The sequence below is a fragment of the Oncorhynchus keta genome, chromosome 12 (genome assembly GCF_023373465.1).
Source record: "Oncorhynchus keta strain PuntledgeMale-10-30-2019 chromosome 12, Oket_V2, whole genome shotgun sequence".
Classification (NCBI taxonomy): domain Eukaryota; kingdom Metazoa; phylum Chordata; class Actinopteri; order Salmoniformes; family Salmonidae; genus Oncorhynchus; species Oncorhynchus keta.
The window spans coordinates 26,209,450-26,270,397 of NC_068432.1; the positions used below are offsets into that span (position 1 = coordinate 26,209,450).

At 42.2% G+C, this 60,948-nt stretch overlaps 3 protein-coding genes, 1 long non-coding RNA gene and 1 pseudogene across 22 annotated transcripts in view; 1 reads left to right on the forward strand and 4 right to left on the reverse strand.

Moving 5' to 3' along the window:
• The window catches only part of LOC118391175 (protein Wnt-11-like), a 20,844-nt gene extending 12,715 nt beyond the window's left edge, over positions 1–8,129 (reverse strand). The window contains exons 1-4 of the mRNA XM_035782281.1: positions 7,942–8,129; positions 6,343–6,538; positions 4,495–4,739; positions 1,858–2,135 (exon numbers count right to left, since the gene is read on the reverse strand). Coding sequence (XP_035638174.1) covers positions 1,858–2,135; positions 4,495–4,739; positions 6,343–6,425 — 606 coding nt within the window. The 5' untranslated portion in view covers positions 6,426–6,538; positions 7,942–8,129. The remainder of the gene's footprint in view (positions 1–1,857; positions 2,136–4,494; positions 4,740–6,342; positions 6,539–7,941) is intronic.
• Positions 8,130–17,346: 9,217 nt separating this feature from the next.
• On the reverse strand, positions 17,347–45,766 carry LOC118391785 (uncharacterized). 19 transcript variants are annotated; one of them, XM_052457910.1, is made up of 13 exons: positions 45,299–45,766; positions 37,164–37,284; positions 33,347–33,457; positions 33,126–33,174; positions 31,056–32,869; positions 30,790–30,823; positions 28,841–30,651; positions 28,641–28,689; positions 26,618–28,425; positions 20,687–20,723; positions 19,672–20,567; positions 19,603–19,611; positions 17,347–19,563 (listed from the first exon to the last, which is right to left on the reverse strand). In XM_052457910.1, the coding sequence occupies exons 1-13, from the start codon at positions 45,397–45,399 to the stop codon at positions 17,992–17,994; spliced, it is 8,412 nt and encodes a 2,803-aa protein (XP_052313870.1). In that variant the 5' UTR covers positions 45,400–45,766; the 3' UTR covers positions 17,347–17,991. The 19 variants fall into 19 exon arrangements, with proteins under 19 accessions (XP_052313870.1, XP_052313863.1, XP_052313862.1 ...); XM_052457903.1 differs by having other exon boundaries at positions 17,347–19,611; XM_052457902.1 differs by lacking the exon at positions 19,603–19,611 and having other exon boundaries at positions 17,347–19,596; positions 19,651–20,567.
• LOC118391178 (uncharacterized) lies at positions 43,012–53,329 on the forward strand. Its single transcript, XR_008060857.1, has 3 exons — positions 43,012–43,209; positions 43,409–43,495; positions 53,189–53,329. It is a non-coding gene; the product is annotated as an uncharacterized LOC118391178 (long non-coding RNA).
• LOC118391177 (52 kDa repressor of the inhibitor of the protein kinase-like) lies at positions 46,076–49,066 on the reverse strand (annotated as a pseudogene).
• On the reverse strand, positions 52,703–58,520 carry LOC118391176 (cytoskeleton-associated protein 2-like). Its single transcript, XM_035782283.2, has 7 exons — positions 58,119–58,520; positions 57,683–57,750; positions 56,803–57,581; positions 54,281–54,635; positions 54,114–54,174; positions 53,663–53,933; positions 52,703–53,492 (listed from the first exon to the last, which is right to left on the reverse strand). Exons 2-7 carry the CDS (start codon positions 57,725–57,727, stop codon positions 53,216–53,218), a joined length of 1,788 nt encoding a protein of 595 aa, XP_035638176.1. The 5' UTR covers positions 57,728–57,750; positions 58,119–58,520; the 3' UTR covers positions 52,703–53,215.
• Between the last annotated feature and the right edge of the window lie 2,428 nt (positions 58,521–60,948).

Genomic DNA, 60,948 nt, shown 5'->3' on the forward strand with positions numbered 1-60,948 from the left:
GCCGACGTGGATGATGGTTAGTCATGTGCAGGTCATAAAGTCTTCTTTTGAACTGTTCATCCCAGATACCATCCAGAAAATCATTCTGGACACTAATTTGGAGGGAAGGTGTGTTTTTGGATAGAGATGGAAAGAGATGGACAAAACTCATTTACATTTTTAGATCCAATGGGAAATCTGCAGAATCCCTGTGGAATGCAGAAACTAGCAGATAACATTTCCGTGCAACAATGTCTCTGGAAAATGTACACATTCTTTCCAGGATTATCCGCTTTCGATAACTGAGCCACCAGACCAGCTCAGCGGCAGAGAGACAAGCTAGCTGCAATCAGGTCAGTGTGGGACACGTGGGTGGACCGCCTTCTCCTGTTTTACAACCCTGGGCCCAACGTTACTGTTGATGAGCAGCTTATGCCATTTAGGGGCTGCTGCTCCTTCAGGCAGTACATACAGTCTAAACCTGCAAAATATTGAATCAAGATCTGGACTGCTTGTGATGCTTCTTCATCATATGCGTGGAACTTGCAAGTGTATACAGGGAAGCCAGATGGAGGAGCCCCTGAAAAGAACCAAGGGATGCGGGTTGTCCTGGATGTGACACAAGGACTCGGTGGACACAACATCAAATGCGATAACTTTTTTACTTTGCACAAGTTGGGACAGGAGTTCCTCAAGAGGAAGCTGACGATGGTAGGAACCGTATGAAAAAACAAGCCAGAGCTCCCACCTCAGGCCGACACGTCCCTAGTGTCCTACGTGCCAAAGAAAGGCAAAAATGTGGTACTCATGCTCCATAGTGATGGGAGAATCTGTGGCCAGGAACAACAACAAAACAGAAATCATAATGGATTACAATGCCACAAAAGGAGGGGTGGACAATTTAAACAAGCTGCTTTCCAGACGATCCTGCAAACTCCACTTTTTACAGGTAGGCAGTATTTTGTTTGCCCTGGACTCCAGAGAAGTGACATAATATCCCTAGTTGTTATTGGCTGCCAAACAGGAATGGTTGTAATGGCTGTAATGACAGGCTACATTTGCGCAGCGATTATGTTCACGTGTTAGCGTATGTGCCTCGGGCATGTGTGTGTGTGGGTCGCAAACTTTTAACCAACTATTTTTGGGATCTTGCAGGTCAAAACGTTTGAGAACCACTAAGCTAGCTAGGGAGAGAATATTGCCATAAATATATATCTAGCTCCAAATATTGTTTGGTGATCAAAAATATTAACTGTTTACTTTGCAAGCTCACCAGCAATGGGGCATCAGTCATAAATTACTAGCATAGGCCTAGCTACTGTTCTTTTGGTATGTCAAAACTGCTTGAAATGTATAATTGACTTACATTAGGAATTAGTTGGAATTAGTTGCAAAGTATGTTATAACATAATCAAAATGTGTTATAGACAAAATAATGAAAAGGGCTGTCTGGAAGCCTCAATAAACAGTCAAGTTCCATAGGTTTTATTTTTTTACTTGACTTGAAAAAACATGTGACTTGACTCAACTTGAATTGTTTTTGGAAAGCATGATTTAGATTTGACTCGAGACTCGTTCGACTTGAGACTCAGATCTTGTGAATTGCTCGTGACTCAAATAATAGTGACTTTTATTTTACTAAGCAAGTCAGTTAAGAACAAATTCTTATTTTCAATGACGGCAGTGGGTTAACTGCCTGTTCAGGGGCAGAACGACAGATTTGTACCTTGTCAACTCGGGGATATGAACTTGCAACCTTTTGGTTACTAGTCCAAATGATCTAACCACTAGGCTACCCTGCCGTCCCACCTCTGAATACTACTACATAGAATGAACAGTAAGTCATCAGTGATCTGTGCTAATAAGATTACTTTGTACCTGTCTCCCCACTTCACTGTTGTGCAGATGCATCAGCTTGTTGGCGTGGGAGCCTGCCTTCTTCATCTTCATCGGGGCGTCAGAGAACTTGGAGCCCATGACCAGGCCATAGTGCAGGTTGTCTGCACATCCGCCCCAGCGGTAGCCCGGCTCAGGGATCTCCCCGGGGATGGGGCCGCATGAACACAGGCGCAGGTCCCCCGACGTGCACGCCTGCGCTATGGTGTGGCTGATGGCCGCCGCAGACAGGGCATACACAAAAGCTGACTCCCTCGTGCCTGTTTGGAACGAGACAAGGCCTTTTGAGTGAGGGAAAATACATCAGTGAGTATAATTTTTGTAGTAGAATCTAACCTTTATCTATTGTATCATTGAACAGTTTGCCAAGTGAAACCTCAGTAAAAGTAACATCAGATAGTCACTAGACAGATATGGTTATACAGCCGGAGTGGATCATATGGATCTAATGTAGGTGATGAAGTGTGTACACAAAGAGGGCAGATATGTCAATGCTGGACGATGGAGGTGGGAGACAGGAAGAACCAGCCAGACCACAAAAACATCCCTGTATGAAGAAGACCACTAGTTTATTATTGGCCAGTGGCTTCTCAAGACTGGTCTAACAGTTGACAGATGGAGCTTGTCTTCTCCTGAGGCGTATCATCGTGGATCTATCTCCTTAAATCTTTGATTAGGAGCCAGCTCTTTGTTGTGTTATATATATTATATATATCTTCACCCAAACTCAGTCAAACTGGAACTGACATTGGCTCTGCCTGGCTCAGCAAAGATCCCTTTGGCAATGGAAATAAACCCATCAAAGTAGAAGTACAGAACATGGAAAGACTCTCAGACAAATCACTGAAAGGAGTGTGCATATAATGAGACAATGATCGATCAAAATCTGTAGGCACGTACTGTATACATTACTAATGCTTTGTACTGGAAGGAGCAACTAAGAGCCTGCCTATTCATACGACATATGTTCAGTTGAGTTCGCTGATAATATTTAACATCTTGCAGTACTATAGAAAACCAGATGCGTGTAGGTAATGTGTGACATAAAAGGGATTTAAAACTGAGAAGGATGAGTTGTCACAAAAAAAGATGTCTAGATCCCTTCTAATAGTCACTGTCAAACTCAATACTATCTCTCACATGAAGAATGGAATCTATTGTGCCACAAAAGAGAGTCAAGACACTGTTAAGCTATGAAGACAACCACATCAAGTACTTGGAACATAAAGAGAAGGACTTTGTAGCACGGATATTAGGGAGGTGGGTGGCTAGGGTGATAAAGGACAATTTTCTTTCTTTCAAGGGGACACAAAGAAGAATGGTAGCCTTTGCTTGGCCCAGTCTGCTCTGCCCTCAGAGCACAAAAGACCCCCAAGGACGATGATTAAGGCTTTAAACTCTCGCTTGTAAATGATCTCCTGCAACACTTGAATTAGCTTTTTGAATCCCACCAATGACACAGAGTTTCTACTGTGCTGATAATTTGGTCTGAGATGATCACTCCTAATTCTATTGAAAAAAACGTTTGGGTTGCACACCTAGCACAATGGATCTCACACCACCATTTCAATCAATTGATCTCACAGCACCATAAACAGTAGGGGAGACTGGGGTTTGTTGTCTCACGGGTTTTAGTATTTGGCATTTTATTAGGATCCCCATTAGTTACTGCTGAAGCAGCAGCTCCTCTTCCTGGGGTCCCACACAAAACATAAAACATGACATAATACAGATCATTCATAGACAAGAACAACTCAAGGACAATCTAAATGGCACTGTGCAATATTTGTAAGGTTAACATGTGTGCATTCTTTGAAAGAACCGATCCATCTGGTCTATTCATGTCAGCATGTCAAAACAGTGAGGTTAGGAGAATTTGTGTTTTACATAGATGAGGGGGGATTTTCTTTCCTTTTTTTGTTTTAATTACAGGAGTATCCATGAACAATTATGTTTGTTGAAAAGAAGAGAGGGAGAGCTATATTTCAAACCTATTTTCTGAGTTCCAAGGTCCAGCCATGTAGTAGCTAACATCTTTATTAGCACTGGGGTTGGTTGTCACTATCAACCCATTATAATAAATCCCAAGCTCTTTTGTGCTTGTGCTATAAAAAGTTCCCTTCATTGCCGCTCTCTCACACACTTATTTTTTATGTCTTCCCCCCCCACACACACACATGCTTGTGCAAACATACACATACACACCCAAATTTACTCAAAATGTCATATGTTTTTCTCACGGCATAAAATGTTGAATTTGTTAGAAATATCCTTAGTTCAAAGAAAGGCTTTTTCTAAGATGATGTATGCTATATTGCTTCATTTCCTGTTACAAAAAGAATAAGCTACTAGCAAACATTGTGACAACCAACAACATACTGTGTGACATCCTATCCCACGATGGGGCTGGTTGTCACAGGTGGACAGAGTGTGTTTTGATGGCTTGCAACTCCATGTTGGAATAAGATATGAGGGTCCCCATTTCAACCCAATACCTTGGTCTTTCTCCTAATATTGAAAATAGCCTTTTAAGATATACTGGTGCTGAGAAATACACAGAAGAGTAAAAAGTGTGACAGCCAACCCCGGTCTCCCCTAGACTGTGACCAGTAGGCCTACCTCTGTCAAGATCTGGACGATACCTCGAGGAGTCACTGGGGATTTCAATAGAGGAACAGTTCCAGCGCATGTCAGCGAAGGTCTTCTGGCAGGTCTTCTTGACCTCGCGGGCTGCGGCGATGATGGTCTGCATGAGCTCCAGGTTGCTCCGACACAGTTGGGCTTGTGACGACACCAGGCCGGGCAGCAGCTTGCAGTGTTGGGTCTGGTTGATGTGTAGGGACGTGGGTGTGTGAGATAGGGCCCTGGAACAGAAACAGACGTAATTATAAGTACTTCATTATGATGGATTCAACTCAGAGGTTTCTATAAGGCAAACATGTCATCTGAAAAATTCCAAGATCAAAATATTTCACGTTTTTGATATGAAATATGACATGATTTTATGAATGCAAAAGCCGATGCCATAGTTAAAAAATAATTTTCTCACTTCTAACATACATACATTTTTAGGCCCATAACTATAGTTATGATACATACTGAACCATTGCACTTCAAACATGTTTTCAACCAGTCAAACAGATTATCAGAACTGTTGGAACTTTTAACATTTTTGGCATTCGTACCACTTGACTTGGAAGATACAAAAATACCAGAGAGAGGATGCCAATGAAAATCTCTCAAGAAGTCACGAACAGGTAAAACATAACAGACCACAGCTTGGCATCAGACTATTCTCCTGATTTAGTTCAGCAGAGGAGGTTCCAGAACATGCCAAATGATTAATTCATCATAGGCAAAAACCCTGACCCAGATCTAACTGACAGCACTACATCTATCCATCTATCATCATTTACATTCTTCATTGTTAAAAGGATTGCATTCTACCGAGAATTTTGTTTGGCATAAATCATCTGATTACGAAATCTAAAAGGGGGGCACACATACTTGATTTGCACATAGACAGAACAGAAGATTAGTTAATAGAAAAACCACCAGAGAATCTGGTCAGTCAGTGTCTGACTGTTTTCTATGTCTTGTAGCAGCACTGCGAGGGAGAGAGAGTTCCGTGAGAACCAGCCAGTGCCTCCTGCACTATGGCCTGTTTCGGATTAGGAGTGAGGGGAGTGGCCACTCCATGCCCAACGATAAGTTGTGACAGACTCCCCTGTGCTCGTGGTAACCCAGAGCTCACAGGTGTTTATGGCCGCATCTGGTTCACATCCAGGCACCGTAGAAATATCAAGGCTGGGAGAGACCCTTTCTACTATAGGATTTAGCACAATGTCATGCAATCTCCATCTCTCTCTCTCTGAGTCACATTTGCTGTTCGACTGTTATAGCCTATAGAAATCTTACAACAACTCACTCATAGGTTTCAGATGCTACAGATGGTAAAAGAAAACATCCTAAATCATGTGCAGGCATAAAATGTCAATCAATCTATGAACCAAAGAAAAATATGTACCAAAGTCAATGAGGAATATGTATATCTAAGGGAAGAACTTCCAAATGATGTCACTCTTGGTTATACTGATGTTTAACACACAAGCTGCTTGTTGCTTTCGAGTACTCTGTTCTACCAGAGTATTCATTTTTCACTCCATAATTCCCATTCAAATCTTCTCATTAACATTCATCAGGGGACAAATTGAGAACCTGGACTGAAATAACGCACAGCCTTTCTTTTAGTTTACCGGCAGAAAATGTGGCAAATGTTCATCCTCAGATGGACAATAAAGTTATATTATATTTTTCTGCAGGTTTAGAATAAATACAGTAGAAAACAAGAAGGACTTGGAGAGCCCCAGCTTCTGTTTTGCTGCCTATGCACAACACAAGCCACAATAAACAGTAAAGCAAAAGGAAGAATGCACACACATAAAAGACAACATAAAAGTTCCTTACAGCCATTTGATGCCGGAGCAGATCTGGGACAGCAGCAGAATGGTAAGCAGACAGAGTGGGAGGGTGTTAGACGTTTTCTTCATAATGATAGTGTTCCAACTTAGAGATGACAGTAATGCAGGTGGCTGTTGGCTTTTAGGCTCTTATAGGTGCAATCACAAGTCAACTGCCATGACACCGTCTCCCCCTCTTTCCCCTGTTTGGTGGAATACAAAAATACACCATTAAAGGAACACTCCACACTATTCAAAGCAAAATGTCAAAAGATAATCTATGCTATAATGGTTTTGTTCACTGCCACATTTATTATGTATAGTGGAAAAGTCATAGAGAAATCTAAAACCCTATTTCAAGAAATGTATTAATTGTGGAACTCTTGGGCTCATCCTTCCGACTGGTGCAACAACACTCACTGCAGGGGTTATTGAGAGTTGACAGACCCCCCCCCCACACACACACACACAAACTGAATTGTATTTTCTGCTTAACTTCAGATAGATTTCAGATAGTAATGTGATCAGTGGATGGCAACACCAGCAGCGCACACTACCCTACAGCAGACACGGTTGTACTGGTACAGGGCATTACCTCCATCAGATAGGGTTTTTACTTGTCTTGTGTTGATAAGGAAGCTCCGAAAATAACTTGAATTTTATGCCTTAAACAAAACACGAATCTCACTGATTCTAGTGATATTTAAAGTGGAAATAATAGTTGCATAACAGTATAATAACACTATTATTTGACTCTATTTTCACCATGTTGCAAATCTTCCTAAGCATCTCTAACCATGTGGCTAATACAAACCTATAGCCTAATTTATTACATGTTGCGAATTGTGATCTAAATTGGCTACGCTGTACAGGAGCACAACATCAGACCCTTTGGACATGTCAGCTACAGCACATGTGGTATAACGGTTAGCAAGCAATCAACTATCAGCAGGCAATCAGTTTAGATAAGAATATCCGATTTTACATTAAAAACATATATTCAACATTTAAACACATTTAACATTTCTACACAAAACCTTAAAGTTGTGGTAGTTCCATTTGTCCCGATCTCCCATTTTATATAAGGTGCATTGGGTTTACGCGAGGGAAACCCCTCTATGCATGCAGAGGTTACTTTGGTATTTTGTGTGGGGTGAAACTGTCAATGAAATTAATAGTTTTCCCCATGATCACCTTCAACGAATATCTATTAAATTCCCGTTGCATAATATAGCCGTATCAGCCACTAAACCTAAACATTGGTACTTTATTCCACATCGTTCTCTTTCAAATTCCCCTCCATCTGCATGTTTGAAGCTGTCTCCTGTCTTCAGTCGCAGTGGGAACAATAGGTAAATAAAGTTACTCTTAAAATGTAGTTTGAGTCACGTTCAAGTTAATAAGGCAGCCTACACTCGAGTCCTTATTCGAAAATATCTTGGATATTATCTATCCAAACTTAAATCAGATATATAATAGCCTAAACGTTTAAATAGCCTAGTTCGTGTTCAACCAATTAAAAGCTATCAAACTATGAAAATACGCATGTCATCGATAACTTTAGACTTTGATAGTCATGTCATGAAACTAGACCATTGCTCCTCACCTTTAATGATGATTCGTGTCAGTGTAATATCCTTTTTAATTCAATATCCTCCACAAATTCGTATAAATCCACAATTTCGCAATTCAAATGAATCCAAAGAAGTAAGCATCGTTTACTCCCCAGCAACAGTGGCTACCTCTTCTCTCTCGCAGGTTATTCAGCGCGCAGTGCCTCTCGCTGCGGAATGTGTTGGACTCATGGCAGTGGGGCAGCCTCAACTCATAAGTACTCCTGCGCCGCTTTGATCTCGCTGGTGATGTCAGGCACAATTAGCATAACAAAGCGGTTTGAATTTGGACTTCCAAGGAGATATGTAAGATACCCACACTGTCATTGTCCAATCTTGCTCTACATGTTAGATCATTTTAACCAGTTGCGCTATAGTTTTTGTCCAACACTAATACTCACAATAATGATAATAGTTTAATATATAATAGAAACCACGAATAGGTTCAAGTTTTAATGTCACATACACAAGTACAGTGAAATGCCTTTCTTGCAAATTCAAAACCCGACAATGCAATAATAAATAACAATGTAATACTAGAAAAAACACATGAGAAATAAGACGAAATATGAAAAACACAATAAGTAAGTAAGTAAGCATACTGCAGAGTCTGTTCCAATACCATATTTACAATGTGCAGGGATACTGCAGTAAATACTGTATGTATAGGTAAGGTGAAAAGGCAACATTATATAAGATTAACAGAGTAGCAGCAGCTTGTATGTGAATGGATGTCCGTGTGTGTAGATTCTGTACAAACGTATGTGCATATTATGTGTGAGTGAACAGATGTTGTGTAAATGTGTAGGGCCCTGTGAGTGTGCATAGACAGAGTACAAAACTAAAACAAAGGGTCAATAACGATACAAGGTTAACTCAGATAGTCCGTGTAGCTATTTTGTTAACTATCTATAAGTCTTATTGCTTGGGGATAGAAGCTGTCCAAGAGCCTGTTGGTCCCAGACTTGATGCACCGGTACCACTTGCCGTGCGGAAGCAGAAAGAATAGTCTATGGCTTGGGAGGTTAGTCTTTAACGATTTCCCGGGCCTTCCCATCACACCGCCTGATATAGATATCCTGGATGGCAAGGAGCTCAGCCTAATAGGCCCAATAATATATGATGGTGATGATTATTATTTATATTTTTAGTATTATGCTATTACCACCATGGGCCTGTTGTTTTATTATCAGCATCGTCTATGCATAAAAAAAAAATGAAATGTAATTCCAACTCAATGTGGACAACTTGAATATGCGAGAGTTTTGTTAAATATATTCAATAATAATAAACAAAAACAGGGGCGTACTGAACATGTTTCATGCACATAATGATTCCACCATGGTCACCTTATTAATCATTTTACAAGCAAGTCAGGTAACTATTTCCTTATAGTTTCTGTGTTTTAATATCAGTGAATGTTCCCATGCATCGCCATATGCATTTTCTATTAACCAATAACCTGGCTCTCTTTGCTCACTTTGCCTCATGCAGAGAATTCTGTAACGCTCAGTGCTCTCCCCTCAGTAAAACAACCACACACCCAAGCGCTGTAACAACCATGCAACTAAGACACCTTCATTAAGAATGTTTCCACTGTTAACACGGTTCCAGTGTGTTGTTGTCTGACTGAGGCAGAGCTCCGCGGGTCATTTGTGTTTTTATTTTATTTATTTTATGGGGACAAACTTAATGAGAAAGGAGCGCACAACAATGTAGGCTACAATTACATTTCAGAACGCATGGTCCTATAGGACCATTAACTATGAGTGTAATTTATGTACATTGGATTACGAGGGTAAAAACGCACATGACAGAATAAAAAGTAGGATGGAATTTTATTTTACTGGCTAAACCAGCCCAGAATGAAATGTAATCATTTATAAATGAAAATGTAGAAAACAACGTTTATTAAGATGGGAAATGTTTTATGAACAGTCCTACTGGAATGTTACATTGCATTATGGAATACTTTGCCGAGTAATTTTTGATAGAGTCTTTGCAAAAACAAAAGACAAACTGGAAAAGCTATTTCGTGATATTTAAACAACACCACAATTCATCAGATTTTACAATGCTGGGGTAAGGATCCTAAATCGACTTTAATCCATGTTCCATTTTTTTATTCCTTTAATACCAGTATAATGACAGCCTTTTTCTTCTGTTTGGAAATAGTATGAAAACAGAAATGACATGTCCATTGAATATAACTGGTTTAAAAATGATCCAGGGAGGCTCCAGTTGCTAGCTGGTGGAGCCAGAATACACGGATGAGAAATAGAATCATGACATTATACAAAAATATGAAGTATTTTCAGCGTAAAGGAAATTCTATTGTCAACTGAAACTAGTAACACTATCACAGCCGCTCTTTCTCACATCATCTGTTTTTACTCAACAGGGGTCCTCTACCAAACAGTATTATTTTTCTGGTCGGGTATCATGAAACTTGCTTGAAACGCAATAATGGGAAAGCAAATTAATACGCACGGGCTCGCGTGCGCACCCCCCCCCACAGTGTAGAGTGGGCTGGGCTCCAGACTGGCCTGCAGGCATGGTTTAAACCACTGACCTTGCTCCCTGCCCCACGCCCAACATGCTAGCAGATCCTCTACTGGCTGCTCCAGAGGGGAGAAGGATTAAGATCTGTCACAGTTTCTTACTACGGGTTTGATCATGTGGGGTAGACACATTTACGAACCAGGACATGCCCACTTTCCCTCTGCACAGGGGGATTCTGTGGCCCAAATCTCTTTGGCAAACATGATACAATCCAAGGTTGTTATTTGACAGTAACGTGTCTAGGGAACGCTTGGAGTTTGAGTTAACCTTTTACTGCAGTGGGCTAAATCAGGGTCACACAGAGTAGACTTAAACAAATCCTATTTGTAGTGTGACTGCACTATGCCATGTTTCTGGTTCCGGCGGAGTGGGTGAAATGTGTTTTATGGCAGTAAACTGTGAATGGACATGGGTTGTACTGTGTGTAGGGAAGGAGGGGGCTGCAGCAGAGCTTACTGTAGCTGGAGCACTACAGCACCGTCTCAGGGTTGACCGTTTTACACAGAGGCTTTCCATTCCTGTCTGAGCCAGGATCAACATACAGGCCTTTGATCTCCCATCTCACCTTTCAACCAACACACAGGGGAAAAGAATCCTTGTGGCTGTTCTGACTTCATAAAAATGAAAAACCTCAGTTGTTTTACCCAATAACAGCCAAACCTTCATCAAACCTTTGTTTGGATTTAGCACCTGCAATTATTCTCTGTATATGTATAACAAACTCACAGTGCCTTGTTCTACCCCACCGAAAGAGCCTGAAGAGGTCTGAATACAATGCTTAAGCGTTTGGGAGGAATGGATTGTCCAGCTCACAATGTTGTGCCATTGTCTCCCCAATCACAAGTGTACCAGAGCTATAGTAAGAGGAGATAAGACCACTCACCTTTCGCCTCCTGGGATACAGGCCTGAATGGGCCCTGAGTCACAGCTACCCAGCAACTACCCCCTGAAAAGACTAACCTGTCTGGCATCCATTCAACCCTTTCCTTTTATTTCTCTATCACTCCTGTTCCATGTTTCTAAGCATCACCACCAGACTGGCAAGTTTCATCATGGTGTTGCATATACTTGTTTTAGCGCTCACATCAAATCAAATCGTATTTGTCACATGCCCTGATTACAACTGTATCGTGAAATGCTTACTTACAAGACCTTAACCAACAATGCAGTTCAAGAAATAGAGTTAAGAAAATATTTACTAAATAAACTAAAGTAAAAAGTAAATAAATAAAAAGGTAACACAACAAAATTACATAACAATAACGAGGCTATATACAGGGGGTACCGGTACCGAGTCAATTTGCGGGGGTACAGGTTACTCCCATCTACAGGCACATCATTTTTTTGTTAGTTCAATCAAGTAACCAATGTGAATGCCATTGTATTATTGTGAGAAAGATCTGAAAGTTGATATATGTTTATGTTTGTAGCTCCCACAATGCAGTATACCTAACAATACAAAACAATACACAGAAATCCAAACACTAAAAAGAAAGAAATAAACTAATATCAGAACGAGCAATGTCAGAGTCGGGAATATAAATATATATATGGATATAATGTTGTGTATAGACAGTATGGACAGGATATGAATAGGAAAGATGTGTACAGCAGTAGTTATATAGGATGAGCCTTGACTAGAATACACTATGTACATATGAAGTGGATAAGCATTATTAAAGTGACCAGTGTTCAATGACTATGTACATAGGGCAGTAGTCTCTAAGGTGCAGGGTAATGTATCGGGTGTTAAGCAGCTAGTAACAGTGCCTAAGTTCAGGGCAGGGTACTGAGCGGAGGAGGGCTAGTGGTGTCTATCTCTAGATGGTAGCGGGGTGAACATGCCGTGGCTCGGGTGGCTGAGGTCCATAATGATTTTCCTGGACTTCCTGTGACACCGGATGGATTAGATGTCCTGGAGGGAAGGCACATATACAATGCAACTGAATTAAGTGTCCTCTTGTTGATGAATATTTCAAAAGATCCTCACTGTAAGCTTAACTTCTTCTGAAAGCAGATGGAAATCCTGGAAATCTCTGAGACACAGACAGACATAGCTCTTTCTGGCTTCCTGCAACATTATTCCATAAATTATTACCTCTTACTAGCTCAGACTTTGATGAAAATGGTCTATTTGAATTTTTTCATCAAATGTTTACCACCAAACACTACGGGATTCTATTATCAGTTTGTTCTGATATAAAACATTTGTGTCTGTGACATCCTATACAACACAACACCATAATCAATAAAAGCACCAAACTTTCCCTATAAAAAGGGAAAAAGCATCATCAAAGAGGCAGCTCACCAATGTGAAAATACTTTCTTGATGTGTGGATTTTCAGGAGCTCTTCTTTTGAAAACAGGCAATAGTGTACCTCACAGCAGGGTCCACAACAGAAACAACGATCACCATCCAATTTGTGCTCTACAGCCAGGAGAAGATAGGAGCACATCTTTTGTGTACCATTTGTTTATAACCATTCTTAAACTCTGCTTTGAGGAACCTAAACCCTTTCAAGTGACAGATGGGTGGCACTTAATTTGGTCTTCAAGGAGTGCTCAGGCCTGTATAGGACTGTTTATCCATTCATGGACCCTTTGGCAAATGTACTTGTCTGGATCCAGAGTCCAACACCATTGGTTACTCATTTCAAAGGTGAAATTATATATTTACAGATTAATTTAAAATTAATATCATAGTTCCATACTAAAATCCAGCCACACTATAATATTAAAGGGATACTTCAGGATTTAGGCAATGACGCCCCCAGAGTAAGATGAACTATGGATACCATTTTTATGCCTGCGTGCAGTTTGAAGGAAGTCGCTAACTAGGGTTCGAGCAATTGCTAACTAGCTTTAGCGCAATGACTGGAAGTCTATGGTGCCTACTAGAATTCTAGTAGATACAATATACTTCCATTCATTGTGCTAACGCTAGTAAGCATAGGCTACCTCTAATTTCCTTCATACTGGATGCAGAGACATAAAAATGGTATCCATGAGTTGATCTGACTCTGGGGAAGTAGATAAAGGGCTTCATTGCCAACATCCCAAAGTATTCCTTTGAGTGATTTCTCAATTTAATCTGCTGTAACTGTCAAGGTTTATAAAGCGCTTATAAAGCACATACAAAGGAGGCCTTCACAAAGATTATGAATGTTGTTCCTTGAAGACATTGTGAGATAAAATGAAATAACACATGAGCATTAAACTACTGAACAAAACAAATCAATATTTTCTTTAGGGTATTATGACATGAAATTAGGATCAAAAGTACTTTTTCGCCACATGCAGATAGAGGACACGGGACATTTCCTGGAACATGAAAAGAGATCTCAGTGTCGGCTTCTACAGACCATCCATCATACGAGAGCATATTATGTCTGACGAGGTGTTGCTGAAAGAGGAGGAAAGGGGAGAGCAGGTGATAAAGGTAGCGGAAGGATGGAGGTAAACTACCTGGGTGGGGTGATGCTTCCCTTCACAGTTCAGATTCACTCTGCCAACACCTCTCAGGAAGACTGACACAGACAAAGATGAAGGAGCCAACAGGGACAAGTGCCGCCACCACAGGACCACAGGCCTCTGCACAGCATAATAGATCAATTGTGCAGCAGAAAGACATGTTTCCTTTCTCCTCAGAACCGGTGGAGGGGTATCAGAGTACTGGAGCACTCTTTAATAATGCGTGACGCTTAAATCTGAAAGTGTAGCAGCAGTAGAAAAAGGGGTTACCAAAGCAGTAACCTGATCACAAGTTAATCGTCTTTGCCCTCTGCTGGTAAAGGGGCACATTTTTACTGGGCCAAGCTCAGAGGACAAGCAATCAGTGACCGACTTGCTGATGCCCTGGCTTTAGGAGAGGGAGTAGATTTAAGGAAATGTCAGCAGTAGAATTAATATCTCAAGAATATCTATCTATACGTTGTATACACACAGCTTTGGAAGCGCTAAGTTTATCAATGGCATTTCTATACATGTCACAAAGATATATTTCCAATAGTACAGTTTAGTTTTAAATGTCTGTCCAGTGCATGAAAACCTGTTTCTAGGTCTGATCGGCTGACTTGGTGTTGCGATAACTCAAATCAAATGGTCTGTTTGTCGGTGTTTTTGGAATTATGGGGGGGGGCGATGCCATTTGTCCCCTGCAAAAGGAACCTTTAAATAAAATCCAGTTAAGCCTGTCTGCCTTCCCCTCCAGAGTGACCTTAAATTCTAGCAATGGACATGATTAGAATGCCACAGGTCTAACATTAGAGCAGAACCTTTACTTCCAATAGGAAACCAGCACAGAAGTTCTAATTATGACAAGCAATTCCTTGTTTTGATGGGAGATGAAAAGGCATTTCTTGCTTGTTATAGCAAGGGGTCCCAAAAACAACCAACCAAAAAGAGTCAACATGAGATACAGTACAAAACACCTGCAACGAGGTCCACCTTTGTTTCTGTATCAGTGGAAATGAGAGGGATACCAATAGCTTATGGGACTGAGCAGAGCAAAGTTTAGGAGTTCCTTAGCTGGATGTAGCCACCAGGGTTGTGGTCAATACCATTTCAATTCAGTCAATTAAGAATGTAGACCAAATATTTTATCATAGAGAAGCATTGAGTAAAATTGGAATTTCAGTGTACTCCCTGAATTGAAAAGGAATGGACCTCAACCATGGTGGCCACAGCTAAGGAGAATGGGCTGTAATCCAGTCTGCAAACAAGGGTCTGGGCTTGTCAGTGACGACCCAGAGCACAGCAGAGACAAATCCGTTTGCTCAGCAGTTGACCGAGGACATGGAGATGTTCCTATCACACGGAGCTGAGCCCCAACAATACATTCTTTCTTGTAGGGGAGGTTTCTGCTGTTTCAGATCACAGGAAGAATACATGTCCCTTGAAGTAATAGTTGAGATGAGGATGCACTGCTCTTTAATGCATAGATGGAAAGAAACTGCTTTTTCTTGGTGTGTGAGTCCCAATGTGATGAAAGAATCACTAGGTCAAACATATTTCAGTTTATAACCAGTTTGTTTTTGCCAAAATACTATCATAAAATAATGGTTAATTGTGGTAATTTCAATTAGATAGAAACAAACAAGATGTATTCGGTTTTAAGTCAGGATCTACCTGAGATTAGTAGTTATTTTACAAATCAAACACTTTCCTCAAAACACTTTTTTTTTTTTTTAAAGGAAAATATATACCTATGGGACTTACAAAATCAGTTGGGTAATCAGAAATTTGAACACATTTGAAAGCACACAGAACCTCAGTCCATTCTGCTGAGCACGAGAAAACATATCTGGCAGGCAGATGACAAAAATAAAAATGTATTGCTTGTGGAAAATGTGGTCAGTACCTAGGTCAAAATCTAGAAATGACTGGGAAATTCTCTAAACGATGAGAGGAACAAGAATTTGGCGCGTCTGCACAGCGTCCATCTTTTCACAAAACTTTTTAAAGTTTAGCATATCAGGAATGGTTGTCAGGATAGATTCAAGAAAGCAATCTTCTGGCTTTCAAGACTTCTCTATAGATAACAAACACAATGTAGAAAAATGTATAATACAGTGGTTTCGCTCACCCAAAATCTGAAAACATCTTTCATGGTGTCTTCTCATAGAATATCTACATCATAGTTAAACATTAGGAAAAGCCCAAGGTTCCTTTAAAAAAATACTGCATATTACAAGTGTTTTACTGATGACCTAAAATAGTTGATTTGTGAGAGCAATTATTGCATTGTCATCTTAAGATCTTTGTTCTACTTGGGTTCATAAGGCTTCTGAAGTGCCCTCCTCACAGCAGCTAACCTCAGAAAGGTCATAGGTTATTGCCCTAAACCGACCCATAGCCCAAGGTGTCACTGAAGACAGACTGATTGCCTCCCTTCAAGATTTGAAGACATCAGCTTGAAAACAATACCCCAGTATTTGATGCTCAGTCCAGAGACTAGGCTAAGGATGTGTTACAAATCAGACAAGAGGGAGTGTAAAAAAATAAAATCACCCCCACCATTCAACATTTAAGATATTTACTCCGACAGTGGGAGGAATTAAAATTTGTAGAAAGTGAAGAATCAAAAGCAACCAATGGGAGGAAAAAGTTGGAAGTGCATAGGCCTACTGCACAATAAGCAATTATGAGATGAGATACTTCCTTTTGTTGTTGTCTAGACCAGGTCATATGCTTGAGATGTGTCTTCATGTTTGAGATTTCCCATTAAGATTACAAATCGGTAAGATAAACAGCAAGCTTCATGGTTTATTTGGCTTTGGATCCCATATCAAAAGGTGTGGCAATGCTTACATTCTCCAATACTCAACAGAGCAGTCAGCTGCAAGTCCACTCCCCCCAAAAATCTAATTATTGAAATAAAATATGCTTCATAATCAAACATTTTCTTGATCAATAAAGGGGACTCTTAATATATTCCAAATGAATTGCCAAAATAATGTCGCCCTCTTGTGACTGCTTTGAACATTGATTTACTCACGATGGTATGCCTGCTACAGCAATGTGAAGTCATACAATAAGAACATTGATTTACTCACGATGGTATGCCTGCTACAGCAATGTGAAGTCATACAATAAGAACATTGATTTACTCACGATGGTATGCCTGCTACAGCAATGTGAAGTCATACAATAAGAACATTGATTTACTCAAGATGATATGCCTGCTACAGCAATGTGAAGTCATACAATAAGAACATTGATTTACTCACGATGATATGCCTGCTACAGCAATGTGAAGTCATACAATACGAACATTGATTTACTCACGATAATATGCCTGCTACAGCAATGTGAAGTCATACAATAAGAACATTGAGTCTTTTTAGAATTTTATTTTCATTTTTTGACAAATATATATGAAATGTTGAACTCTTAAGGAGACAGTATTTGGAGAATTCTTTACAGAAAATGAACTCTCCTAGACAAGAAACCATCATAAAATACATCTACATGATTGAACTAACCATTTCTATTTGTGCCAAGGAAGAGAATGATACAACTTATTGACAGTGAATTGATGCAAGTGATTCTTAAATTCAGTCCAATGTTATTTGGTGCTGACAAAAAAAAGTTATTTCAAAAAGCCTGATGGGACTGTCATTTTCAGACATCTGTATTTTTATGATTCATGGGGTTGACTGTTAGTTTTGCATAAAGGCACACAAGCATTGGTAACCCTCAGGTGAGCATTGCTTTTTTTGTCAAGACATTGGTCCCATTAGGCAGTACAATTATCCAAACAACTTAAAACAAAAATGTTATAATAAAAAACAATGAATAAAATGACCAAAATATTTAGATCATTCATGTATACAGGGAAATGTCTTCTAGTAAGTTAAAATGTTTATTGAGACCTAAATTAGGTTGGACATTTACTCAAGGGTACAGTGGGTCAGCAGTATAGGACACCAACTCAGAAACCTGCTTTATGCTAATAAGAGCTTGAGGGAACACCAACTTATTTACAGAGGATGAAGTTCAGAAAGAGACCTGGTCTCCTGTTGTATGAACCCCTGGAGGCTTCTCTTTCCCTGCCTGAAGGTACTCTCCCTCCGGGAAAATGGTAGGATGACCAGGAGTCTTAGGAGGGTTTCAATGTTACTAAAGCTCCTAATGTCTGATGCCTTCAGAGTGTCGAGCACAGTGGCTGGAAGATACCCGGACATGGGATCCAACCACTTCTCTCTCCAAGACTTCATCTCTGTTGGGAGTGAGACCAGGTCAGGCATGTCATCTTTGTACATGCGGAAAACGTGAGCATTTACACTGCTGTTTTCTAGCTTCGACATGGCGTAAGGCACAATCTCCAGGCACCTCAGGGTACTGAGGACCTTCTCTGTGAAGAACTCACTAACCTCAACAATGGAGTGCTCTATCACCTTCTGACTCACCGACATTTTGTAAAACTGACTCAGGGGTTCTAGCAGCGCAGAGTGCAACAACGTTATCTGCAGCTTGGAAGCTAAAGAGACAGCTTCCTTGAACCAAGCCTTGTGATGTGTGTCGATATCGCTCTTCAATTCATTGAGGGAAGTTAGGAGATCGGGCAAGCTATTCATAGCTAGCAACACATCTAGGGGTTTTCCTTGAAGAGATTGGCTCAGCTTTTTGGTCGAGCTCAGGACATTCTTCAGCACGACAGCCGTGAAGATGAACTCAAAACGTCTGACTTTATCGAAGTAAAGCAGTGCTTGGCCACTCCCTAAGCTATTCTCCTCACTTTTCAGCTCATTCAAGCACAGCATGATTACCTCCAGGAGCTCTACCACCAAATCATGCATATCATGACTCTTCTCCCAGTTCTTAATAAGCTTGTCCCTAAGCTCATTACCCTTCCCCTCATCATGTTGGAATATGGCAATGATCACCTCTTCCAGTTTGATCTGTCGTTCTGCATCCTCTGTGAGCCACTGTAACATGTTTTCTACAGACACTGCACAGTCTGCTGCTGCCACTGCAGGAGATGACCTGGCTAGCCACACATTCAGAGACACAGCAGAGCTGACCATTTGCATGGCCAGGGGGTATTTCTGGGCTATTACAGCAGATACAGCCCTCATCCGAGATCCTACCTCACCAACACTTAGCAAAGCTTGCCCTCTACAGTACGCCATATTGAGCCCCCATTTCTCTGATAGGGCTGTTTCAATAGCATCAGCCAAGACAGCAGTGTCCTGGCTGAACGGGATGAAAGCTACAGTCTCCTCGCATTGAGTGTCCTGTTTGTCCAAGTACCTGATGCACAGGGGGACATAGAGCTGTCCCTCAATCTCAACCGCCTGTTCCGTTATTATTGTAAAGAACTGTGAGTCCCAGAGTTCCTTAAGTATTTCCTCACGCACAGGTGGGTCATAGAAAGACATAGCCTGCCTCTGACCTACGACCCTGTCCTCTACCATTACAACACCATCCTCCGCCTGTGCGACGCCGCCCTGCGCGACTCCGTCCTGCGCCTGCCCCTGGGCGACTCCGTCCTGCGCCTGCCCCTGGGCGACTCCGTCCTGCGCCTGCCCCTGGGCGACGCCGTCCTGCGCCTGCCCCTGGGCGACGCCGTCCTGCGCCTGCCCCTGGGCGACGCCGTCCTGCGCCTGCCCCTGGGCGACACAGTCCTGGGCCTGCGCCTGGGCGACACAGTCCTGGGCCTGCGCCTGCCCCTGGGCGACACAGTCCTGGGCCTGCGCCTGCCCCTGGGCGACACAGTCCTGGGCCTGCGCCTGCCCCTGGGCGACGCAGTCCTGCGCCTGCCCCTGTGCCACGTCCTCCTGCGCGCCGCCCTCCTCCGCCACCAGCGCGCCGCCCTCCTCCGCCACCAGCGCGCCGCCCTCCTCCGCCACCAGCGCGCCGCCCTCCTCCGCCACCAGCGCGGCACCAACCTCCGCCACCAGCGCGGCACCAACCTCCGCGCCGCCCTCCTGCGCCACCAGCGCGCCGCCCTCCTCCGCCTCCAGCGCGGCACCAACCTCCGCGCCGCCCTCCTGCGCCACCAGCGCGCCGCCCTCCTCCGCCTCCAGCGCGGCACCAACCTCCGCGCCGCCCTCCTGCGCCACCAGCGCGCCGCCCTCCTGCGCCACCAGCGCGCCGCCCTCCTCCGCGCCGCCCTCCTGCGCCACCAGCGCGCCGCCCTCCTGCGCCACCAGCGCGCCGCCCTCCTGCGCCACCAGCGCGCCGCCCTCCTGCGCCACCAGCGCGCCGCCCTCCTCCGCCACCAGCGCGCCGTCCTCCTCCGCCACCAGCGCGCCGTCCTCCTCCGCCACCAGCGCGCCGTCCTCCTCCGCCACCAGCGCGCCGTCCTCCTCCGCCACCAGCGCGCCGACCTCCTCCGCCACCAGCGCGCCGACCTCCTCCGCCACCAGCGCGCCGACCTCCTCCGCCACCAGCGCGCCGACCTCCTCCGCCACCAGCGCGCCGTCCTCCGCCATCAGCACGCCGTCCTCCTCTTGCAACTCTCCTGCAAGGGGTTGTTCTGCCATATCAGCTTGGTGTTCCTCAACTGTCTGCTCATGTCTCTCATCAGGGTTTACATCAAAAGCTCTGAAATCTAAACACACACACACACACAGTTAAATAAACACCCCTCTTGCCTTTATTTTCACTCTACTATTACATGGTTCATGTAGAATGTCATGATGAATCTTCATGATTTAAACATTCACTTACCACTTTCCAGCTTCAGACCTTTCATTTGTTTCTTCACCTAAATTACACAACAGAATTGAGTACATTTAAAACACATTTATTTGCTATGCATATTTCCTTTGCCAGGGGATAAGGGGGGTGATCTTGCTGTATTGTTTACTGTTATTATCTGTCTGTTTGTAAAATGGACAATTCATGAATAAAATAATTGTATGCATATCTATACCAGGGATTTTCTCGATCAAAATGGGGCTTAGGTGGTGGAGTGGCCATGGGCCTGGCAAATGGTGTGGTCGATGACCGTAAATTTTAGGAGGCCCTCCTGTTGGCCGCAGTGACAAAATGTTGCCGTTTTAAAGTAAATGACATGCAATTCCACAAAAAACGAGATTCAAACAAAACTAAATCTATGGGGGCCCCATGACAAATACTCCGGAGTTAAAATTTTAGATTCCCCCTGACTGTCATGCTTTTATTTTGGTGATTTGTTCTCAAAGATGAACTCCATTATCGTTTCTACATACTTTATAATCTGTGGTTTAATTTTACACCAAAAATATTTAATCACCCCCCACCCCAAAGAAAAACAAATGTTTTGTGTGTGTGTGTGTGTGTGTATGTGAGATAGATATATATACAGTGGGGCAAAAAAGTACTTAGTCAGCCACCAATTGTGCAAGTTCTCCTACTTAAAAAGATGAGGCCTGTAAATTTCATCATAGGTACACTTCAACTATGACAGACAAAATGAGAAGAAAAAAATCCAGAAAATCACATTGTAGGATTTTTACATTTACATTTAAGTCATTTAGCAGACGCTCTTATCCAGAGCGACTTACACATTTTTAATGAATTTATTTGCAAATTATGGTGGAAAATAAGTATTCGGTCACCTACAAACACGCAAGATTTCTGGCTCACAGACCTGTAACTTCTTCTTTAAGAGGCTCCTCTGTCCACCACTCGTTACCTGTATTAATGGCACCTGTTTGAACTTGTTATCAGTATAAATGACACCTGTCCACAACCTCAAACAGTCACACTCCAAACACCACTATGGCCAAGACCAAAGAGCTGTCAATGGACACCAGAAACAAAATTGTAGACCTGCACCAGGCTGGGAAGACTGAATCTGCAATAGGTAAGCAGCTTGGTTTGAAGAAATCAACTGTGGGAGCAATTATTAGGAAATGGAAGACATACAAGACCACTGATAATCTCCCTCGATCTGGGGCTCCACGCAAGATCTCACCCAGCGGGTCAAAATGATCACAAGAACGGTGAGCAAAAATCCCAGAATCACACGGGGGGGACCTAGTGTATGACCTGCAGAGAGTGGGGACCAAAGTAACAAAGCCTACCATCAGTAACACACTACGCCGCCAGGGACTCAAATCCTGCAGTGCCAGACGTGTCCCCCTGCTTAAGCCAGTACATGTCCAAGCCCGTCTGAAGTTTGCTAGAGAGCATTTGGATGATCCAGAAGAAGATGGGGAGAATGTCATATGGTCAGATGAAACTTTTTGGTAAAAACTCAACTCGTCGTGTTTGGAGGACAAAGAACACCATACCTACTGTGAAGCATGGGGGTGGAAACATCATATGTTGGGTCTGTTTTTCTGCAAAGGGACCAGGACGACTGATCCGTGTAAAGGAAAGAATGAATGGGGCCATGTATCGTGAGATTTTGAGTGAAAACCTCCTTCCATCAGCAAGGGCATTGAAGATGAAACGTGGCTGGGTCTTTCAGCATGACAATGATCCCAAACACACCGCCCAGCAACGACGGAGTGGCTTCGTGAGAAGCATTTCAAGGTCCTGGAGTGGCCTAGCCAGTCTCCAGATCTCAACCCCATAGAAAATCTTTGGAGGGAGTTGAAAGTCCGTGTTGCCCAGCAACAGCCCCAAAACATCACTGCTCTAGATGGGGTCTGCATGGAGGAATGGGCCAAAATACCAGCAACAGTGTCTATGCTGCAGTAGTTTGTGTCGGGGGGCTAGGGTCAGTTTGTTATATCTGGAGTACTTCTCCTGTCCTATTCGGTGTCCTGTGTGAATCTAAGTGTGCGTTCTCTAATTCTCTCCTTCTTATTTCTTTCTCGCTCTCTGAGGACCTGAGCCCTAGGACCATGCCCCAGGACCCAGCTGACATGATGACTCCTTGCTGTCCCCAGTCCACCTGGCCATGCTGCTGCTCCAGTTTCAACTGACCTGAGCCCTAGGACCATGCCCCAGGACTACCTGACATGATGACTCCTTGCTGTCCCCAGTCCACCTGGCCATGCTGCTGCTACAGTCTCAACTGTTCTGCCTTACTATTATTCGACCATGCTGGTCATTTATGAACATTTGAACATCTTGGCCATGTTCTGTTATAATTTCCACCCGGCACAGCCAGAAGAGGACTGGCCACCCCACATATGCTCTCTCTAATTCTCTCTTTCTTTCTCTCTCTCGGAGGACCTGAGCCCTAGGACTACCTGACATGATGACTCCTTGCTGTCCCCAGTCCACCTGACTGTGCTGCTGCTCCAGTTTCAACTGTTCTGCCTTATTATTATTCAACCATGCTGGTCATTTATGAACATTTGAACATCTTGGCCATGTTCTGTTATAATCTCCACCCGGCACAGCCAGAAGAGGACTGGCCACCCCACATAGCCTGGTTCCTCTCTAGGTTTCTTCCTAGGTTTTGGCCTTTCTAGGGAGTTTTTCCTAGCCACTGTGCTTCTACACCTGCTTTGCTTGCTGTTTGGGGTTTTAGGCTGGGTTTCTGTACAGCACTTTGAGATATCAGCTGATGTACGAAGGGCTATATAAATAAATTTGATTTGTGTGAAAACCTTGTGAAGACTAACAGAAAACGTTTGACCTTTGTCATTGCCAACAAAGGGTATATAACAAAGTATTGAGATAAACTTGTTGTTGACCAAATACTTATTTTCCACCATAATTTGCAAATAAATTCATTAAAAATCCTACAGTTTTCTTCTCATTTCGTCTGTCATCATTGAAGTGTACCTATGATGAAAACTACAGGCCTCTCATTATTTTAAGTGGGAGAACTTTCGCAATTGGTGGCTGACTAAACCTTTTTGCCCCACTGTGTGTGTGTATGTGTGTATGTATGCGTGTATGTATATATATATATATATATATATATATATATATATATATACATACATACATACATACACAGAGCACCATAATTCATTGAACAGTGATTATTTTTTGTGTTATTTTGGTTCTGTACTCTAGCACTGAGTTTGAAAGGATACAATGACAATGAAGTGCATGACAATGAAGTGCAGACTGTCGGCTTTAATTGAAGGGTATTTTCATACATATCGGCTGAACCGTTTAGAAATGACAGCACCTTTTGTACATGTTCCCCCCATTTTAAGGTACTACAAGTATTTGTTGAATTGGCTTCACAGATGTGTGTTAGGCAGGTGTATTCATTTTTGTTGTTAGTGAATGAGCTGTTGACGAATAGTATTGATTATAGACTTTGCTATTGCCTTTGGAGGTTGTTGTTGGGGTTTGACAACATGAGGAAGACAGCAGCGTCGATGCAAATGAAGCTGGCCGGAATAGGGCTCAGAAATGAAAATCAATCAATTAGGAACATTGCAAAAACCCTGGGCCCAAGTCAACAGTTTGGTTCATCATTAACAAGAAAAAACAACAACCGGTGAACTCAATTATGTCAAAAGACCCGGTAGACTGAGGAAGACCACGGTGCTCTTTATTTAGCCTCCAAACTCATTGGATGACACTTCATCGTGCAACAAGACAATGACCCTAAACATACTGCTAGAGCAACAAAGGGGTATTTGATGGCCAAAAAGTGGAAAATCCTTGACTGGCCGAGTCAATCAGCGGATCTGAATCCAATTGAACATGCATTTTACATGCTGAAGAGGAGACTGAAGGCAATAAGTCCCAGGAACTGAAGATGGCTGCAGTACAGGCCTGGCAGAGCATCACCAGGGAAGATACCTGGCATCTGGTGATGTCGATGCATCGCATACTTCAAGCAGTCATTGCATGCAAAGGATATGCGACCAAATATTAACAATGAATACTTTATTCTACATTATGTTAAACTGTCCAATGCTTTTTGATGCCCGAAAATGGGGGACTATGTATACAAGCTTCTATGATTTCTAAATGGTTCATCCGATATCTATGAAAATACCCTCAAATTAAAGCTGACGGTCTGCACTTCACCCTAATTGTCATTGTATCCATTCAAACTCAAAGTGCTAGAGTACAGAACCAAAATAACAACAACAAAAAATATCACTGTCCAATGAATTATGGTGCTCACTGTATATATCAAAAGTTTGGACACTCACTCATTTCAGGGTTTTTATTTATTTTTACTATTTTCTACATTGTAGAATAAAAATTAAATAGTACATCATGTAGTAACCACAAAAGTGAAACTATTCTTCAAAGTAGCCACCCTTTGCACACGCCTGGCATTCTCTCAACCAGCTTCACCTGAAATGCTTTTCAACAGTCTTGAAGGAGTTCCCACATACGCTGAGCACTTGTTGGCTTCTTTTCCTTCACTCTGCGGCCCGACTCATCCCAAACCATCTCAATTGGCTTGAGGTCAGGTCATCTGATACAGCACTCCATCACTCTCCTTCTTGGTCAAATAGCCCTTACACAGCCTGGAGGTGTGTTGGATCATTGTCCTGTTGAAAAACAAATGATATCCTATCTGGTTCACGCTTAGCGGGACTCGCTGCAGAATGCTGTGGTAGCAATGCTGGTTAAGTGTGCCTTGAATTCTAAATAAAATCACTGACAGTGTCACCAGCAAAGCAACCCCACCTCCTCCATGCTTCACGGTGGGAACCACACACGCAGAGATTATCCGTTCACCTAATCTCACAAAGACACAGCAGTTAGAAGTAAAAATCTCACATTTGGACTCATCAGACCAGACCAAAGGATAGATTTCCACCGGTCTAGTGTCCATTGCTCGTGTTTCTTGGTCTTCTTATTGGTGTCCTTTAGTAGTGGTTTCGTTGCAGCAATTCGACCAAGAAGGCCTGATTCACAGTCTCCTCTGAACAGTTGATGTGGAGATGTATCTGTTACTTGAACTCTGTGAAGCATTTATTTGGGCTGCAATTTCTGAGGCTGGTAACTTACGAACATATCCTCTGCAGCAGAGGTAACTCTGGGTCTTCCTTTCCTGTGGCGGTCCTCATGAGAGCCAGTTTCATCATAGCGCTTGATGGTTTTTGCAACTGCACTTGAAGAAACTTTCAATGTTCTTGGCATTTTCAGGATTTACTGACCTTCATGTCTTAAAGTAATGATGGAATGTTGTTTCTTTTTGCTTATTTGAGCTGTTCTTGCCATAATATGGACTTGGGTCTTTTACCAAATAGGGCTATCTTCTGTATTCCACCCCTACCTTGTCACAACACAACGGATTGGCTCAAATGAATTAAGGAAAGAAATTCCAAATTAACAAGGCACACCTGTTAATTGAAATGCATTCCAGGTGACTACCTCATGAATCTGGTTGAGAGAATGCCAAGAGTGTGCAGAGCTGTCATCAAGGCAAAGGGTGGCTACTTTAAAGAATCTCAAATATAAAATATTTTGATTTGTTTAATACTTTTTGGTTACTACATGATTCCATTTGTGTTATTTCATAGTTTTGATCTCTTCACTATTATTCTACAATGTAGAAAATAGTAAAAATAAAGAAAAAAACCTGGAATGAGTAGGTGTGTCCAAGATTGACTGGTACTATATGTAGATTTTTTTTAACCGTTTGGACATAGGCGGCCCGAGAAAAAAAAAAACACTTAAGCGGCCCGTCCAAGACTTTTCTATGCAGACAAAAACCAGTGTATCAATAAAATCAGTCCTTAAAACATCTGCTTTGGAATGCTAGAATGATTATTGCTTTTAATTTACCTGCTCAAGACATGGGATGCTTTCTGGGTCAACTTCGATGCACTTCTCAATGACTTCCCTTAGTCTTTGAACAGTTGGGTAATGCATGAGAAGCATCACGGTATCGGTTTTGCTGCCCTTGCAGACAGTGTTCTTCAGCAGAGCCCTCATGGAGTTCAGGGTGGTCTTCATCAGGTCCCACTCCATACTGACGCTCGGTAGAACAGCCACCAGTCTGAGCAGCATTGTCACTGTGGGATGGCTTTGAGATTCTGGGTGAAGCAGTATCTCAGAGATAGAAGCTGGTGGTGACATGTCTTGATATTTCTCTTTCCACACTGTGGCCCAGTTACTGATATCCTGCTCTACTGTGTCAGGATCAGGGAGGTCAGACAGGTAGAGACTGTATAACTTGTCTGTGGACTCTGCGCGGATTGGCTCTGAAATGGGCTGTGGATTGCAGGTGGGAAGAAGAGACAGGAGCTTCAAGGCTTTCAAATGACTGTCGGAGAAGTTGTACTTCATTTCGTCAATGAGGCAGCGCAGTACAGGAACACTAAAGTTGTCCCTGTAGTACACCTCTGGAGACTCATAAGAGTTAGCTTCCTCTGGGAAACATACTTGCTGAGAGGCCACCTTGGATGCTAGTTGGAATGCCTCTTCAAACCAAGGTGTGTGTACAGTGCTTATGTTCTCCAACATCTTGTTCAGTGTCTCTATGATTGGTACGATCTTCTCCACCTCAAAGATGATGTCAGCAGGGTTACCACAGCGGAAAACAGTGCTGCAGTTTCGAAGAGGAGAACATGCGTTTTTCAGGATCACAAGTGTGACGACAAAATCCATCTCTCTCAAAGCAGTGGCGAGGACCTGTGCATGTAGCGACATAGTGCCCGTGGCGCTGGAACTAACTGAATCCAGGCAACTCAAGACTCCCTCCAATGTGTCGACTAGGAGATCAAAAAAGTCCTCCCTCTTCTTCCACCTGGAGCAACAGGTTTCTGGAATCTCCTCCAAGGCCTCCCGAGGTGTATTCAGTAACCCATCCACGGCCTGTGCTAGCTCTGCCTCTAGTCCAGGTGACTGGTCAAAGAACAGTAGAAGATCTTCCACAATTCCCAGCATCTTTGTGACAGGTGGGCAGGGTACACTTCCTGCTAGCCAACAGGCAAGACCACAAGACTCACTGGGTGTGATGACAGACAGAGGATAGCTCTCGAGGAACTCCAAAGACATCTTCTTCAGGCTGTGACAACCTGAGCCCATGCGCATGAATGCTTGTCCACGACACTGACTCATCGGCAATCCCCAATCTTCGGTTATAGTTGCTGAAAGATTCTTGACTTGAACATCAACGTCACAGGTTTCAAAAAATCGCAAAAAACCAATGAGCTCTACCTTGGGGGCGCATTCCCCAACATATCTGACAAAGACAGGCAGATAGCTCTTATTAGCAATTACAACAGGTTTATCTGTGATAAGAGAAAAGAAGGGGGACTCCTGTATTTCTAAGAGTATGACTTCCCTGATGGATTTTGTGAGAAGCTCTACCATTTCCTCCTCTCCTACGTTAAGCGTGAACTTGCCATCTCTTCCAAACCAGTGGCACAGGCCGAGATCCTGGATGAGAAGGACTTGATCTTCTTTGGAGAGTTCGGAGAGCTGGCACTTCTTTTTCCCTAGACGTGCAGCCAGTCTGAAAACCATTTCCAAACTCTGTCGATTATCTCCAGTGTGCCCATTCTCATCCACCGCTTTCATTTCCTGGTTCTCTTTCTTGTCAAAAGACTCATTCTCAAGGTCCCTTGTTGCATCTTTGCCATGATCGACTGAAAATATAAAAGGTAAATTATTGAATTCAATTTACTCAGTTCAAGTTCTATAATTTTCTATCAGAGAGAGTTAATTTATTTAGTCACTTGACAAAACCTAGGTCCATCCATATTACCGACATACTAAATGGTAAGTGTTATTACATATTTAGTACCTTACAATTACATAGTCACATGGAGATTCATTGTAACAAATATTTTCTATAACATACCTTCCATGTTGGCTTCAGAGTTCTTCATCAGACTTTTGGATTCTTTATCCTAAAAAACATAAAATAAAAAGACATTAAAAGGAAATCATTTATTTTAAAATGACAACATTTCAGTATAGGCTGCTCTGAAAGACTACATAGGTTTAACGTATTAGACAAAGTAATAATCATGGACATTTATTTCAACAGCGAAAACTTACCAAGCAGATGCCCTCTAAAGCCTGGGGAGTGACCTTCAAGCACTTAGTCACCATCCGGTCCAGATCTCTGCTGAAGTTGGTTCCCACCTGCAGCATGGCCAGACATGGGGACCTGTCCTTGGGGCTGGTGTTCCTCAGGTATTCCTGGAACATCTTGTGGCGCATCACTTCCCCACAGTTCTCAAGTACTGTGCTGGGTAACACAGACATGATCCTCAGCAGTGTGTTGATGTTCCCAAAGTACTGCATGAGTGGCAGACGGAGAGTCTGAAAGATGGTGTCTGGGATGGTCACGGATGCAACTTTGGTCTTCCACTTCACCCTCCAGCAGCACAACTCGGTGAAGAAGTTGTCGGAGTCAGGCAGATCACTGGCGTAGAGAGGAGGCTTTGACCTCAGGATCTCAAACATGTAACTCACAGTCACAGAGCAGGGAACCAGGGAGAGGAAGTTTAGGGCCTCCTTGTGGTCCTCAGAGAAATGATCCTTAACAGCATTGGTGAGGTTGTCCACTAGGGGCACACTTAGTGCATCTTTGTAATACAGAGCTGGTTTCATCATGCTATCCCTGGACGCAGAGGAATTATCAGGCACTTTTATCTGCACACCTAGACTCTGGGCGAGTGCACAAGCTTCATCAAACCAATTCTGGTGAAATACTTTGATGTTTGTTTTGACCCTGTTAAGAGTAGCCACTATACCACTGATCTGGCAGAGTTGGGATGCTGCGCTGAAATGATCCTTCTGGAGTCCTGCACTCAGTTCCCTGGTGAAGGACGAGGTGTTCTTCAGGGCTACCATGGGCACAATAAAATCAAAGTCCCTTATCAAACGCAGCAGTGCTCCAGCTTTTAGAGAGAATGAGGATTTCCACCTCTGTGGGTTGCTCTTGATTTTCTCCAAACATTCGACAAGGGGCTCCAGCATCTGCACAAAAACTTCATAGGAATCATGCTTCTCCTGCCAGACGGTACAGAACTTCCCCTGCAATTCTTGAACCTTTTCATAGCTTTCCCTAAGACCAAATGCAATGACATGATCCAGTTGTTTCTCAAGCATAGGCATGCTCCCAAAAAACATCAAAACCTCTTCAAAAACATCCAGGGCCCGTTTGACTGATGACACAGGGGTGGATTTTGACCACCATATGTTAAATGAGTAACAAGAGCAGTGTGTGCATATTGCAAGGGGGTACTTTTCTTGGATTTTGCAGGCAAATGCTTTCAGCTTGTAGGAGACATCACCAGATCCTAGGTAGGCCTGACCTCTGCAGTAACACAAATCGAGATGCCACTCTTTGGTGACAATTTCCAATATGCGCTCTGACATGGCATCACAGTCAAGATCCACATCCAGAAAGCCCATGAGCTCCAATCGCATGACATCAAAACTGTCCACAAACCTGAGGAAGAGAGGAAGATGTTTTTTCTCCCCTAACTTCACAACGCGGTCGATGAACAGAGAAAAAAAGGAAGTGCCCACCTCCACAAGAATTCCCTCCCTGACAGCATCCTCGCATACTCTGAGAACTTCTTCCATCTCAGACTTCGACACATACTTCAATGAGTCTTCCACCTCGCCATCCTGTTCAGCAGAGGCCTCACCAGGCTGTCTGCTCTGGCTGTTATACGCAGCTGTCACAGCAACCTGCAGAGCAGATTTGAGTGCCTCCTTATTAGTTTCTGTGGCTGGGAGTTTGGGTTGCCCCACTCTCTCGGTCTCCATCTCAGAGGGTATGTCCTGTGGTTCTTCTTGTGTTTTTTGTACATTCTCTTTTAGAGTGTGATTCCCATCATTCTCAGAGACAGGTTCTGAAATAAAGCAGTGAAGAGCATGAGCCAAGAAGGAATAATTAATAAAACATAGGTATTAATGCAAATATTTTGATATTTACACAATACTGCAATAAATATTATACAATTATTATATTAATAATTGTACTTCCTTACCAGCGTCAGGCTGCATCTCTATTACCTCATCATCCTATGAACAGAAAATAAAAGCATTAGCAAAATAACGCTTTTGTTCAGTAACTGAAACCTACAAATGCAAATATTAGTAAGAAAACAAGTTAAGAAATATCCAACATCCACTTACAGTACTTTAATTTTGTTTAGTTTTTCAAATTATTTGAAATCTTCAGTTTATTTGATTGCAGCGCAAAGACTTTAAATACAACAAGAACACAATAACTGTTATATTTAAATAAACTTACCATATGCAAAAACTGCAATATGTCAATATGCTTCTCCACATAGGACTCAACCATGTCTTCCACATTGAAGTGCACGTCTTGATTGACATAGACAAATGCCATGTTGCACAGTCTCTTATCCTCCGGTGTGGCTTTCAGGTAAGACTGGTACCGCTCCAGCACCATGTTGTACTGCCCATACACGTCTGCCTCTGCGTTCACACAGGGGATGGTGCCCAAAACTCTCAGCAGGCTCTGCACATTTGGGTAAAATGCAATGTCTGGGATTTTCAATGTTGCAAACACTGTTGTGGGCAGGATCCTCCGCTTGCTAGCATGTCTCCACTTCACCTCCCAGCAACCAAGCTCATCGTAAAACGTGTCGGGTCGAGCGAGGTTGTTCAAGTTTGCGTCCGCCACTTTATCCCTGCGGATACTGAAATTGTGGTCAGCCATGTAAGATGGCACCAACGAGAGCCATCTCAGAATCCGTACCATCTCCGTGCTGAACACCCTCTTTACCTCCGCAACAAGGTACTGTAAGATCTGCCTGCTCAGAGTCTCTCTGTAGAAATCCTCCAGAGGGGTTTCAGTTGCAACTGCCTCGCCAGTCTCAGGTGAGCTCTCATCCGGCCTAGCAACCTCCACTCCCAGCTTCTTAGCCCTGCCCACTGCATCAGAAAACCACTTCCTGTGGAATATTGCGATCTCCTGCAGATGTTTGTTGACCAGCTTTAAGGCGTTGGAGATTGTGTACTGCAAGGTGCTGCTGATGCTGATGGCTCCCCTGAGACTCGGGTTGAGGATACTCACGCAACAGAGGGTATTCTTCAGAACAACCAGGGTGATAATGAAATTGAAGTTCTTCAGGATCGGCTTGAGCTTGGCCATCTGCTCACAAGTAGCGGTGTCTGCGTTCGCAGCCGAGCACACCTCGTTGATGCAGGCGAGGAATGGTTCAAGAATGTCCAACATGGTCTGGAAGGCATCAACACCATACTCCCAGGTGTTCTGGGAAGCCTCTATGATCCTGTCCACTTCACCTTTAAGGTGGCTGTATGAAGACTTGATTTTCACCTCCAGTCTTTCCCAAAGATCTGGGGATCCTCTAATTATTTTGGCGACCTCCTCCACTGTGTTCACAACCTTCTGGATATAAGGTATGGGCATGGAGCGGATTAGCCACATGTTAAAGGCATATGGGTCACTAGGTGCTAGCACTACCTGAGGAAACTCCTGCAGAATCCTGCTGGTGAGATCCTTCATTTTCTGACATAAACCACCTGTAGTCAGGTAGGTAAGTCCTCGACAATGCTCCATCCGCAGCCCCCACTTATTCCGAATTTCTGAGAGCAGCATGTAAAACAGGCCCTCAGCATCTGCATAACAGGGCAGGAAACCCATGAGGTGTTTCTGGGGGAACCCTGCCACAGTGACGGACCTGATGAAAACTGGGATCTGATCTTTTCCCTCGATGTTTGTCACATCTTGAAGCAGGATGGAGAAAAAGCGTGCCAACCTCAAACTGTTCCGGATCTCCTCCCGCATGAGGTCCTCGCTGAACTGGAGGACTTCTTTCTGGTCGATTCTTTCAACACAGATGGGGTTGAGAGACTGTTGTCCTCTGTGGTCTCCCATCGGTTCATCTGTGTTGGGGTTTGCATCGTTCCCTATGCTGAATCCAGTGAAGGCAAGGGTTTCCTTAAAGTAGACTTTAAGGATTTCCTTTGCTTTGGAGTTAGCGACATCCTCTCTCTTTTGTTCCTCTTGCTGTAAATCACATGTTGCGCTATTCTCTCCTGGCTTATCTTTCACCTCAGATGGAGCATCATCTTCTGTAGTAAAGGAGAAAACATGGACAAGAAATTGAAAAAAAGTGTTTCTACAAATACCCTATCAAAAGGTGTACTTTCGTAACTTAACATAAAGCCTATGACAATACAGACCACATTACTATGCACTACTAGTTGCTACCCAATTACATGTCATTTCTGGTAGGAAAATAGATATAATTTTGCAGCGAGTGGCCAAATATGGAAATATTTTATTCTTATGGTAAAACGAACAACAAATGAGAAGAAATAGATTTACCAAACCAATCCCCTTTAGCTTTCTTCAAGGATGCAAGCTCTGCCTCAGCCTAAATGGATTAAAGACATACTTAGATGTAAACTGGAATTAATGCAATAGTATCAGATTATACACTTACTGAGATCAGGTTAGAATGACTATATTGGGTACAACATTCAGGGTCATGACCTTATAAGGGACACTTTAAACCACTTGTGTGTTTTAAACGTGACAATACTTACAGGTTCTCTTATTCTTTTATTCCGGTTGTGGCCTGATGGATTGTTCAAATGGCTTGTAAAATCAAATCTGGTTGGAATAGCACCCTCTTTCAAGGATGTTCTTAAAGTGCTCTGGAAAAGAAACAAGCAAGTAATTATAACAATTTCAATGCCACTCTTTTGCATGCCTGAGTAAGAACCTGCAGGGAGAAGCATGACCTTCTAATACAGACCTACTAGTGGTCTTCAGATAGACCTAGTGCATTATGATTAAGCTAGTCCCAGCAAGTCTATATGACTTACACATCACGTCACACAGTATGTGGGAAACCTATTCTACAATAGTTTTTGATTCCCCTAAGCATGTGACAAGACATTATTTCTAGTGCGCAAGATATTTTATTCCGAGAGCAATGTACATAATACAAGGTGCAGTGAAATTTGTCGTTTTACAGGGTCAGCCATAGTATGACATAGCCTACATCCCAAACCCGGTCAATGGGTCGATTTGCTAATGCATAGATGAGTCACCACCTGAACAGGTAACTCAAGACTCCGCCCTATTCCTGAACAATATAACTGACTGAAAACGTAAAATTAATGTTTTTTTTTGCAATATACAGTACGTTTGGAAAGTTTACGGACCCCTCAACTTTTTCCACATTTTGTTACTTTACAGCCAAATTCGAAAATGGATTCAATAGTTTTCCCTCCTCATCAATCCACACAAACTACCCCATAATAAATCAAAAACAGATTTTTTTTTTTTTTAAATGTTGCACATTTCTTAAGAATAAAAAAACTGAAATATCACATTTACATAAGAATTCAAACCCTTTACTCAGTGCTTTGTTGAAGCACCTTGGGCAGCGGTTACAGCCACGAGTCTTCTTGGGTATGACGCAACAAGCTTGGCAAACCTGTATTTGGGGAGTGTCTCCCATTACTGTGCAGATCCTCTCAAGCTCTGTCAGGTTAGATGGGGAGCGTCGCTGCACAGCTATTTTCAGGTCTCTCCAGTGATGTTCCTGACATATGCCTTCTACTGCGGTAAAAGGCCTGATTGGTGGAGTGCTGCAGAGATGGGAGAATCTTCCAGAAGGACAACCATCTCCACAGAGGAACTCTGGAGCTGTCAGAGTGACCATCAGGTTCTTGGTCACCTCCCTGACCAAGGCCCTTCTCCCCTGATTGCTCAGTTTGGCCGGGCAGCCAGCTCTAGGAAGAGTCTTGGTGGTTCCAATCTAGTTCCATTTCAGAATGATGGAGGCCAGTGTTCTTGGGGACCATAATTTGCAGTAGAAGTTTTTGGTAGCCTTCCCCAGATCTGTGCCTCAACACAATTCCTTCAACCTCATGGCTTGGTTTTTGCTCTGACACGCACGGTCAACTGTGGGACCTCATACAGTGGGGCAAAAAAGTATTTAGTCAGCCACCAATTGTGCAAGTTCTCCCACTTTAAAATATGAGAGAGGCCTGTAATTTTCATCATAGGTACACTTCAACTATGACAGATAAAATGAGATTTTTTCTCTCCAGAAAATCACATTGTAGGATTTTTTATGAATTTATTTGCAAATTATGGTGGAAAATAAGTATTTGGTCACCTACAAACAAGCAACATTTCTGGCTCTCACAGACCTGTAACTTCTTCTTTAAGAGGCTCCTCTGTCCTCAACTCGTTACCTGTATTAATGGCACCTGTTTGAATTTGTTATCAGTATAAAAGACACTTGTCCACAACCTCAAACAGTCACACTCCAAACTCCACTATGGCCAAGACCAAAGAGCTGTCAAAGGACACCAGAAACAAAATTGTAGACCTGCACCAGGCTGGGAAGACTGAATCTGCAATAGGTAAGCAGCTTGGTTTGAAGAAATCAACTGTGGGAGCAATTATTAGGAAATGGAAGACATACAAGACCACTGATAATCTCCCTCGATCTGGGGCTCCACGCAAGATCTCAACCCCGTGGGGTCAAAATGATCACAAGAACGGTGAGCAAAAATCCCAGAATCACACGGGGGACCTAGTGAATGACCTGCAGAGAGCTGGGACAAAAGTAACAAAGCCTACCATCAGTAACACACTACGCCGCCAGGGACTCAAATCCTGCAGTGCCAGACGTGTCCCCCTGCTTAAGCCAGTACATGTCCAAGCCCGTCTGAAGTTTGCTAGAGAGCATTTGGATGATCCAGAAGAAGATGGGGAGAATGTCATATGGTCAGATGAAACTAAAATGTAACTTTTTGGTAAAAACTCAACTCGTCGTGTTTGGAGGACAAAGAATGCTGAGTTGCACACCATACCTACTGTGAAGCATGGGGGTGGAAACATCATGCTTTGGGGCTGTTTTTCTGCAAAGGGACCAGGACGACTGATCCGTGTAAAGGAAAGAATGAATGGGGCCATGTATCGTGAGATTTTGAGTGAAAACCTCCTTCCATCAACAAGGGCATTGAAGATGAAACGTGTCTGGGTCTTTCAGCATGACAATGATCCAAAACACACCGCCCGGGCAACGAAGGAGTGGCTTCGTAAGAAGCATTTCAAGGTCCTGGAGTGGCCTAGCAAGTCTCCAGATCTCAACCGCATAGAAAATCTTTGGAGGGAGTTGAAAGTCTGTGTTGCCCAGCAACAGGCCCAAAACATCACTGCTCTAGAGGAGATCTGCATGGAGGAATGGGCCAAAATACCAGCAACAGTGTGTGAAAACCTTGTGAAGACTTACAGAAAACATTTGACCTCTGTCATTGCCAACAAAGGGTATATAACAAAGTATTGAGATAAACTTTTGTAATTGACCAAATACTTATTTTCCACCATAATTTGCAAATAAATGTATAAAAAATCCTACAATGTGATTTTCTTTCTCTCAGTTTGTCTGTCATAGTTGAAGTGTACCTATGATGAAAATTACAGGCCTCTCTCATCTTTTTAAGTGGGAGAACATGCACAATTGGTGGCTGACTAAATACTTTTTTTGTCCCACTGTATAGACAGGTGTGTGCCTTTCCAAATCATGTCCAATCAATTGTATTTACCACAAGTGGACTCCAATCAAGTTGTAGAAACCTCTCAAGGATGATCAATGGAAACAGGATGCACCTGAGCTCAATTTTGAGTCTCACAGCAAAGGGTCTGAATACTTATGTAAATAAGGTATCCGTTTTAATTTTTAATACATTCGCAAACATTTCTAAAAACCTGTTTTCACTTTGTCATTATGGGGTACTGTGTGTAGATTGATGAAGGAAACATTTTCAATAATCAATTTTAGAATAAGGCTGTAGCTTAACAAACTGTGGAAAAGGGGAAGGGGTCTGAATACTTTCAGGATGCACTGTAACTAGTGATGGGGGGGAAATCTATATTTACATATCACAATTTTATTTTGGACGATATTATATCAATACTTTGACTCCAGGCATCAATTTTTATAAAACAAACAAACATTTAGTCAGTTGTACCTCCTATAGCTTGTTCTCCATCTTTAAAAAAAAGTGAGCCAATAACATGTTTTCAACACTTATTTCCATGACTGATCAAAACAAATTTTCTCATGCTCTCTCGTCTCTCTGCAGCAGACAGATATTGAGCAGAAGTTTTCCCCAAAAAATCTTAATCTGCTCAGAATTAAGATAGAATATATTCTGTTTGCATCAATATGTTTGCAAGATCAAATTGCAGGATCGAATTGCAATATATATATAGAATTGGGAGCGTTGCAATATTACTTGTATAGGCACCTAAGTATCGTGATAATATATTATTGCTAGGTCCCTGGCAATTCTCAGCCCTTGATAACTGGTCTCTTCAGTAAATAATAATACTTACGTCACGACAAATCAAGGAAGGCTCAAAATGATTTGCACAAATTTGGAAGGAATTGTGTAACTCCTCAGGGGTTTTTGGCTCCAAGTCAGATCGATGACAATTATTTAACCATTGTTTACATCTGAAAGGAAAAATTCACAGGATTAGATTTCAAAACTGCAATAAGGATAGGCCTGCCCCCATGTTATAGACCGATGAAAAAGGTCTATCTGCATATCACTAGCAAACCGTCCTGTGACTGTTTAGCGACATGGAAGGTAGGTCTACTACCGTAAACCACGGTGATGGATTTACACTGAGATTGATTTTTTTTCCACACAAAATGCCAAACAAAAACATTTATTTCATAGTTAAACTAATCATACAACTCTATGAAAAAGGCCTACTTTTAATAGAATTTACAGACATTTTTACAAAAACGCATTTACTGGAAGAACTGTGCAGATGCAAAGTTAGGTAACAGAATTTCGGGACATTCTCAGTTTTTTGCATGACCAAGTTTTCCCTCAAAAATCTTAAATCTGCTCAGAATTAAGATACAAATATGTCTGCAGGTGGATTGAAGTGTCAGCTATTATATGAAACCTTTGGTTTGTGAAAAAAATATTTTGGTTATTGAACTACAGTAAGTGAAGTGGACCTACACCCGGTAACAGAATTGTGGTAACGAATTTCATCATGCATCTGTACTGTAGTGTAATTTGTTTAACACTGTTTTGGTTACTACATGATTTCATCTGTTATTTCATAGTTTTGATGTCTTCACTATTCTTCTACAATGTATATATGCCATTTATCAGACGCTTTTATCCAAAGCGACTTACAGTCATGTGTGCATACATTCTACGTATGGGTGGTCCCGGGGATCGAACCCACTACCCTGGCGTTACAAGCGCCATGCTCTACCAACTGAGCTACAGAAGGACCACGTAGAAAATAGTAAAAATAAAGAAAACCCCTTGAATGAGTAGGCGTCAAAGGGGAACCACTACTTCAAGGTCTCAGAGAAAGTGACTTCACCGATTGAAATGCTATTTAGCGCGCACCACCGCTAACTAGCTAGCGGTTTCACATCCGTTACATATATAAATAAAACTTTCTGAATTACAAAATAATACATCAATGTACCTCAAAATCGTTTTGATGAAGTGACTTAAAAAGTTGAGATGACACAGCAACAATTGTTTTGTTGATCAAGACTACTTGCATTCAGGGAAAGGGTTCCAAAAAATTGTGACAAAGTGGTTTTCCCAAGTTACCCTACGTTTTAAGGAAAGGAGAAATATTTGCCAGTGTCTGACATACGCTGGTGGCTTTGATTAAAGGGTCCTTTTACCGGTTTGTGTGTGTGAGTTTGCGGATTCTGTACAGGCCTATATGTTCATTCAGAAAGTTTCCTAAAGTAGCCTGTCTGGACTGTCAATCCTTTGTCTTGATCACATTGAAGGAGAGGTTGTTGTCCTGGCACCACACTGACAGGTATCTGACCTCATCCCTATAGGCTCTCATTGTTGTCGGTGATTAGGCCTTCCAGCATCATGTCGTCTGCAAACTTAATGATGGTGTTGGAATCATGCTTGGCCACACAGTCGAGGATGTACAGGAGGGGACTAAGCACACACCCCTGAGTGGCTCCCGTGTTGAGGATCAGCGTGGAGATGTGAAGTTGCCTACCCTTACCACCTGGGGGGTGGCCCGTCAGGAAGTCCAGGATCCAGTTGGAGAGGGAGGTGTTTAGTCCGAGGGTCTTTAGCTCAGTGATGAGCTTTGCGGGCACTATGGTGTTGAACGCTGAGCTGTAGTCAATGAACAGCACTTTCACATAGGTGTTCCTTTTGTCCAGGTGGGAAAGGGCAGTGTGGAGTGCAATTGAGATTGCGTCATCTGTGGCTCTTGAAGAGGGTTAAACCAAGGCCTCATACCTTTTAAAGGGTTAACAAATTGTGTTATGATTAACTGTAAGGTCTTCTCTTCTCGGATATCTCTGTGTGTGTATTAACACCTGTTTGAGTGTTGTGCCCTTCAGACAATATCAGAAGGCGGAAACCTCCTACGTTCATACATACTCCTCCTGTCTGGGCCCCACCTGGCTATCTGAGGTTCTGAGAATACAACTGCTTTTCTGAGAACAAGGCTGCCGCAGGCCTGATGAAAACAGCCACCGGTCAGAAGATGCTTGGACTCGTTCACCTTGTTATGAACCTATACTTGTGATGAAAGATCAAGTTTCGGTCAAACCCACTTCTGAACTTTTAATTGCTGAGAAGATGGTTGCTGCTGTCAGGTGGAGGTTAGATTTATTATAATGTTGTTGCCAGGGAAACTCACGCAAGGAGGACTGGAAGAGGCTATATGAGTTACAGGATGTCATTGTCATTTTGCAGAACCTGGGGAGAGCTATCATATACTGTACTCTGTACCAACTTCTGCCTACAATTGTATTACTAAAGGATCATTTTAATACTTAAACAGTGTTTACTTTCCATTACTAATGTATGTTCGATAATTATATAGAATTGATCATTGGTTGAAGAAATTGACCAACAATCTGTAGGATGCGGGTCTAGGGTTTATCATGATGGTGCTGATGTGAGCCATGACCAGCCTTTCAAAGCATTTCATGGCTACAGAGTGCCACAGGTTGGTAGTCATTTAGGCAGGTTGCCTTGGTGTTCTTGGGCATAGGGACTATGGTGGTCAGCTTGAAACATGCAGGTATTACAGACTTGGTCAGAGACAGGTTAAAAATGTCAGTGAAGACACTTTCCAAATGATCCTATTTACACTTTGTAGTCAATTTTGACACTAGAATAAATGTTTTGACTCATATCAATGCCACATATGTCGTTTTCAAAACGAGAAGTTGCTTTTTAGGGGCAGTTGACCTCTAATTCCAATGCTTCTCTAGCGCAGAGACCCTTAGAGTGCATAGTTCTTCCTGATGTTGTACGACCTCTAGGTGTTGACACAGTGAGCCCAGCCGGTAAGACACCTTTCCCCCCCCCATGGACCGGCTCGCACATAAAACATCCTCCATTCAAGGCTGAAAAGGCGTTGGTTTTCTCCTTAACTCGATTTAATGGCTTGTCAGTGGGAAAAGAAAACGGGAAAATATGTATACTGTCTTAATAAAACATTTTCCACCACCATGCTACAGTGGCTATTACTACTTCCTGATGTTGTGGTGCGCATTCAGACAGGGGTAAACGGACGCTGTGTGTAACACCCAGGAGTTGTCAGAAAATCCAAAAACGGGCGGGGAAAATTGTGTTTTATTAAGACCGTACACAATTTCCCACTGACCCATTAACCTGAGTTAAGGAGGAAACCGACGCATCCTGAATGAAGGATGTTTTACGTACGAGCCGGTCCATGGGGGACATGAGTGTATTATCGGATGGCCACATTAAAGTCGGATGTAAGAAGACAAACAATGTAAAAGGAATAATAGCGCCATATTGCGGCTGGTAGGCTTCTACAATGTTAAGATAATGTTATGGTTAAAATAACTGTGCTTACAGTTATTAACTGTATACATGACTTGTGGGGCTAGGCCTGCCCTGACTTCTGTACGGTAACATTTTGAATCACCATTTTCAGGGAGCTTATATTCATGAAGCTCACACACGTTATGCATTGATTCAACATACACTCAGTGGCCATTTTATTAGGTACACCCATCTAGTACCGGGTTGGACCCCAGTTTGCCTACAGAACACCCTGAATTATTTGGGTCGTGGAACCCAATGTTTCAAGATACCTGACGTGTGCCAGGAAAATATCCTCACCAGCACACCACTGCCACCAGCCTGTATCGTTAACACCAGGCAGGATGGGGTCATGAACTCATGCTGCTTACACCAAATCTTGACTTTGCCATAAGCATTATGCAACAGTGAACGGGATTCGTCGGATCGCATGCTCACTGGAGCCACTTCTTGCTTTTAGCTGATATGAGTGGAACCCGGCGTGGTCGTCTGCTGCAATAGCTCACCCATGACAAGGATCGACAAGCTGTGTGTTCCGAGATGCCGTTCTGCACACCACTGTTGCACTGCGCCGTTATTTGCCTATGGTTCTTGCCCTTCTCCTTTGACCTCTCATTAACAAGCTGTTTTTCGATCACAGGACTGCCGCTGACTGGATGTTTTTTTGTTTGTCATACCATTCTCGGTCAACTTTAGACACTGTCGTGCGTGAAAAGCACAGGAGGCCAGACGTTTCTAAGATACTGGAACCAGCGTGCCTGGCACTGACGATCATACCACGCTCAAAGTCGCTTAGGTCATTAGTTTTGCCCTTTCTAAAATTCAATCGAACCATAACTTAATGCTTGATGCCTGTCTGCCTACTTTATATAGCAAGTTACGGTCACGTGACTCACTGTCTGTAGGAGAGAACCATTTTCCTGAAGAGGGTGGTGTACCTAATAAACCAGCCTGTGAGTGTATTTGGACCATCGTCAACATAGGTAGGGGGTGTAACCTGCTATATCAAAGCTAGATAGCCTGCTAGCTAGTCTGATTAAACAAGCTGTAATACAACATTTGTATTTACAGCCGGAAACTCATGCCTTCAAAATCATGTAAATGTTCCTTACAGGTCAGAATGTTGAATAAAATTACATTTAAACTTTACTGGTTGTGTGTACGATTTGTCCTTCACCTGCCCAAAAATGTAGACAAAATATCCGCAGGAAAGTATTGTTTACAGAACTTCTTAGAAAGCCGGTAGGTATATGGTTCGGCACCAAAGTAAAGTTAGTTTTAAATACACTCAAAACTCCTTGTATATAGTCTTGTTATTGTGTTGCTATTTCCTTTTTTATTGAGCAAATATTTGTCTTACTTGTTAACTCTGCATTGTTGGGGATGGGCTCGTATGTAAGCATTTCACTTAAGTCTACACCTGTCGTATGACACATGAGGTGACCAATAAAATGTTATTGGATTCAGTTCTCTTGTCAATAGCTATTGAACCAAGCATGCCATGACAATGAAAAGTGTATATTCTGAATCAGGGAAGGATGGAGAACAAACCTGCAAATTTACATTTTCTTATTTGGATTTCAATTGTCAAAAATATTTTATCGAAGACATTGTTCTCCATCCTTCCCTGATACAGAATATACTACTTGCCATGGCATGCCTTGTTCAATAGCTATTGACAAGAGAAAACCAAACATCCAATATAAAACTAACTTTACCTCGGTGAAGAATGAGTCATAGAGAGAGCAATAGTAATGGCTAATTCCACCATGGTTCGTTGGACAAAACCTACGGGGAAATTGAGTTTTTGGTTAAATGCAAAAAAGATGGTCTGTAGTAAACAAGCTTCAGAGATTTTATACATTTTGTTCGCAGATAAATCTTCATCAGCTGTCACTGTAAATTTTGCAGCATTTATGTAAAAAAAAAATTAAAGCACAAAAAGGATTCATAAATCATAAAGATCATGTTAACTGACTGACTGATAATGTCATAGAACAAAACGTATAAGATCTCACAAGCCTGTGTTAAACATAAGGTCTGAGGTTATCATAAAACTCTTTCCCCATAGGAATGGCTGAACTAATGTTTTTTAGGACTACAAAACCGACGCATGCGCAACTATGGGGCAAAACAGAGGGGGTTGGCTTAAATTTTTAACTATATTTTGTATCCAATGCTTATTGAAAACATACATGTGCACCTGTCTCAAATACATTGTTATAGTTGTTGGTTTGCTAGCTATTAGTATTGACATGAAACAGTAAAAATATCTCAAAACAAGACATGGTATCAAAAACAAGATGAAATGAGTCACTTACGATTTCCCACATGGCAGTTTGTCATTGTTGTAGCCATCTGGCCATCCAGAATCACAACAACTCACGGACTTCTGCTCCACTGAAGCATGCGCATTGTTTTCGTGACGTTGTGAGCTTACCCATCTATACCTACCCACCCTCTAAAAAGTTTGGTAAACAATAACTAGCTACTTTGCTGAGGATATTTGATCTCAAATTTCAAGCAGGGGAAGGTCAACCGTGCAGACAATCCGTAGAGTAAGTTTAAATGTAATTTATTCAACATTCTGGCTTGTAGGAACATGTACACGATTGTGCAAGCATTGTTTTGGGCTGTATATAGACCCATTTGGGATTTAGTGGAGGGTAAACACAGTTTATGCACCTTTTTAATTTGTGTTTACGCACATTTTTATTTAGTTAATTAACGCTCACACACGTTTTATTGCGTTCCCAGCGTTGATCAACGGTCACAATGTTAATTTTCTTGATCGGAGTTAAAAATCGCGACTGCCTCTCTGCGAAGAGTGGACTCATGATTCAGGTATGCTCGTTATGTTCGCCTACTCCCCCCGGATTTGTTGTGTTAGAGGCACCTTCATTCACCACTCTGTCCAAAGCCAAACCCCCCGCCCAGGCAGACGTGAAACGAACTACCTCAGCCCAGACCAGTGGTGTAAAGTACTCAAGTAAAAATACTTAAAAGTAACTACCTAAGTAGGTTTGGGGAGTATCTGTACGTTACTGTTTATATTTTTAAATGTATATTTTTGATGACTTTTACTTTACTACATCCCTAAAGAAAATCATGTACTTTTTAGTCCATACATTTTCCCTGACACCCAAAAGTACTTACATTTTGAATTCTTATCAAGACAGGAAAATTGTCAAATTCACTCATTATCAAGAGAACATCCCTGGTCTCCCTACTGCCTCTGATCTGGCAGACTCACTAAACAGACATGCTTCCTTTGTAAATGATGTCGGAGTGTTGAAGTGTGCCCCTAGCCATCTGTAAACAATTTTTTTTAAACAAGAAAATGGTGTTGTCTGGTTTGCTTAATAAGGAATTTTAAATTATTTATACGTTTGATACTTAAGTATATTTGAGCAATTACATTGACTCCTGCAGTGTCAGACATACCCCCCCCCCAAAAAAAAAACTACTCTGAGAATGAGTGTACACCTGGCAAATAGTAGCTGATATTTCAGTTAGATGGATATCTGGCTAGAAGGATGGTGTTAGAAGCTAACATTAAACAGATCTTGACCTCAGCAGGAGCAATTGACTGAAATTAAGCTAGCTATAATCTTAACAAAAGATGGGCTACATAGATTCACATAAAATAACTTTGCTTTATAGCGAGTAGTGAGAGACAGTGGTGAGGCAGACTGGGGTGAGGCAGGCTGCAATGCAGAAGGCAGCAGAGTAGACACACAGAGAGAGGAAGCAAGCAGAGGTTACAGTGGTTACCAAACTTGGGGTCCTCTGAAATGTAAAATGGGATCCCTGAGAGAATCTGTAATTGTATCAAACACAATAACATGTTCTATTCAAATGCATATAGAATACAACTATTTGTATTCTATTAGGCATTTTACAATACAGAATTGCAGTGCAGCTCACATGAGATACTAAGAACATGAACGTGATTAAAAACATTTCAATATAAAGATCTCCACATCCTATTTCTCTGGACTTTCCTAGTGTCCAGTCCAAATAAATATTTTTCTGAGGGCGACCTGATGTGCATTGTGAAACTACATAAAATTACATTAGGCCTTCCCTATTGACCTGCATGAAAATGGAATCAAACAATGCAGTTCTAAAATTGTAATGTTTTGGTTTATATCGGTGGTGGTTCGTCTGATCTCGATCGCCCACTGAAGTTTATAGTTTACCCACCTTTGTTTTAGCACTACATCACTGATACCAATTAATTGTGTATTACAACTTGATTAATCTGACTACCCAATTTAGCTAGCTAGCTACAGTACAACATATGAAGAAGATGTTGTCAGATTAAAGATAACTTCCATAACTTTGAGGGATGACCAGGGACCACCCTCACTAAAACATACTTCACCCTTAACGTCACGCAATTAATACGGTTTCCTTAACCACAATGTAGCCTTTTAGCAAGCTAGCTAGCTGGCTAGCAAACAACCCATCTTTGCCATTACCATCAACGTTAGCACAAGCTAGGCTAACTAGCAAGCTCTAGAGGTTTCAATGGATCAGCCAGCTAGCTAGTTAGCTAATTAGGAATACCAATTTTACTTTAAAAATTATAGTTTGTAGTGGATTGTACACTATTTACATATAACCCAATTACATTGCACTTACCGCTCCGAGTCCAATGGAAACCTGAAAAATGGGACGTCTGATTTATCTGTATAGATATTACAATTTGGTGCGGCACAGCGGTTGGGCATTTTGGGATCCATGCACTCACTGGTTCAGAATAAATCGTGCATCGTGCAATTAATCCGAAATCCACCCGTATTGAATCTTTAGTTTAATATTTGTACAAAGTCTTTAAATTAACTTTGTACCTAGCTAGGTAATTTAATTATTTCATTCCGTAAAAAGTTGATTTGTTGAGCGGTGTAGTTGCCCGAGTGTTCCTAAACCAGGAAGAACACCTTTGTAAAGCGGAAATCGACACCGCTTGGCGCATTGATCTCTGATCTCAGTACAATGTGCACAATTGTATATCTTTGTATTTTTCCTTATGTGTATGCAGTGGCGTATCAGTACGGTTGTAATAACACATGTATTTTGATAGCTGTATTTTTTAAAGTTCCGCATATGACAACCGAGTAAATGATATCGGAATACCACGAGGCCTCATAAAACGCCTACTTGTCACGTGACAAGATGACTGAACGAGTTCATGGTTGTCAAAAAAGCCTATTAAAAGCTTTGAAAACGGTGGTTATAACAGAAATAGCTACATCTTATCATAGACATACATTCAGAAAAAAAAGCACTTTACTGTGAATTGTGTGATCAAAGTCAATGAGGAAAGAAACATTTAACAATTTATTTAATAAATGCAGCTATCACACAATAAAATGGTGTAAATAAATGTATGACAATAATAGCAATTCTTAGACTGAATCAAAAACGTTGATCTTTATTTGTAATCATGCTTACAAGAAAGAACACAGTCTTAGATCAAAGCAGGTAGCCTAACAGTTAAGGGCGTTCGGCCAGTAACCGAAAGGTCACTGGTTTTGAATCGCCAAGCCGACTAGGTAATAAAATCTGAAGATGTGCCCTTGAGCAAGGCACTTAACCCTAATTGCTCCTGTAAGTCGCATTGGATAAGATCATCTGCTAAATGACACAAATGTAACTGTATTTCAAGCACATTGGTCTTAGAAGAAAGTACTTCCAGAAGACTTATGTAATAAGAATACATTTTCAGTTCTGTAATTTACATAACCAGTTGCATAAACATTTTTAAAAATGACCTATACATAGTTTCAACTAAAGTTTTTTGTGATTTGAATTGAAGTGTTTTGGTGCATACTAAATCTAATGATTCCCTCAAACTTGCAATGGTCATTGATCAGCTTTATACAGCAAAAATAAGTGGTTTCAAGTCAACATATCAAACATCCAATAAGTAAGAGGTCAGCTCGTCACAGATGCTGAAGACAGACTACAATGTATACAAGAACAAGTCAACAGGCTGGCATTCTTGCTCATTAGAGTCATGAAATTAATTGGATTTAACTTTCATTGTGAGGGTACATCTTAACGTAACTATCAACCGTAAAGTCCAGGTCATGTCTGGCATTATAATGTATGTTTAGAAATGCCAGACTCTTGGAATCTGTGTTTGTCAGGTGTGTTCTGCAGGTACATCTGAAAACGTTTACGAGAAGCATTGCCGTCGACATCCTCAAGGCCCAGGACTGGCAGGTTGCTGAGCACCCTCAAGAATGCAAGCACATTGGGGAAGAACTTCACTTCAGCAAAACTGCAGCGTCTCATGGACGGTGAAGTGCAGGGTCACCTTGCCCCTATGCTTCCACTTCACCCTCCAGCAGTGAAGCTCAGCAGGGGGAGTGTCTGCGTTGGGAAGGTCATTCCTGTACATCTCCACGTTGTTGTTATCTTCAGACATGTTGAATTTCAGCTGCCCCATGACCTCAGGGACGAGCATCAAATATCTCAGGGCGTTAAGGTGGTTCTCAGAGAAGAGGTTGTTCAGTTCTTTGATGACCTGGCTCAACACTGGGGCAGTCAGGTGCTCTTTGAAGTAGCTCTCGGGCTGGATTTCCGTTCCAGCTTCTGGGCGGTGCTTTCTCAAGTAGGTTAACAGCCTCTTCGAACCAGAAATCATGGAATACCTCAATGTTATCCAAGACCTCGTTCAGCAAGTGCAACACAGCGGTCAAGCTGCTTGCAGCAAAGTAGACATCTATCGTAGGCCTTTGCAAGTTCTTGCCGAAGGCTGTTGTGAAAGAAATGACATGGTGTTTTTCAGTACAACCAACGCTGCAACAAACTCAAAATCAGCCAGAGCCTCTGATATCTCCAAGGCATCATGTGTGTCTTGGTCATTCCACCTCAGATCTTCATCATCATGAACACTATCTACGCAGAGCAGTAGAGATTCCACGACGTTGACTGCCACCTCAAATGTATCATGCCTCATTGTCCAGTTGATATGGCAGGCCTCTTTCAGATCACTGGCCTTCTCTTCATTGCCCTGATAGAAAATGGAGATGGCATTCTCCAACTCCAATTGCAGTGAAGGTGACTTGTTGAAAAAAATAATCAATATTCTTGAAAGTAGACATGACAATCTGAATGCCTGTCAAAACCACTCCACTTGCCAGTGAGACATTCAAGGCACAGGTGGAACTTGGTGGGTGCACTGCTGTGGGATACTTCTGTGAGTTTGGTTGCAATGGCTTTCATTTTGCAAGAATGCACACAGGAGCTTAAGTGGGCCTGCCCTCTGCAGTAGTCCATATTCAAGCCCCATTTTTTGTCACCTCAGTCAGCAGCCTCTCCATCAGGGTCTCCTCATCTCCCTCAAAAGGAAGGAATCCCACAAACTTCTCCCGCAAAGCAGTTGGCCTGGTTAAAAAAAAAAACATAAGAATATGGGGATATGGCACTCACCTCATTCGGTACTCCAACAATGCCTGGAAGTTGCTTGGAGTGAGACCGTCGCACTCCTGCACCTTACATTTACATTTAAGTCATTTAGCAGACGCTCTTATCCAGAGCGACTTACAAATTGGTGCATTCACTTATGACATCCAGTGGAACAGCCACTTTACAATAGTGCATCTAAATCTTTTAGGGGGGTGAGAAGGATTACTTATCCTATCCTAGGTATTCCTTAAAGAGGTGGGGTTTCAGGTGTCTCCGGAAGGTGGTGATTGACTCCGCTGTCCTGGCGTCGTGAGGGAGTTTGTTCCACCATTGGGGGGCCAGAGCAGCGAACAGTTTTGACTGGGCTGAGCGGGAACTGTACTTCCTCAGTGGTAGGGAGGCGAGCAGGCCAGAGGTGGATGAACGCAGTGCCCTTGTTTGGGTGTAGGGCCTGATCAGAGCCTGGAGGTACTGAGGTGCCGTTCCCCTCACAGCTCCGTAGGCAAACACCATGGTCTTGTAGCGGATGCGAGCTTCAACTGGAAGCCAGTGGAGAGAGCGGAGGAGCGGGGTGACGTGAGAGAATTAGGGAAGGTTGAACACCAGACGGGCTGTGGCGTTCTGGATGAGTTGTAGGGGTTTAATGGCACAGGCAGGGAGCCCAGCCAACAGCGCGTTGCAGTAATCCAGACGGGAGATGACAAGTGCCTGGATTAGGACCTGCGCCGCTTCCTGTGTGAGGCAGGGTCGTACTCTGCGGATGTTGTAGAGCATGAACCTACAGGAACGGGCCACCGCCTTGATGTTAGTTGAGAACGACAGGGTGTTGTCCAGGATCACGCCAAGGTTCTTAGCGCTCTGGGAGGAGGACACAATGGAGTTGTCAACCGTGATGGCGAGATCATGGAACGGGCAGTCCTTCCCCGGGAGGAAGAGCAGCTCCGTCTTGCCGAGGTTCAGCTTGAGGTGGTGATCCGTCATCCACACTGATATGTCTGCCAGACATGCAGAGATGCGATTCGCCACCTGGTCATCAGAAGGGGGAAAGGAGAAGATTAATTGTGTGTCGTCTGCATAGCAATGATAGGAGAGACCATGTGAGGTTATGACAGAGCCAAGTGACTTGGTGTATAGCGAGAATAGGAGAGGGCCTAGAACAGAGCCCTGGGGGACACCAGTGGTGAGAGCGCGTGGTGAGGAGACAGATTCTCGCCACGCCACCTGGTAGGAGCGACCTGTCAGGTAGGACGCAATCCAAGCGTGGGCCGCGCCGGAGATGCCCAACTCGGAGAGGGTGGAAAGGAGGATGTGATGGTTCACAGTATCGAAGGCAGCCGATAGGTCTAGAAGGATGAGAGCAGAGGAGAGAGAGTTAGCTTTAGCAGTGCGGAGCGCCTCCGTGATACAGAGAAGAGCAGTCTCAGTTGAATGACTAGTCTTGAAACCTGACTGATTTGGATCAAGAAGGTCATTCTGAGAGAGATAGCGGGAGAGCTGGCCAAGGACGGCACGTTCAAGAGTTTTGGAGAGAAAAGAAAGAAGGGATACTGGTCTGTAGTTGTTGACATCGGAGGGATCGAGTGTAGGTTTTTTCAGAAGGGGTGCAACTCTCGCTCTCTTGAAGACGGAAGGGACGTAGCCAGCGGTCAGGGATGAGTTGATGAGCGAGGTAAGGGAGAAGGTCTCCGGAAATGGTCTGGAGAAGAGAGACACCTCCTCAGTATGTCTATTCAGAGGTATGTTCTGTTTCCCCAACACTAGAAGAACTTCAAATAGTGATTTGAGATATTCTCTGTGCTTCTTCTCCTCAGAGGTCAGCTGGGGGGGTGGTTTGTCTCAGAGTCATCTTGGCCTTCACCATCATCTTTGCTAGTCTTTGATTGGTCCACAGAGTCCTCTATAGGAAAATGAAGTAATATTGATTAAAAATAAGATTAGTGTAACGTTTTGCTTATGTGGGTCCTGTGATATTTTTTTATTTTACCTTTATTTAACCAGGTAGGCTAGTTGAGAACAAGTTCTCATTTACAACTGCGACCTGGCCAAGAAAGCATAGCAGTGTGAACAGACAACAACAGAGTTACACATGGAGTAAACAATTAACAAGTCAATAACACAGTAGGGAAAAAAAAGAGTCGATATACATTGTGTGCAAAATGCATGAGGTAGGCGAATAATTACAATTTTGCAAATTAACACTGGAGTGATAAATGATCAGATGGTCATGTACAGGTAGAGCAGTTGGAGGCAACGGAAGGAGTGTTGTATGGCATTGAAGCTCGTTTGGAGGTTAGATAGCACAGTGTCCACGGAAGGGCCAGAAGTATACAGAATGGCGTCGTCTGCGTAGAGGTGGATCAGGGAATCGCCCGCAGCAAGAGCAACATCATTGATATATACAGAGAAAAGAGTCGGCCCGAGAAATGAACCCTGTGGCACCCCCATAGAGACTGCCAGAGGACCGGACAACATGCCCTCCGATTTGACACACTGAACTCTGTCTGCAAAGTAGTTGGTGAACCAGGCAAGGCAGTCATTAGAAAAACCGAGGCTACTGAGTCTGCCGATAAGAATATAGTGATTGACAGAGTCGAAAGCTTTGGCCAGGTCGATGAAGACGGCTGCACAGTACTGTCTTTTATCGATGTCGGTTATGATATCGTTTAGTACCTTGAGCTTGTTGAGGTGCACCCGTGACCGGCTCGGAAACCAGATTGCACAGCGGAGAAGGTACGGTGGGATTCGAGATGGTCAGTGACCTGTTTGTTGACTTGACTTTCGAAGACCTTAGATAGGCAGGATGGATATAGGTCTGTACAGTTTGGGTCCAGGGTGTTTTGCTCTCATTATGGGGTATTGTGTAGATTGAGGAGAAAAAAAAAATCATTTAATCATTTTAGAGTAAGGCTAATGCAACAAAATGTGGAAAAGTCAAGGGGTTTGAATACACAGTACATTGAAACAGCCTCAACATAAGATGCATAACTTACTTTTCCTCAATTTCATTTGCCTTGCTTCATCTTCACTCTGTAGAATATAATAGCAAGAGAGAAACAATAACAAGCTGTTTGATTCCAATACATAGAGTATGACTAGAGATTTGTTAAATGGAAAATAAACCCCTACCAGCTCTTTAATCCTAGTGTTGCCTACTTTGTGGCTTATTGAGCTGGCTTGATAAATCAAAGATGGTTGGTGTGGCATTATCCTTCAGCCTTGTCCTGTAGGAACTCTGGAAATATGAACGATTTATTAAACTACCTATTTGATGGGTGTGTGTAGCACTAAATAAAGTACACATCTCTGTTCAACTACATCAATTTCAAATGTTAAACGTTTCAGCTAGGCCAAAACAAATGCCAAGCAAATTGCATCAGTATCACTTACTGCTTTACAAATCATGGATGGTTCAAATTGCTTAGCACAAAGTCTGTAGTGTATGTTCAGCTGGTCAGGTGTTTTATCTTCAAGATCCTTGCCATGACAGTTTTCCACCCACTGCTTGCATCTGTGCACAATAGACAATACAAACCATTCTCATTCATACATGTAGATTCATTGAATGAGATTGAACATTAAGAACGAGTTATTCAAACACTGACGTCAGTGACCAATCAGAAAAACGACCCTCTCTGACTTCCCGTAAGAGCTCCTCATGGATACAACTTTTTTTTAAATATTTTTAAAAACAGTTCTCATTTATATATTTAGCGATCATTGAATGCGATGGAAGAACTAGTTATTAAAATACTGAAGACATGATTGCTATAGTTAAATGGTATAATCACACAATAACATTGTGTGCTGTGTTGACAATAACATGCACACGAAAACATTGTGTATCACTAGCAAGCAGCTTGCTGTATGTTTTAATAACGTACTGATTTGCAAACCCCAAAAGTCTGGTTATACAATTATTCTGCAAAACTAGCTACAAGCTAGCCAAATAGCTTGCACAGTGCACATATTTAGCTGACAGCTAACGTTAGTTATCTTAATGTGCAAAGTCAAGCATGGAAGACCGTCTTAACGTACCTTTCAGTGTCCATTGGAAACTTGAAGAATAGCGATGCTGACCGATTACTTTTTATGGTGCAATTTGGAGCTGCGCAAAAGTTTGCCATGGTTTGCTTATGCTAGTATAATGCTTTTCAAAAGTAATTTACTTCAATATTAATTTATCCAGAAATTAGTAAAGAATGGACTCGCACGCAACAGTGCTTTATGTGGCCTGGAGGAATCAACGCGACGCGCAATTAAATCACGACCTTCCCACAATGCTTTGCTAACATAACTCAGTACGCATGTTTGTCACACTGTCCTGTTCATATCACCTCAGGGTTCCAATACTGATATTAGCTTTCCTTGCGCCCTTTGGATCAACACATGCCCGCACAATTATCCACACAAGACATTTCAAAGGAGTTTTGACATGGTTCATGTTTGGCCCTCCGAAACTCGTTAGCCAGGTATAGGACAGTATTTTCTAATTTACCATATTCCCATTTGACTAAAATTACAGTCCAACAGAAGGGCAGTTGGATCCAGTGAGTAATCAATTAATACATTTCCTTGTTAAGGTATATTATTGCATGATTTCCCATTTCAAAGGCAATAATTCCACCAGAGAACCATTTTGGTATAATTTTATTGAATCGTGTCACTTTTCCTGGATGTACAACACACATTTGTTTATTTCCTACCAGATGATTTGAAGGTGATAAAAGGTGTGTTGTACGTAATTTATCTATGGTAAAACCTAGTGATAGATAAATGATCAACTCTGCATTAAAATAAACAATACATTCATAAAACAAACACAGTAAGACAGCAGAGAGAATGCATACAGCGAATAAAAGTGAAGATGTAGCAGATCAAGCTATGGCAAATGTCCCTTCCTTATGAGAAGTAACAACTAACAGAAAACAAAAGGCATGCCAAATTGAGGCACCCAGTCTTACTGTATTAGTAAATCTTGCCACACAAAGCCCATATTATCACAATTTGGATTAACAACCATTATGGATGGTAAAACAGCAAATAATCTATTTTCATTATTTTAAAACCCCTTTGTAAAGTGCCCATCAGTTCCATATTCTTTCTATTCATTTTCAGGCCTCCTCGTCCCACTCATCCAAAGACTCAGATCCTCTCCAGGTCTTTGGGATGGTCAGGCAGGTCCTCCAGGAGAGCAGGGTTCCTCCTGTAGATGTAAGCGCTGGCATCGTCGTCCAGATTCACCAGCTCTGCCAGTGAGGACACACAGGTGTCGTGGTCTGTCAGCATCCCAGGCAGGTGGGATGACTTGCGCTGGATACGACAGGAACGACGGACTGGTGTCAGGAACTTCAGATCCTTGATGGTGTTTTTTCGCTTGGAACCACTTGCACATGCTTCAGTGTTGATTGTTCTCTTAACACTAGAAGGGGAAAGATAGACAGAATTGTGTGGTTAGTTGACAGCCATGTTCAGTTTAATATGCATTTCAATATAGAGATGTGAAGTAGTGATGTTCTCCATGACCTCCAGTATTTCCAATAATTGTATGAAAGTGATTTTAAAATAGGTATTTAAGATAAGAAATATCACCTTTGAAGGTATGGAGTTGTCTTCAGATTGTATTTCACTATGGAGGCTCCCTCTGGTGTAGTCTCCATCAAGCATTCGTCATCATAATCACTATCAACTTCCTCAATATAACCCTTCCTTACTTTCTGCTCTGAAGCTCCCTCTCCTACTTCACTTTTCACTTCCTCAGACCTGTCAAAATTATTCTCAGCAAACTCATTCCTCTCTTCAAATCCATAATTTGTCTCAACCTCCACAATTTTCTCTTCAGATTCCTTTTTCTCATGTGGCTCTAAAAGGAAAAAAGCACACACCAATGAATAATACATGAATAAAGTTTACATGATAAAATGTTACTCTTACATGATTTGAACCTTCCAGTTGCATGATTTGAATCAGGCAGATGATGCCAAGTGAGCAAGTAAATTTGACTGTTTGCTGTGAATGTAAATGCACTGACCACAAAACTTACTATCCACACTTGCTGAGGGCGTCTCCAATGCCTCCAAAGCATCACAAAGGTTGACCACAACCTGTGATAAGACACAAGACAGTGGTGGTTAGGTTATATTTAAGAATTTTGATGAATAAAATTACAGTACCAAAAAAATAAATTACTAAACAAAGAATGTTTCTTACATCATTCATTTGAACCTCTGGATCAATAGGGAGAAAATATGTATCAGAGTTGTCAAGCAAGTCCAGCGTCGTGTTCATTATCAGTGGAGTTGAGGCACAGGCTGCCTCCTGCTCAGGGACCACCTGGTCATTTTTAGGCCGAACAGTTGGTTCAGGCTCAGGACCAGGTTGTTGTGATGTCTGATCAGAGAAATGAGGCTCAACATTGGTTTTTTGTGTTGAGAAGGCTGTGGATACTGCGTCGACTTCAGGCTCGGGCTGCACAACTGGTTTATACTTTGGGAGTGCCACTGCCGATATGGGAGGCCTTTTCAGAGTCTTTCCCTTGGATGCCAGCCACTCCGCCAGCTTTGCTCTGGCAATCAATGATTAAAAACATCAGTTAAAACCAGTGGTGGAAAAAGTATCCAATTGTCATACTTGAGTAAAAATAAAAAGATAACTTAATAGAAAATGACAAGTAAGCAAGTCACTCAGTAAAATACTACTTGAGTAAAAGTCTAAAAGTATTTGGTTTTAAATATACTTAAGTATCAAAAGTAAATGTAATTGCAAAAATATACATAAGTATCAAAAGTTAAAGTAAAAATAATTTCAAATTGTGTATGTATATATATATATATATACTGCTCAAAAAAATAAAGGGAACACTTAAACAACACAATGTAACTCCAAGTCAATCACACTTCTGTGAAATCAAACTGTCCACTTAGGAAGCAACACTGATTGACAATAAATTTCACATGCTGTTGTGCAAATGAAATAGACAACAGGTGGAAATTATAGGCATTTAGCAAGACACCCCCAATAAAGGAGTGGTTCTGCAGGTGGTGACCATAGACCACTTCTCAGTTCCTATGCTTCCTTGCTGATGTTTTGGTCACTTTTGAATGCTGGCAGTGCTTTCACTCTAGTGGTAGCATGAGACGGAGTCTACAACCCACACAAGTGGCTCAGGTAGTGCAGCTCATCCAGGATGGCACATCAATGCGAGCTGTGGCAAGAAGGTTTGCTGTGTCTGTCAGCGTAGTGTCCAGAGCATGGAGGCGCTACCAGGAGAGAGGCCAGTACATCAGCAAACAGACTCCATGAGGGTGGTATGAGGGCCCGATGTCCACAGGTGGGGGTTGTGCTTACAGCCCAACACTGTGCAGGACGTTTGGCATTTGCCAGAGAACACCAAGAATGCCAAATTCGCCACGTGCTCTTCACAGATGAATGCAGATTCACACTGAGCACATGTGACAGACGTGACAGAGTCTGGAGACGTCGTGGAGAACGTTCTGCTGCTGCAACATCCTCCAGCATGACCGGTTTGGCGGTGGGTCAGTCATGGTGTGGGGTGGCATTTCTTTGGGGGGGGGCCGCACAGCTCCCCCCCATGTGCTCGCCAGAGGTAGCCTGACTGCCATTAGGTACAGAGATGAGATCCTCAGACCCCTTGTGAGACCATATGCTGGCGCGGTTGGCCCTGGGTTCCTCCTAATGCAAGACCTCATGTGGCTGGAGTGTGTCAGCAGTTCCTGCAAGAGGAAGGCATTGATGCTATGGACTGGCCCGCCCATTCCCCAGACCTGAATCCAATTGAGCACATCTGGGACATCATGTCTCGCTCCACCCACCAACGCCACGTTGCACCACAGACTGTCCAGGAGTTGGCGGATGCTTTAGTCCAGGTCTGGGAGGAGATCCCTCAGGAGACCATCCGCCACCTCATCAGGAGCATGCCCAGGCGTTGTAGGGAGGTCATACAAGCACGTGGAGGCCACACACACTACCAAGCCTCATTTTGACTTGTTTTAAGGACATTACATCAAAGTTGGAACAGCCTGTAGTGTGGTTTTCCACTTTAATTTTGAGTGTGACTCCAAATCCAGACCTCCATGGGTTGATACATTTGATTTCCATTGATAATTTGTGTGTGATTTTGTTGTCAGCACATTCAACTATGTAAAGAAAAAAGTATTTAATAAGAATATTTCATTCAGATCTAGGATGTGTTATTTTAGTCTTCCCTTTATTTTCTTGAGCAGTATGTATATGTATATATATATATTACACACTAAAACGGCACAATTTAACTAAAAAAAAAAAAAAATGTACACCTAACCGGGGACACACTACAACACGCAGACATCATTTACAAACAAAGCATGTGTTTATTGATTGACCAGATCAGAGGCAGTAGGGATGTGACCAGTGATGTTGTCTTGATAAGTGTGTGAATTGGACCATTTTCCTGACCCGTTAAGATTTCAAAATGTAATGGGCACTTTTGCAGGTCAGGGAAAATGCATGGAGTAAAAAGTACATTATTTTCTTTAGGAATGCAAAATTAAAATTTGTCAAAAATATATATAGTAAAGTACAGATACCCCAAAAAACTACTTAAGTCGTACTTTAAAGTATTTTTTTACTTAAGTACTTTACACCACTGGTTACAACTATTTTGAGCAGTTGACAAAAGTACCAAAAATATCAGTTATTGGACAATTCAAGAATGTTAAACAAAAATTACAAACCTTTTCTCTTCAGCAGTCTCTGTGTTAGCCCTGTACTGGCTTAGGGTGCTGGCAACCGGAGGCTTGCGAACTTTGTCAGTTGTCATCTTAGGCTTGGTTCTCTGTGGCAGCTCTTTCCCCTTTGATGTCATGGCAGACCTACTGGAACTTTGGAGAGCTGTGGTAAGTAGAGCCATTCTGGCAGGAGGGACTGCGGAGCAAAAGCCTGTTGGACGGCATGTGGCTGGGCACTTGGAGACTGGAGGAGGCCCATTGGACACAGACTTGGATTTTGAGGGTTGACATATTTGAGGGGGCTTGAACATGGAACGCTGAGGCAAGTCAGCAACAGCTTTGGGCCTGATCTTTGTCAAATTCCCAGGCTTTTGGCTTTCAGCTTTGGGTGCCGAGGTTTTGGTAGCAGCTTTGCTTTCTACACCTCCCTCCAGGCCACTAGGCTTCCTGAAGGAGCTTATTTTGGATTGGACAACCTTGCCTTTGTAGGTGCCAGGGACAGGTTTAGCTGGGACGGTAGCTGGCTCTGAGGCCTCTGCAATCAGTTTTCTCTGTCTGACAGCCTGTTTGGTGAGTAAGGTTTGGCTGAAAGTGTTGCGTCTCTTTGGATCGCCAGCTGTTGCCATCTTGACCTTCTTCAGAGCATCTTCTCCCTTTCCCAAGTCCTCCTTTTTATTGCTCTTGGAATGCAGAGGGGCAGATGGAGCTGCCACTGTTTTAGTAGGAGCAACTCTGGTAAAGGACTTAGTGGGTCCACTTGCAGGTCTGGCATTCTCTTTGTTACCCTAATAATAGCAGACAGGACAAAGAAACAAGAAATAATACATTGTACAAAAAAGTAGTAGGCCTAAGAGGAAAAAAATAGGGAAAAAAAGAGCTCCATTACCTTTTTGAAGTCGGTGTTCTTTCGTGTAACTGTATCCATTGTCATTGGTGTCACAAATGGCAGACCCCCTAAATATTTACAAATATACTTGTTCAGTAACAGAGCTTGGATAATTGGTTAAAAAGCCAGGGGAAAATGTGTTTTACAAAGGAATTCAGCTTGTATAACGTTAGCTGGCTACTAAAATGTCTTCTCTGTTTAGTCATCTTTATGGCTAGTTACCCACCTAACTAGCAGCTTAGCCTCTAGTAATAATAATAATATTTGATATTAGTATTGTTAGATAGCTAGCCGAAAGCCGTTTTTTCGACCACGTTAGCTTGCAAAACGTAGATTAAACTGGCTAAATGTATAGTACGTTAGCTAACTGGAAAACTTCAAAATACGGGTGTCAATTTCAATAGCAAAGTAGATAACAATTTCAAATCACGCTTACCTTCTGATTCAATGTATTGTAGACTAAAATAAAAACCGCCAGGCAAAAGCTAAAACGTCCCTCTCAAAACAAACCCCGATTCAACGTTGGCGCTGTATTACGGAAAATGAGATTGGTCGAGATGTTGTCGGGAAAACTCAATTTAGCCAATCGAATGTCTCGAGATTAGGTCATAGGACAATTTGGAGGAGGGTGTGGGCGGGTTCATCTGTGATGAAGGCGTACGTCTGTACTTTTGAATGTTTGAACCATAATATAATTCCTAAAATACTGTCTGACTGCTACACCCAGACCAGAGAGGAAGACAACATTTGATATAACTTGTATAAAAAAAAATGTATAGACTGATTAACGCCCTAACGGTAATCCAACTTCAGAATCACCTACATGCTGCTTTATTGACCGAGATCAATTGTGTATTGCTGCGTTCATAACCAAGTGTGAAGATGGTAATTACAAGTATGCTATGTTGTTTTTATTGATTTTAACATGTACTTTTTAACAAATTTAAATGTAACTTTCAAATGCTTTGTTGCCGTTTTTATGTGTATGAAATTATGTAAAAAATGTATGAGCTGTTTTTAAAGGAAATGTGTTAATACATTTTTACAAAAGAAAAAAATAGATTTGAAATTGAGCTCAGGTGCATCCTGTTTCCATTGATCATCCGTAAGATGTTTCTACAACTTGGAGTCCACCTGTGGTAAATGCAATTGATTGGACATGATATGGAAAGGCACACACCTATCTATGTAAGGTCCCACAGTTGACAGTGCATTTCAGAGCAAAAACCAAGCCACAAGGTTGAAGGAATTGTCCGTAGAGCGCAGAGACAGGATTGTGTTGAGGCACAGATCTGTGGAAGGGTAGCAAAACATTATTCTTAAATGGAAGAAGTTTGGAACCATCAAGACTCTTCCTGGAGAGCCTGGCCAAACTGTGCAATCGGGGGAGAAGGGCTTTGGTCAAGGAGGTGAATAAGAACCCAGTGGTCACTCTGACAGAGCTCTAGAGTTCCTCTGTGGAGAAGGGAGAATTTTCCAGAAAGACAACCATTTCTGCAGTACTGCACCAATCAATCCTTTAAAGACTCCCAGACCATGAGAAACAAGATTCTCTGGTCTGATGAAACCAAGATTGAACTCTTTGGCCTGAACGACCCTAAGTACACAGTGAAGACCACGCAGTAGTGGCTTCGGGGAAAAGTCTCAATGTTCTTGAGTGGCCCAGCCATAGCCGGACTTAAACCCGATCGAACATCTCTCGAGAGATGAAAATAGGTGTACAGCGATGCTCCCCATCCAACCTGACAGCGCTTGAGAGGATCTGCAGAGAAGAATGGGAGAAACTCCCCAAATACAGGTGTACCAAGCTTGTAGCGTCATACCCAAGAAGACTTGAGGCTGTAATCGCGGTCAAAGGTGCTTCAAAGTAAAGAGTCTGAATAATTATGTAAATGTTTTGTTTTTATAAATTTGCAAACATTTATAAACCTGTTTTTGTCATTATGGAGTGTAGATTGATGTGGGGGAAACTATGTAATACCTTTTAGAACAAGGCTCTAACAAAATGTGTCAGAAGTCAAGGGGTCTGGATAGTTTATGAATGCACTGTATATGCATCTACTCAGCAGAAACAAGTTTCCCATAAGGATCTTTAAGCTCTGCCAATTCACAAAGGTGAACACATTTTGAAAGGGTGTGTAGAGTATCTATTGGCACTGTAATGCTGTACAGGTGACAAATAATCTTGGCAATGTTGATTAACTTGGAACAAGCATATCTCCTGTCCTGTTTTAGTAGTGCCAAAATTAAGGGGTCTAATATATTTTTTTATATATATTATTTAATTTATTTCACCTTTATTTAACCAGGTAGGCTAGTTGAGAACAAGTTCTTATTTGCAACTGCGACCTGGCCAAGATAAAGCATAGCAGTGTGAATGTGACAGGTTAAAGGAAATATTCATAGCCTGTTATACATTAAAAAGTATTAGTAAGTTCATAGTATGTGAGGATTTTAAAACATCTAAGGTTAAAAAGATGCATTCAGTATTAGTTGATAGAGATTGATAACATTCATATAATTGTGTTAAAGCTCAAATCTGTCAAAGGGTACGAATTGTGAGAGTAATGTGTAAACGTTATATTGATTACTTTATTTTGTAGTGCCTAAAAGTGTTAATCTGTGATCTACGAAATGCTCTTAATCTATGAGCCGGAGATCGATTTCTCTGGTCTCCACCCATATTCCTGGGGAAAATTGCGGTCTTTTCTCATTGAACTAAACGTTGAATTGAGAATACAACACCGTATCACTCTCGTGATTATTTCTCCCCTGTTTTCAGGTACTTTATTGATGATAAAAATAGTAATTTAAATGTTATAACTCGCTAACATGTCAAGAGTGTTTAAGGTGTGTCTTGGTAACGTCTTGAGGAAGTTAGAGTTAAGTTTGAAGAGGGTAATATTAGCCCTGCTCGGTTGAAGTGAAGAATAGCATCGTACTGAGAGTAGCTGCCATTTGATTGTGAATGAACATGTGCGTTGTTAATAAGATCTGTTGCTGTGTTATTTGTATAATGGGTTTTCTGTTGTTTTGTAATGTGTTACTTTTGTGAAATTATTGAATTAAAAGTTGAATTGAGAATACAACACCGTATCACTCTCGTGATTATTTCTCCCCTGTTTTCAGGGGCGTAACATGAACAGACAACACATGGAGTAAACAATTAACAAGTCAATAACACAGTAGGAAAAAAAGGGAGTCTATATACATTGTGTGCAAAAGGCATGAGGAGGTAGGTGAATAATTACAATTTTGCAGATTAA

Excerpts from the sequence above, each read along its gene's own strand:
- LOC118391785 (XM_035783270.2), bottom strand. The coding sequence starts at position 45,399 with ATGGATCCCAAAATGCCCAACCGCTGTGCCGCACCAAATTGTAATATC. Across the intron at positions 33,175-33,346 it reads ATAAAAGAATAAGAGAACCT|GCTGAGGCAGAGCTTGCATC; the intron begins GTAAGTATTGTC and ends TAATCCATTTAG. Across the intron at positions 28,426-28,640 it reads CTCTGAAGCCAACATGGAAG|TCGATCATGGCAAAGATGCA; the intron begins GTATGTTATAGA and ends TTATATTTTCAG.
- LOC118391176 (XM_035782283.2), bottom strand. The coding sequence starts at position 57,727 with ATGACAATGGATACAGTTACACGAAAGAACACCGACTTCAAAAAG. Across the intron at positions 54,175-54,280 it reads CAGAGGTTCAAATGAATGAT|GTTGTGGTCAACCTTTGTGA; the intron begins GTAAGAAACATT and ends GTCTTATCACAG. Across the intron at positions 53,934-54,113 it reads GCCCTCAGCAAGTGTGGATA|AGCCACATGAGAAAAAGGAA; the intron begins GTAAGTTTTGTG and ends TTTTCCTTTTAG.